General features: G+C 42.9%; 1 protein-coding gene and 1 long non-coding RNA gene across 2 annotated transcripts; one reads left to right on the forward strand and one right to left on the reverse strand.

Moving 5' to 3' along the window:
* Window positions 1–15,455: 15,455 nt before the first annotated feature.
* Window positions 15,456–40,793, reverse strand: LOC311104909 (DNA replication licensing factor mcm7-like). The gene is made up of 15 exons (XM_084146882.1): window positions 40,635–40,793; window positions 38,301–38,380; window positions 35,211–35,375; window positions 32,817–32,941; window positions 27,740–27,920; window positions 27,398–27,535; window positions 26,965–27,114; window positions 26,578–26,692; window positions 26,166–26,297; window positions 25,959–26,042; window positions 22,721–22,932; window positions 22,073–22,338; window positions 21,730–21,898; window positions 20,013–20,122; window positions 15,456–19,396 (listed from the first exon to the last, which is right to left on the reverse strand). The coding sequence occupies exons 1-15, from the start codon at window positions 40,663–40,665 to the stop codon at window positions 19,171–19,173; spliced, it is 2,184 nt and encodes a 727-aa protein (XP_084003008.1). The 5' UTR covers window positions 40,666–40,793; the 3' UTR covers window positions 15,456–19,170.
* LOC311104910 lies at window positions 22,862–43,039 on the forward strand. The gene is made up of 3 exons (XR_014610201.1): window positions 22,862–22,950; window positions 42,482–42,613; window positions 42,847–43,039. It is a non-coding gene; the product is annotated as an uncharacterized lncRNA (long non-coding RNA).
* The last annotated feature ends 29,050 nt before the right edge of the window (window positions 43,040–72,089 follow it).

The raw sequence follows: 72,089 nt of genomic DNA on the forward strand, positions 1-72,089 counted from the left end.
TAGGTCAAGCAAGTGCAGCCAGTCCGGATTAGCTACTTTTTTTGCCCGCAATATTTATTACGGCTTCTACTTTTAACATTTTGTGCTTTGGCACCCTCATTGCCCCAATATGTCTCTGTCAAAAAAGAGAAAAGTGGACGCAGAGTGTTCCAAGAAAAATGGTCATCCTCCTATTTATTCACGGAATTGAATGGGAAAGCTGTATGTTTGGTGTGTTCACAGCATGTTGCAGTGCTGAAAGAATATAACCTTCGTCGCCACTATGTGAGTCTTCATGCCGACAAATATGACAACTTTCAAGGACAGCGGAGAAGAGAAGGTGAATGAACTGTTGGCGGGTCTGAAGAAACAGCAGTCTGTTTACTCACAGCCGAGACATCAGTGACGCTGCAGTGAAAGCTAGCTACCTCATTGCTAATGAAATCACAGTGGCTTCAAAACCATTTAGTGAGGGTGAATTTGTAAAAACATGCATGATGAAGGCAGCAGAGATTGTGTGCCCTGAAAAGCCCAGGCTTTTGCAAATATCAGCCTGACAAGAAACACAGTTGCAGACAGGATTTCCGATCTTTCAGTGGATTTGGACAGCCAGTTGAAGCAAAAAGTAAAGTCATTTATTGCGTTTTCGGTTGCAATTGATGAAAGCACGGACATTACAGATGTTGCACAACTGGCCATTTTCATCCGCGGAGTTGATGACACATTGACCGTCACCGAGGAGTTCGTGGAGTTGGTGCCGATGACAGATACAACGACAGCAGCTGATATTTTCACCGCACTCGTCGGTGCGCTGGACAGGGTCGGAGTGGACTGGTCCCGCGCTGTCAGCCTGGCTACAGATGGTGCGCCCTCAATGATCGGGAAAAAAGCAGGCGTTGTGACAAAGTTTAGAGAGAAAGTGCAATCTGCAAATTGAGGATGTGATTTTTTGACTTTTCACTGTATTTTGCAGCAGGAGGCTTTGTGTTGCAAGTCATTAAAGATGGATAACGTCATGAAGGTGGTCATCCAAACTGTTAATTTCATCCGATCCAGAAGCCTGAATCACCGTCAGTTTGACAGCCTCCTCAGAGAGAAAGGCCACATCTATGGCCTGCCATACCACACTGAGGTAAAATGGTTAAGCCGAGGTGCTGTGCTGAGGCGTTTCTTTGATTTACGAGAAGAAATTGAACAGTTCATGGAAGAAAAGGGCAAACCAGTGTTAGAATTTCATTCCGCAGAATGGATGCAGGACCTTGCATTTATGGTGGATGTTACAGAGCACCTGAATAACTTGAACAAACAGCTGCAAGGGCGCAACAAAGTTGTCACACAGTATTATGACAGCATACGTTCTTTCAAGTTGAAGCTGTCATTGTGGGAGACGCAACTCGCCGGTGGTGATGCAGCTCACTTCCCCTGTCTGAAAAACGTGTGCGCGACCCAACATGTGGCAGACATGAAGCGGTTCAAAGATAAAATAATGGGACTGTTACGGGAGTTTGAGCAACGCTTTCAGATTTTTGGTTAACTGGAGAAAGACTTCAACGTTTTTTGCTCGCCATTCACTGTGAATCCCTCTGATCTGCCCGTCAGCATCCAACTTGAAATAATAGACTTGCAGTGTGACTCGGATTTGAAGGGCAAATTTGCCGCAGCTAGCTTGGACACATTTTATCAGAATCTCTTGCCAGGTTACCCCAACTTGACAGCCCTCGCTGCAAAACTGTTGTGCATGTTTGGAACCACATATCTTTGTGAGCAAGTTCTCTCTGTAATGAGCATGAATAAAACAAAGCTGCGCTCAAGGCTCACGCACAAGCACTTGAATCACATCCTGAAGTTGGCTGCCACTCAGGATGTGACGCCTGATATTGATGCGCTGGTGAAAGCTAAAAGAGGCCAGGTATCAGGAGTCAAACTATGCAACCCCACTTAAAGTGCTGCATGAGACACCCTGATATAGTTCTGTGATCTGTGATATACTTCTGTGAATCACTGAGGCATTGTGTGTTTGTGTGTTCTTTGTCCTCAGAATTTTCAAATAACTTGAGGTGTTTTATGATTAATAGTGATGTTGTGCTTTTGGACACACTGTCCTCAGGCTCCAGCTTTATGTTTTATGTTGATCGTACTAAAACAAAGAAAACAATCTGAAGTTGTTGTTTTTAAGTTATATATACCATGATTTTACCGGTCCGGCCCACTTGGGAATAGATTTTCCTCCATGTGGCCCCTGAGCTAAAATGAGTTTGACACCCCTGATCTAGGGTGAGAGCAGACCAAGGCGTGGAGAATGTGGACATTGCAAAATGCATGTTTCATGTCTGTGGTTGTGGCAGGGGAAGCTTTTTCTCTGGTAAAAGTGTTCACAATCAATAGTAATCTCCATGACCACATATTATTGAAATTTGACCGGTACTATACTTTCTAGAGTATAGTTAGGCAGGTGGCATACACCTAAATTATAATCCCTGCACTGAGTAGAGGAGACAAGCTGTGCTGTTTCATGCATAACTGGTATTTAAATGTTTTGCAAAGGAGGGCCTTATTCAAACAAGGAGTGCCTTATAGACCACGTTTCCATTCACAGTTTTTAGGCAAGTAAAGTCATACTGTATATAAAAAAAAAAAATTATGACAGCTGTGATGGAAACAGGAAGTTTCGGTACAATTTGATAAATGCCGACAGACAATTTGTTCGTTGGACATGGTGCGATCTTTTTGACAGAAAATAAACCTTCAAATAGAAACAATCGACACTGAATGTCATGTGATACAATATGTAACGTAGAAACAAAAGTGATGCAACTAAGCACGTGGAGTAATGAGTAGGATTCTGTGTTCACATGTGTCACGAGAATTTCTATCTCTAATTCAACCTAAGCTTGAATCATTACCAGAGGTTGTAAGGCTCTGGTTTTAATCATAAATGATTCAAGGTCCACAACCAGCAAGAATGATCTGTATTTTTATTCATGGAGAGCTCTGGCGCCAAAACCCATACACTCCTGTTTTATACCCCTTGACACACAAAGGCACTTTGCTCCGCCCACCTTTAGGAGGCTTTTTTTAACCCGTTTTCTCAGTCCCCTTCACCCTGGAATGTTTAGTCCTGCCCCCCTCTGTTAGTGGGTTGCCACTACATTATAACTCTAACACCGTTCACACATTTATTCTGTATTTGGGGTGAAATCCTTTAGTCATTATTCTTAAAATACAAATGAATCTAACAACATGTTAAAGTGATTACTTTTGATAACGCTTTATCTGCCTTCCCAATGAAAACTAGTTCAACAATTCTAACATTTTATAGAAAAGATATGTATGTTTCGGACGATGCACCATGCTGCCTTGTTGACAACATGACCGACACGTCATGGGCCATAGACCGGTGCCCTGCGGCTCAGCATAATCAACACCCCCCAATAAAGGCATTTTATACAGGAAGTGCACAACCCATTTTCCACGTTGTGTGACAGTCACTTAACACCAGAAACAGAAAACTGAGAAACCTGACTAGTCTCATCCAATGTGTAAAGCCATTGGGCATTCACACTGTGGAATGCTCCACCTGATGTGATGGTTTTAAAATCTTCATAAGAGGACAGGTGTGCTATGGGGAATGTGATCGTGTTTGAGCAAGCACTGACTGTGTGCGCTGGCATTCGGACTCAACACTCATGGTCCAATTTGAAAGGCCTGCTGTTCAGACCCATCAGCCATTGCATAACTTTAGGGACCGTGGAAACTGTTTGTCTGGATGGCTCCACTTCTTGTCCATCTTCTTCCTCTCCTACTTGTTCTCCGTGCACTGCTGCTTCCTTTTCCTCCACTCCTCCTGAAACACACAGTTACCGGTGTGTGTTTGTAATGGTGACAATGTCAATGTGAAAAACAATGCTGTGTTCATAGAATGTTCTATGGCTTTTGATGGAAAAGTAAGCCAAAATAACAAAGTATTTGGACTATGTTACTAGGTGAGTTAATCCCATAGATTTTACCATTATAAACTGGTAATCAGCAACAATCAGTTATCTTCCCAACAAAAAATACAAGGCTGAGGCTCACCTGCAGTTTCCACATCTTGAACAAAGTCCTGAAAGTAGTTTATTATCTGACTCTATGGCAGCCCTGGAGGTTCCTCTCCCGCTCATTTCAGGAGCAATGAGGCTGACTACATAGTCAGCATCCGGCTGAAAAAGGATAAATTAAATTTCAAAATAAATCTGACTGCCTCATACATAACTAAACTAATTTAGCAACAAATTCACTAACTGTGCAATATTCCCCAGGGACAAATAGACTCTTGCAGAGATTTGGCTGCTTCTGAAGGATGTTCCAGGAAGCCATACAACTTATTTAGGAGGTATACACTGAAAATAAAAGGTGTCCATGCCTTTGTAGTCTTGCCTGGTGTTCTGGAAGAAGGGTTTGTTATTTTTCCAGAGGCAGCCTGCATCCGGAAGAGGTTCAGAAAGAACCTGCAAGTAAAAGGGAGAACATTCACATTGATAAGTCTACATTTGAGTTTATTTTATCTCAAAATTGTAATGAGAAACAGTGTAGGTTAGAGGTATACGAGAGTTTTAAGTGTGCGTCATTATGTATCAGAGAGTCTATTCATCTTATTTTGTGTCTGCAAATTTGTAAAGTGCCAAACTAAGAACTACCAACTTTGGATGCATAAGTTTCAAAGTGTTTGTGAGTGAGTGAGAGGTGTAATAATGAGAAAAGTAATACATCATTTACAGATTAATCAGTCATCAAAATAGTGGGTAGACCCTATGATGGGTTGGGTATAGACACCAAAATGACACATTTCCTGTATTCTGGGACCATTGATATGCACCGGGCCATCTCCTGGTTACTGGAGGAATGCAGCGGTCACTGGGTCTGTCCCTGCACCTCTGTCTGCTGATGATGCCCGACCGTGCAATTGATGCACCTGAGCTTGCGGATGCAGTGACACTGGACTCTGTTAATAGTCTGGGTTAGCACAGAGATGAGGCTGTGTGAAGCCAAAACCACCTCTGAATACTCTCTGCTGAACACAAAGTGAACATTAGCTGGATATACAGTGCGGAAAGTATTCAGACCCCTTTTTCCACATTTTGGTACGTTGTTTTTTCATCAACCTACACACAATACCCCATAATGACAAAGCAAAAACTGGTTTTTTAGATTATTATTTAAAAAAAATAAAAAACGGAAATACCACATTTACATATGTATTCAAGCCCTTTACTCAGTACTTTCTTCAAGCACCTTTGGCAGCGATTATAGTCTCAAGTCTTTTTGGGTATGATGCTACAAGCTTGGCACACCTGTATTTGGGGAATTTCTCCCATTCTTCTCTGCGGATCCTCTCATACTGTTAGGTTGGATGGGGAGCGTCACTGCACAGCTATTTTCAGCTCTCTCCAGAGATTTTCGATCGGGTTCAAGTCCGGTCTCTGGCTGGGCCACTCAAGGACATTAAGAGACTTGTCCCGAAGCCACTCCTGAGTTGTCTTGACTGTGTGCTTAGGGTTGTTGTCCTGTTCGAAGGTGAACCTTCGGTTCCAAACTTCTTCCATTTAAGAATGATGGCGGCCACTGTGTTCTTGGGGACCTTCAATGCTGCAGACATTTTTTGGTACCCTCCCAGATCTGTGCCTCGACACAATTCTGTCTCTGAGCTCTACGGACAATTCCTTCGACCTCATGGCTTGGTTTTTGCTCTGACATGCACTGTCAACTGTGGGACCTTATATAGACAGGTGTGTGCCTTTCCAAATCATGTCCAATCAATTGAATTTACCACAGGTGGACTCCAATCAAGTTGTAGAAACATCAAGGATGATCAATGGAAACAGGATGCACCTGAGCTTAATTTCGAGTCTCATAGCAAAAAAAGTATTTAGTCAGCCACCAATTGTGCAAGTTCTCCCACTTAAAAAGATGAGAGAGGCCTGTAATTTTCATCATAGGTACACGTCAACTATGACAGACAAAATGAGAAAAGAATTTCCAGAAAATCACATTGTAGGATTTTTAATGAATTTATTTGCAAATTATGGTGGAAAATAAGTATTTGGTCAATAACAAAAGTTTCTCAATACTTTGTTATATACCCTTTGTTGGCAATGACACAGGTCAAACGTTTTCTGTAAGTCTTCACAAGGTTTTCACACACTGTTGCTGGTATTTTGGCCCATTCCTCCATGCAGATCTCCTCTAGAGCAGTGATGTTTTGGGGCTGTCGCTGGGCAACACAGACTTTCAACTCCCTCCAAAGATTTTCTATGGGGTTGAGATCTGGAGACTGGCTAGGCCACTCCAGGACCTTGAAATGCTTCTTACGAAGCCACTCCTTCGTTGCCCGGGCGGTGTGTTTGGGATTATTGTCATGCTGAAAGACCCAGCCACGTTTCATCTTCAATGCCCTTGCTGATGGAAGGAGGTTTTCACTCAAAATCTCACGATACATGGCCCCATTCATTCTTTCCTTTACACGGATCAGTCGTCCTGGTCCCTTTGCAGAAAAACAGCCCCAAAGCATGATGTTTCCACCCCCATGCTTCACAGTAGGTATGGTGTTCTTTGGATGCAACTCAGCATTCTTTGTCCTCCAAACACGACGAGTTGAGTTTTTACCAAAAAGTTCTATTTTGGTTTCATCTGACCATATGACATTCTCCCAATCCTCTTCTGGATCATCCAAATGCACTCTAGCAAACTTCAGACGGGCCTGGACATGTACTGGCTTAAGCAGGGGGACACGTCTGGCACTGCAGGATTTGAGTCCCTGGCGGCGTAGTGTGTTACTGATGGTAGGCTTTGTTACTTTGGTCCCAGCTCTCTGCAGGTCATTCACTAGGTCCCCCCGTGTGGTTCTGGGATTTTTGCTCACCGTTCTTGTGATCATTTTGACCCCACGGGGTGAGATCTTGCGTGGAGCCCCAGATCGAGGGAGATTATCAGTGGTCTTGTATGTCTTCCATTTCCTAATAATTGCTCCCACAGTTGATTTCTTCAAACCAAGCTGCTTACCTATTGCAGATTCAGTCTTCCCAGTCTGGTGCAGGTCTACAATTTTGTTTCTGGTGTCCTTTGACAGCTCTTTGGTCTTGGCCATAGTGGAGTTTGGAGTGTGACTGTTTGAGGTTGTGGACAGGTGTCTTTTATACTGATAACAAGTTCAAACAGGTGCCATTAATACAGGTAACGAGTGGAGGACAGAGGAGCCTCTTAAAGAAGAAGTTACAGGTCTGTGAGAGCCAGAAATCTTGCTTGTTTGTAGGTGACCAAATACTTATTTTCCACCATAATTTGCAAATAAATTCATTAAAAATCCTACAATGTGATTTTCTGGATTTTATTTTCTCAATTTGTCTGTCATAGTTGACGTGTACCTATGATGAAAATTACAGGCCTCTCGTCTTTTTAAGTGGGAGAACTTGCACAATTGGTGGCTGACTAAATACTTTTTTTCCCCCACTGTATCTGTTTTTTATTTTAATGAATGTGCAAAGATTTCTAAAAACCACTTTTTGCTTTGCCATCATGGGGTATTGTGTGTAGATTGATGAGGGAAAAAAAGTATTTAATCAATTTTAGAGTAAGGCTGTAACGTAATAAAATGTGGAAAAAGGGAAGGGGTCTGAATACTTTCCGAATGCACTGTAGGGACAAGGGAAAAGCATTAACTGACTTGACCAAATTTGAATGTCTCTAGCTGAAATTGCCACCTAGTGCAGAACATTTTGCTAAGGGTAATTCAGATACAATCAGATATGTATGACTAGTTTTAACGTATGCTTTCAATAAACCAAGTAGCTGTCCATAAAGGTGCAATATGATTTCAATCTCATGATCTAAGAGTGTTGTCGTGTCATGGTTGATACATGTAACGTTACCTAGCTAGCTAACTGGAGACATTCGTGATGGGACTAAAATCACAATGGCTTATTTCAACGTGACTTGGTTTAATAAAAACATACAGACAACCCTACGGCAGGCAGTGGCTAGCTACAGGCTGACAGCGATTAGTTACAAGCATATAGTGTCTTGCGATTCACTCCATTTGGCTAGCTAGTCAGACAACTTAATCCAGCCGACTAAACTATGTAGCTAAGTAACGTACTTCAAAATTGTCACAGGTCAATATACACTGAATAAAAACAGAAAGGCAACATGTACATTTTTGGTCACATGTTTCATGAGCTGAAATAAAAGATCCCAGAAATGTTCCATATGCACAAAAAGCGTATTTCTCTCAAATGTTGTGCACAAATTTGTTTACATCCCTGTTAGTGAGCATTTCTCCTTTGCCAAGATAATCCATCCACCTGACAGGTGTGGCATATCAAGAAGCTGATTAAACATCATGATCATTACACAGGTGCTCTTTGTGCTGGGGGAAAATAAAAGGCCACTCTAAAATGTGCAGTTTTGTCACACAACACAATGCCACAGATGTATCTTGTTTTGAGGTTGCGTGCAATTGGCATGCTGACTATAGGAAGGTCCAACAGAGCTGTTGCCAGAGAATTTAATGTTAATTTCTCTACCATAAGCTGCCTCCAACGTCGTTTTAGAGAATTTGGCAGTACGTCCAACCGGACTCACAACCGTAGACCACGTGTATAGCGTTGTGTTGGCGAGTGGTTACCTGATGTCAACGTTATGAACAGAGTGCCCCATGGTGGCGGTGGGGTTATTGCATGGGCAGGCATATCTTATGGACAACAAACATAATTGCATTTTATCGATGGCAATTTGAATGCACAAAAATACTGTGACAAGATATCTGTATTTCCAGTCATGTGAAATCCATAGATTAGGGCCTAATGAATTTATATCAATTGACTGATTTCCTCATATGAACTGTAACTCAGTAAAAATATATACAATTGTTACAAGTTGCATTTATCTTTTTGTTCAGTATATTAAGCGTATATTCATACAATACATTTCATGGTATCAAGCAAGATTGGGTCTAGGCTTCAGGTATTGTTATGGGAATAGCTATTTAGGGTTGTCACTTTTTTATCTCACTCTCACACGGGCAAACATACGGACCAACCTTTCACTACGGCTGGTAGTGGCTAGCTGTAACATTACAGGCATGCAGTCTTCAAATCGAATAAAATCTTATTTGTTACATGCGCCGAATACAACAGGTGTAGACCTTACAGTGAAATGCTTACTTACAAGCCCTTAACCAACAATGCAGTTTAAAGATAGAATACCAATATATATATATACAATATAAAATAATATGAAATAAAAGTAACAAATAATTAAAGAGCAGCAGTAAAAATAACAATAGCGAGGCTATATACAGTGGGTACCGGTACCGGTACCGAGTCAATGTGCGGGGGCACCGGTTAGTCGAGGTAATTGAGGTAATATGTACATGTAGGTAGAGTTATTAAAGTGACTATGCATAGATAATTAACAGAGAGTGGCAGCAGCATAAAAGTGTGTGTGTGTGTGTGTGTGTGTGTGTGTGTGGGGTGGGGGGGCAATACAAATAGTCAGGGTAGCCATTTGATTAGATGTTCAGGAGTCTTATGGCTTGGGGGTAGAAGCTGTTTAGAAGCCTCTTGGACCTAGACTTGGCGCTACGTTACCGCTTGCCGTGTGGTAGCAGAGAGAACAGTCTATGACTAGGGTGGCTGGAGTCTTTGACTATTTGTAGGGCCTTCCTCTGACACCGCCTGGTATAGAGATCCTGGATGGCAGGAAGCTTGGCCCCAGTGATGTACTGGGCTGTACGCACTACCCTCTGTAGTGCCTTGCAGTCGGAGGCCGAGCAGTTGCCATACCAGGCGGTGATGCAACCAGTCAGGATACTCTCGATGGTGCAGCTATAGAACCTTTTGAGGATCTGAGGACCCATGCCAAATCTTTTCAGTCTCCTTAGGGGGAATAGGTTTTGTCGTGCCCTCTTCACGACTGTCTTGGTGTGCTTGGACCATGTTAGTTTGTTGGTGATGTGGACACCAAGGAACTTGAAGCTCTCAACCTGTTCCACTACATCCCCAACGATGAGAATGGGGGGTGCTCAGTCCTCTTTTTTTCCCCTGCAGTCCACAATCATCTCCTTTGTCTTGATCACGTTGAGGGAGAGGTTGTTATCCTGGCACCACACGGACAGGTCTCTGACCTCCTCCCTATAGGCTGTCTCATCGTTGTCGGTGATCAGGCCTACCACTGTGGGGTCGTCGGCAAACTTAATGATGGTGTTGGAGTCGTGCCTGGCCATGCAGTCATGGGTGAACAGGGAGTACAGGAGGGGACTGAGCACGCATCCTTAAGGGGCACCCTTTTTGAGGATCAGCGTGGCAGATGTGTTGTTACCTACCCTTACCACCTGGGGGCGGCCCGGCAGGAAGTCCAGGATCCAGTTGCAGAGGGAGGTGGTTAGTCCCAGGGTCCTTAGCTTAGTGATGAGCTTTGAGGGTACTATGGTGTTGAACGCTGTGCTGTAGTCAATGAATAGCATTCTCACATAGGTGTTCCTTTTGTCCAGGTGTGAAAGGGCAGTGTGGAGCACAATAGAGATTGCATCATCTGTGGATCTGTTGGGGCGGTATGCAAACTGGAGTGGGTCTAGGGTTTCTGTGATAATGGTGTTGATGTGAGCCATGACCAGCCTTTCAAAGCACTTCATGGCTACAGACGTGAGTGCGACGGGTCGGTAGTCATTTAGGCAGGTTGCCTTAGTGTTCTTGGGCACAGGGACCATGGTGGTCTGCTTGAAACATGTTGGTATTACAGACAGAGGTTGAAAATGTCCGTTAAGACACTTGCCAATTGGTCAGCGCATGCTAGGAGTACACGTCCTGGTAATCTTTATGGCCCTGCGGCCTTGTGAATGTTGACCTGTTTAAAGGTCTTACTCACATCGGCTACGGAGAGCGTGATCACACAGTCGTCCGGAACAGCTGATGCTCTCATGCATGTTTCAGTGTTACTTGCCTCGAAGCGAGCATAGAAGTAATTTAGCTTGTCTGGTAGGCTCGTGTTACTGGGCAGCTCGCGGCTGTGCTTCCCTTTGTAGTCTGTAATAGTTTGCTAGCCCTGCCACATCCGACGAGCGTCGGAGCCGGTGTAGTACGATTCGATCTTAGTCCTGTATTGACATTTTGCCTGTTTGATGGTTCGTCAGAGGGCATAGCGGAATTTCTTATAAGCTTCCGGGTTAGAGTCCCGCTCCTTGAAAGCGGCAGCTCTACCCTTTAGCTCAGTGCGGATGTTGCCTGTAATCCATGGCTTCTGGTTGGGGTATGTACGAACAGTCATTGTGGGGACGATGTCATCGATGCACTTATTGATGAAGCCAGTGACTGATGTGGTGTACTCCTCAATGCCATCGGAAGAATCCCAGAACATATTCCAGTCTGTGCTAGCAAAACAGTCCTGTAGCTTAGCATCTGCTTCATCTGACCACTTTTGTATTGACCGGGTCACTGGTGCTTCCTGCTTTAGTTTTTGCTTGTAAGCAGGAATCAGGAGGATAGAATTATGGTCAGATTTGCCAAATGGAGGGCGAGGGAGAGCTTTGTATGCATCTCTGTGTGTGGCGTAAATGTGGCCTAGAGTTTTTTTCCCCTCTGGTTGCACATTTAACTTGCTGGTAGAAATTAGGTAAAAACTGATTTAAGTTTCCCTGCATTAAAGTCCCCGGCCACTAGGAGCGCCGCCTCTGGTTGAGCGTTTTCCTGTTTGCTTATGGCCGTATACAGTTCATTGAGTGCGGTCTTAGTGCCAGCATCGGTTTGTGGTGGTAAATAGACAGCTACGAAGAATATAGATGAAAACTATTGGTAGATAGTGTGGTCTACAGCTTATCATGAGATACTCTACCTCAGGCGAGCAAAACCTCGAGACTTCCTTAGATATCATACATTTGGCAGTCTTGCGATTCATTCCATTTCAATTTGGCTAGCTAGTCTGACACCAAAGCCAGCCAACTAAGCTAATGTACAGACCGTCTGGTTAAGTAGCCAATAGAAAAAAAGCCTGTATATCATGTTCATTGATTGGGTTAAGATGAACCGTCACTCCAAAACTAGTGGACCAATGGAGACGCATTGTCTACGCCTCCCTCTAAACCCCGCCCTTCACGAATAAAAAAAAAGCCAAAACTCACAATTGAAAATACAGGCAGTGAAAGCAAAGATATGAGTAGTGTAACCAAAATGTAGTACATAAAGGCAAGAGCGTAGGCAAAATGGATTCAATAGGATTGGTTTTTGGAAAAGTTGAACTTAAAATGGTTTTTGCATTCGTTTTCAAATATTTATTTTCAATCATTTGTCAGAGGTTTGCTCTCGCTTTAAAATTATTTGCTTACAAGTTTCAGGGTTTTGCTTTTGATATTTTTGTTTACAATTCTATACATTTTGCTTTCAACATCCATTATTTCACCCTTCATCGAAAATATGTTTACATTTAACTTTATTTTTCATGTTTACTATTTATTTTATTTTAAATTCAATACATATGGCGTGAAATTTGCCCCATACCTGGGTCGAGGTAGCCTTACTGCAGAAATGTGCTGAATTAATTGAGGAACATAACGCTAGGAATTTATGAACGGCCTGTTTCGCAATTCACAACACCAACCAGGTTTCCATCTAACCTTTTTATGCGAGTAAAGTACATGTCAGATAAATGTCATGACAGGCCTGATGGAAACAGATATGTTTTCAGTAAACTTTCCAAATGTGGACAAACCAAAATACGCTAAACAAGGTGGGATCTTTTTGTGTCGGTAAGATTAATTATGCGACAAATGTTGGTGTTAACACTTGTATGCGCAAAAATCTATATAATAACCATAATATCGAAGTATACTTGGAGTCACACGATGACGTGTGGTCCTCCCACCGACTAAGTCGGGAAAGTATTCAGTTTATTAGGCTACAAATTAAATAAATTATGAACTGCTTCACAGGGTGGTGAAAGTGCAAGGTGCTTGATGCTCCTTTACAATAAATATCGAGGGTCCTATTCTGGTGACATGATCTTCGATGATTGGCTGCCGTTTGACAAATAAAAATATTATTGCTATTTTGTCCATAAAAATGTCATCATGTAGGCTATACATGTGCTCAGATATGCACGTGCCAATAGCTATATAACTCAACCATCAGTAGAGTTTAAAATACAATGGAAACCCATTTAACTTGTATTTTTTAGTCGGTACATTGGAATTTAACCGCAAAACGTATCTTTTTGTGCACTACATTATCACGCACAGCCTTTTATCTGCAGCAAGTCAATTTGGTGGGAAAATGCACATTGTTTTTATGCAGATTTTAGAATATTTGCATGAAAATCTGTCTCCAATTGGATGGAAACCTAGCTACTAGCTATGTTTCCATTAACTTGTCCAGTGATTTATTTTGTGGACATTTAGAAAGTTTGCATAGAAAATAGATGCGACAATTGCCTGCTAGCGTTTCTGCTAAAACCTACAGTGTCAAATAAAAATGTAGTGGTTGAAGTGTTTCCATTCAGGCAAATTGCGCATTAATAAATTGGCGACAGCCTGTATGCCTCCCAGCTATCTGTTTCATGTAGCCTGTGAAATCCAGCATGGATAGAATGCAATAGTTGACTAATATTTGCCATAATCAAATAATTCTCATCGGCTGCCTAGGCTAGTCAATGCCATGGTGAAACTTGTAGATCTGAAATAATTGGATGGCGAAACTTGCCAGCCAAACCAGAAAAGGAAGGCGAAGCATTCTTAAATACCAGGATAATCCTTGTCCTGCAAAGAAACATTTTTATAGTTGAAAAAATATACTTTGCAAGCAGTAGGCATTTTAATTAAATGTGGAGTGGAGCTTATAGTCACGTGTGTTGGTGGACACATAATTAGGAGAGGGAGTACAAAACCAACGACGCTAGACAGAGAGGAATTTGCTTAAGCAAAAGGCAGTTTATTAAAACAGAGATAGCTGGTACTGCTCAAGCTACATGCATGGACCCAACCAATTGCCTCTTAAGGAGACAGTTGAGAAAGGATGATTAAAACAGAGTTTACAGCATTACTTTATACAATGTAACATAAAGGAAGGGGTCCTTCTTCTAGTCCCTTGATTGGTTCCCGAGGCGTAGGAGGCGGGTCTGCTCTGTCCAGAGCAGATGCCCCATTGGTGCACGGCAGAGTCCTCTGCCCTTGGCACCCGACCAGTAGAAGGGGGGGGGGGGGTTGAGAATGAGTGTGCGTCCACAGTGAGATGTCTGTGTGTGTCAAAGGAAACTCGTGAGAAGCAACTGGTGGGGGCCTTGGGCCTGAGGTGTGGGTGTTGTCCAGTTATCGTACTCCTGTAAGATTAGGCCATCTGGTGCTCTGTTCTTTGTTCGCTACTAAAATGTTATGCACAGACAACTAACACACTGTTAGTATCAGACACATGACACAGAACATTTATTGAAAACAAGCTCCTAACACAATTTGTCTTGCACAACCTCTTGCACAACATATTACTCAGATCAATCTATAACATTTTATATTTACTACGACAAATCCCCAAAATAGGACCTTTTAAATGTGGAAACTCACAACCTATCTAAAATAGGACTTTTTAACTGTGTTAACTTATACGTGTGAAATTTTACAGTATAAATCACAGTACCAGATATCTCACTTATGCCTTAATTCATTAGGATGGAAAATTGTTTAACAAGTATTCATACTCACACTCAGTACTACTGATCAAAATTTGGTATTGGTCTATAATACAATATGCAAGATTTTGTTTTAACAGGCTCTGCTTACCTTTTTAGATGAGCGCTCTGATCAGATTCCTGAGGCAAGACGAATAGTTGATGTCTCCTGGATTTCAGGTCACTCTTCCGTCTGTTTTTAGATCGATGATTTGCCTTTTCCTCTCGCACCAACTCTTTAGATCGAATTAAGAAACCATCCTCTGCTACCAATTTGTTGGTGGACACATAATTAGGAGAGGGAGTACAAAACCAACGACGCTAGACAGAGAGGAATTTGCTTAAGCAAAAGGCAGTTTATTAAAACAGAGATAGCTGGTACTGCTCAAGCTACATGCATGGACCCAACCAATTGCCTCTTAAGGAGACAGTTGAGAAAGGATGATTAAAACAGAGTTTACAGCATTACTTTATACAATGTAACATAAAGGAAGGGGTCCTTCTTCTAGTCCCTTGATTGGTTCCCGAGGCGTAGGAGGCGGGTCTGCTCTGTCCAGAGCAGATGCCCCATTGGTGCACGGCAGAGTCCTCTGCCCTTGGCACCCGACCAGTAGAAGGGGGGGGGGGGTTGAGAATGAGTGTGCGTCCACAGTGAGATGTCTGTGTGTGTCAAAGGAAACTCGTGAGAAGCAACTGGTGGGGGCCTTGGGCCTGAGGTGTGGGTGTTGTCCAGTTATCGTACTCCTGTAAGATTAGGCCATCTGGTGCTCTGTTCGCTACTAAAATGTTATGCACAGACAACTAACACACTGTTAGTATCAGACACATGACACAGAACATTTATTGAAAACAAGCTCCTAACACAATTTGTCTTGCACAACCTCTTGCACAACATATTACTCAGATCAATCTATAACATTTTATATTTACTACGACACGTGCCCCACGTACCTTTAAACATTTTCAATCATTATTTGAAAAAACTTCCCATCATCATTTGTCGCAATGTCTTTTTTTAAATCCACCCATCGAACGGATGAAAATGTTGATATTTAGAAAATTTCTCCAATATCTGCAGTTTCAATTACACGTCAAACAATTTTTTTTTTGTGCAACATTGTTTTTGTCGAATAAACCTGGATCAATGGAAACCTGCCTTTTGTCGATCAAAGATAGTTAGGATACTCTATCATTACTAAAGTTCACTTTGAATTACTCTGAAATGTTTAAATAGTGGCGCAACGCCACTTATTTGGGGAGAACCCCGACATTGACAATATCTTGGTTTTAAATGCTTTAAATGGGCACTTCCGAGTTTTGCTATATTTTCCGGAACTCTCGGGACAATATGAATTATTCCCGGTATTGAAATTTGGTAGATTTTCAGGAAAATATTCATCCCTAGTAAAAACCGCTTTAGGAGACCTTATTCGTTTTGTTCCACGATAATCTTCATTAGCTAACGTAATTTTAGTGCATTTTTAAGCATGTATGTAATAAATACAATTCTGAAAGGTCATGTTATGACAGATCTCATAGAAAAAACTTAAATCTCTTAAACCCGTGTTAACCTTATTTTTGGCATTAATCCCAAAACCCCAATAGGAATGGCTGAACGAACCAGAGATCACTCATTTCCGGTTTTTAGAACTACAAACTGGTGAGCTGTACAGCATGAACCCTACATTGTGTTGAAAATAACACTAATATAGAATAAAATGTGTGGTATGCAATTGGGCATTATATAGAAGTCTGTGTGCAGTGTGTTGAAATCTGAGGAACTGTCCTGATATGGTTTAACTCTGACAAAGCATCTAAAAAAAATGGCAAATGAAAGTTATTTTCATGGGACACCTGTTTTTCTGTTTCTACATGCCCACAATAAAACTGGAATGACTACCCCCCCCAAAAAATGGGGGAAATCGTTTCATATGCAGCCCAATGTTGTATTATCATTTCTGGTGGGAAATAACAGCCTTTGTGACAGGTGTACAATTTCGATGAGATGGATTAAAGAGAACCTGGGCTATCAATCAACTCAGGATTACGGAAGAATACTGTGTTACACATTTCCCTCCATAGCGGATATTAAAAGGCCTATAATAATGTGTTCATACTTCCACAGAAGTTTGACAAAAACATGCATTATCGTATTCATTGTAGTTACAAGCGAGACAACCGTGGACAGCTGCTTATGAAAGCAGCAAATTAGTCTAAACAGCCAGGCTGACCCTAAAACAAACCAGGTGTCTGGACTATTTACAGTTCTTCTTTCCACACGTACAGAAACAAAATGGTGACCTACATACAATAGCCTACACTATGGATAAGGCTGTATCAAATAACCCTGTGGCACAAGTCATGCCATTTTTGGAAGGGAAATGTGCTAATGAAAGATCTTAAACTATTCAAAAGTATAAATGTGGACTAAATATTGCCACAAGTTAAGCCATTCATTTATTAACACCAACATTCATAATGTAGAAGCATTCAAAGTATTGTCCATTAATGCCCTTATAGCTGGTCTTAAATTACTTTAACTTCTGTAACACAGAAGCTCAAAATGTCAGAGAAACTTCATATACAGTGGGGAAAAAAGTATTTAGTCAGCCACCAATTGTGCAAGTTCTCCCACTTAAAAAGATGAGAGAGGCCTGTAATTTTCATCATAGGTACACGTCAACTATGACAGACAAAATGAGGAAAAAAATTCCAGAAAATCACATTGTAGGATTTTTAATGAATTTATTTGCAAATTAAGGTGGAAAATAAGTATTTGGTCAATAACAAAAGTTTCTCAATACTTTGTTATATACCCTTTGTTGGCAATGACACAGGTCAAACGTTTTCTGTAAGTCTTCACAAGGTTTTCACACACTGTTGCTGGTATTTTGGCCCATTCCTCCATGCAGATCTCCTCTAGAGCAGTGATGTTTTGGGGCTGTCGCTGGGCAACACGGACTTTCAACTCCCTCCAAAGATTTTCTATGGGGTTGAGATCTGGAGACTGGCTAGGCCACTCCAGGACCTTGAAATGCTTCTTACGAAGCCACTCCTTCGTTGCCCGGGCGGTGTGTTTGGGATCATTGTCATGCTGAAAGACCCAGCCACGTTTCATCTTCAATGCCCTTGCTGATGGAAGGCGGTTTTCACTCAAAATCTCACGATACATGGCCCCATTCATTCTTTCCTTTACACGGATCAGTTGTCCTGGTCCCTTTGCAGAAAAACAGCCCCAAAGTATGATGTTTCCACCCCCATGCTTCACAGTAGGTATGGTGTTCTTTGGATGCAACTCAGCATTCTTTGTCCTCCAAACACGACGAGTTGAGTTTTTACCAAAAAGTTCTATTTTGGTTTCATCTGACCATATGACATTCTCCCAATCCTCTTCTGGATCATCCAAATGCACTCTAGCAAACTTCAGACGGGCCTGGACATGTACTGGCTTAAGCAGGGGGACACGTCTTGCACTGCAGGATTTGAGTCCCTGGCGGCGTAGTGTGTTACTGATGGTAGGCTTTGTTACTTTGGTCCCAGCTCTCTGCAGGTCATTCACTAGGTCCCCCTGTGTGGTTCTGGGATTTTTGCTCACCGTTCTTGTGATCATTTTGACCCCACGGGGTGAGATCTTGCGTGGAGCCCCAGATCGAGGGAGATTATCAGTGGTCTTGTATGTCTTCCATTTCCTAATAATTGCTCCTACAGTTGATTTCTTCAAACCAAGCTGCTTACCTATTGCAGATTCAGTCTTCCCAGCCTGGTGCAGGTCTACAATTTTGTTTCTGGTGTCCTTTGACAGCTCTTTGGTCTTGGCCATAGTGCAGTTTGGAGTGTGACTGTTTGAGGTTGTGGACAGGTGTCTTTTATACTGATAACAAGTTCAAACAGGTGCCATTAATACAGGTAACGAGTGGAGGACAGAGGAGCCTCTTAAAGAAGAAGTTACAGGTCTGTGAGAGCCAGAAATCTTGCTTGTTTGTAGGTGACCAAATACTTATTTTCCACCATAATTTGCAAATAAATTCATTAAAAATCCTACAATGTGATTTTCAGGATTATTTTTTCTCAATTTGTCTGTCATTGTTGACGTGTACCTATGATGAAACTTACAGGCCTCTCTCATCTTTTTAAGTGGGAGAACTTGCACAATTGGTGGCTGACTAAATACTTTTTTCCCCCACTGTATATAGTATACTTCATACAAAAGAGGTTGAAAGAGTCAAACAGATTGCTTATGAACATAATGTATTTACAAAGAGTTTTATTTGACAACAGCCATCTAATATTTTTTAAAAGCACTTGATAGCCAAGTAAGCAAAACCCCCACAGTTAGCAACGTTTCGCTGTTGCAAAACCACTATGCATGTTTGCATTTAATTCTGTCATGATGGTGTAGATGAGGACGCACTAAGGGGGTCCCATTGTAGTCAGTAGCCCATTAGCCATCTCTTCACAGGCCAAGCCATTCCCTGGTTTTGTGTAAGAGGCTTGTGGCTGTGAAAGAGCTCTTTAGACGAAGGTGATGCGGGTGCGGGCCTGGTTGACCTGCCACACATTGAGCTCTTCATACTCGTCCAGGGCCTCCTGGAACTGGGCAGGGGTGAAGCCACGGGAAACGCACCGCTGTTCGGCCTCCGCCATGCGCACCAGACCCCAAGACCCACCACGACCCTTCACACCCTCCGTGGCCAGCTCACGCAGCAGGGAGAAGATCACGTCCGCCGGCCGCTGGGCTCTGGAAAACAATGTGATGGAAAAGGTTAAGTGTCTGAAGTCGTGGAACTTTGAGATCAGGGTGGGGGTCAAACCCATGAATTAGGCCTACATTGATCTGTTCAGAAACTGAATGCCTATCCGACAGGATCAAATCCATGTCCAATTAAACTGACAGGAAATTGCATTGACCCAAACTCTGCTTAAAATGCACTTGGTCATACAGCCCTACCGCTTCCAAAACATACAGTGCTACATGCTTACATTTTCCAATCAACTCCTTTGAATCCCTCGAGGTAGACTGGCACAGTAGTATGTGAAAAAATCATTTGAAGTCAATAGGGCGTGTGGTGAAGCACTTAAAACCTGTAGACATGTCAGCCGTTAAGGTCTTCTCCAGTTAACACGCTGTGTAAACAGATAAGGCCGTAAAAAAAAAACGTCCCTCTGGCCATGGAGCCACTTTTAATATACAGTAGCTCCTGAATAGCTATTCCCAGAGTAGGTCATCCCCTTACTCTGTTATAACCCAAACCTCAACCATAGGCATTCAGTCAGAGATCTTATTAAAGCATAACAACGGTGTCATCGGGGACTGTCTTGTTGGCAGTTTCCCACAGCAGCGGAGAGTAGCTGACCTGGTGGTGCTGGACTTGTCAGCCTGCAGGGAGTCCTTGGACATTTCCATGAGCCTCATCGCCTCGTTCACGTCCTCTTTCTCCACAAAGTCCACCAGCCGCAGACGGGCCTGTGGGGGTGGGGGTGAGGGAGAGACCACAGGTCAGGCAGGTACATAGGCTAAAGCTCAGAGCACATACCAAAAATACATGCAATATTAAACTGTTAAGAGTCGATCAGACATCGTAGGTTGCGCTGTGCCGGCACTGTCAGACCGAGACAAGTGCAATGCCCTCTGGAATGGCCGACAATTGCCCAAGTCTCCGCCTCTCAACACCAGCTAGTCTCTCCCAATGGATGAGGCTTGACAATCAAAATTGACACAATAGGCAACGTTAATACAGTGATGGTTGTATTATAGGAAGCGTTCAGGTAGTGAGCGACGACTAGTTCCAGTCACAGTCAGTTTTGCATGGGTTTGCACAGCTGCTCCTACAAACACAGGCTGACTGCCTACCCTGCAAAGCTGACTGGGACTAGACACAAAAACGTACATATTAACACAGCTGGATTGGGATAAAGCCACAGTAAAACATACTGGAGTACAATTATGACAATATTAATAAAATCAACACAAACACTCCATAAAGGGCATGGAAGAAACCTTTGACAGCAGTTGGGTAGGTACTAGCCGTTGATCATTACACACAAGTCATTGGACAAAGTAGTCATCTGTACGGGGGAGTTTTGTTAAGGGCCCCGACACTCGGTCTGAACATCAACACCTGCCGCTTGCAGTACGGTTTTGGAAGCATAAAACATATTTATTTTTCATGTCAGCAATAAACCATTTTCAAAAAACAAAATGTTCAATTGATACACACCTTTATAGGGTTAGTGTTCTCACATGGTCATATCGCCATGTTACAGCGCTTGTTCACAGAAAACAGACGGAAGACAAGAGGCGACCACCTGTGCTAATTTGCTATAGAGCGGGCTGGAAATGTAGCGGAAGTGTAGTTGTCAGATGGAGGCACCCATAGCTGTATGGATTTGTGCAAAACAGTAAGTGTAGCTATCTTTTTTTTTATTTGAATGATTCTCGCAGATGAAAGAGAAGTGCCATATGTTTAGAAAGCCGTATCACAAGCGATGCTCAACGTTTCTAAACGTTAAAACAAAGCATCGGGATTGTAGTTTACACGAGCCAGTCGTGGGCAAAGCTGACAGCTGAAAACTGTAGGGAGAAGGCAGAATGCCGCCTAGAGTTTGAGAGCTAGGTAGGTACAGGGTCACCCAATGGCGTGGCAGAGGTTTGCCCTCTTGTCGCCATCCAGATGTAGCACAGTACAGCCGGTGTGTCGCGAAGTGCTGGTTTTGCAGTAGGGCGGTTGAGTCAGCTACCTGCACAAACAGCACTTTTGACACCCAGGCGCTACGAGACCACACAGTGAGAAGCATTACATTCCAGTCTTAATGGACATGAAGGAGTCAGATTCAATAGGCGAGTCAGTGCGGGCGAGAGTAGACACAGGGCCTAGTGCCCAGCGTGTAAAATAAGTGCTCACACTGCAGGTAGGCTGGGCATTGCCACTACCTGCACTGTAAGCACTTTAGCACACACTGGGCTGCAACCAACTGTCCCCCCAATCCATGCAGTCTTGCTCCACTCTTCATTCTAAGTATGCACCCAGTCAGGGTAGAAAGGGTGTGTAGTTAGGATGGGGTGAGTCTCACCAGGGCGGTGGATAGGCGGAGGATAGACAGGAGTGTACGGGCGGAGGTGAAGGTGCAGTCCTTGCTGACACGCGCCTCCTTCCTCATCTCCACGTAGGCCGCCGTGATGTAATCAGCCAGTGCCTCTGGGATGACGGGCTGTCGCCTCGTACACAGGGAGATGTAACGCCTGGAGAGCGATGATACAGTTAGTCACATAAAATAAAAATGCATGTGGGAGAAATGTCTAATCACTGATGACTAAATAGTAATTCTTTATTTTATTTCCAGCACCACAAAGTTTGCAATAAGTTGCCGTGGGGTGTGCATGTTACACCTGGCTCTGGGTTACCAGTGAACTGACCTCATGAGCTTCATATCGATGGGGGTAAAGTGAGTGGGTGGCTGGTGGCAGTGCTGGTGAACATAGGTGATGTGCTGGGCCAGTCGGAGATCGGCCTCCGTGTCAGGCTTGTCCTGGATGAGCCAAAGCAGGTCAAAACGGGAGAGCAGGGCGGCCGGCAGCTGGATGTTCTGCTCAATGGTCTTGCGCGGGTTGTAGCGGCCGTAAGCAGGGTTAGCGGCCGCCAGGATGGAGCAGCGGGCGTTGAGGGAGGTCATGATTCCCGCCTGGGAAGGGAATGAGTTAGTCACACACATTATCGTTGAACAGGGGAAAGCTCTGTTTTGACTGTCATTTTCCACCTTGTCATAGGGATACAGGTAGAAAATCTTGTCAGTTCTGCTTGGTCTGCTGTAGCTCAATTGGTAGAGCATGGCGCTTGTAACGCCAGGGTAGTGGGTTCGATCCCCGGGACCACCATACGTAAACATTTATGCGCACATGACTAAGTCGCTTTGGATAAAAGCGTCTGCTAAATTGCATATTATTATTTATTTATAAAACCAGTTGAAATTCATGAATAGCCTTACATAAAAAAACAAAAAAGTGTTCGTTTTTGTTTCCAGAGCTACTGCCAGACATGTGGCTGTGAATGAGGAGAAAGCACACCTTGGCGATGGAGATGGTCTGCTGCTCCATCACCTCGTGGATGGCTGTGCGGTCGGCGTCGGCCATCTTGTCAAACTCGTCAATACAGCAGACACCCTGGTCGGCCAGAACCAGGGCTCCGCCCTCCAGGGTCATCTCCCCGGTGAGGGGGTCACGCATCACAGCTGCCGTCAGTCCCACGCCAGAGGATCCTCTGCCCGTTGTATACTGGCCTGGAGGGGGTCAGGGAGGTATGGTCATGGCTGATAATAGTGGCAGGAGCCAAAATAGAATCATCTTCATTCCTTTATTTACTTGAACACGAGTGAGGACCTCTAGGGATCAATATTGTCAAAAGAAATCTACCAAGTTTCAATTTCGTATTTATCCAGACAGTCCTTGGAAATACCGCAAAAATCAGAAGTGCCCATTTAAAGCGTTTAAATTCAAGATATGGCTAGGGGCGCCACGCCACCTTGTCGACGCCACTACGTAAAGATTTCAGAGCAAATGAAAGTGATATTTAGTAATGATAGAGTAACTACCCTTTGATCGCCAAAGACGTTGTGAGCTGCGAAACAGCCCGTTCATAAATTCAGAGCGTTCTCATGTTCCTCAATTAATTCAGCAGTAAGGCCATCTCGACACAGAATGCGCTCAGGACGCACAGAGCATAGCATTAGTGGCAGTCAAACAAAAATTAAATGACCTGTTCGGCCTGTTCACCCTGCTATCATCCAGAAGGCGAGGTATGTACAGGTGCATCAAAGCTGGGACCGAGACTGAAAAACAGCTTCTATCTCAAAGCCAGACTGTTAAATAACCATCATTAGCCGGCCCCCCCGCCCTGAACTTAGTCACTGTCACTAGCTGGCTACCACCCGGTTACACAATCCTGTACCTTAGAGGCTGCTGCCCTATGTACATAGAATCACTGGTCACTTGAATAATGTTTACATACGGTTTTACTCATTTCATATGTATATACTGTATTCTAATCAATGCCATCCAATTAAACTATTGCTGTATATACTCTATCCTACAGATATACTAAACATACTGTCCATAATGTCTATACATCACACACACACACAGAGTATTTGGAGAGTATTCAGACCCCTTGACTTGTTCCACATTTTGTTACGTTACAGCGTTATTCTAAAACGGATGAAAAATTTAAATCCTCAATCTACACACAATACCCCATAAAGACAAAGCAAAAACTGAAATATCACATTTACATAAGTATTCAGACCCTTTACTCAGTACTTTGTTGATGCACCTTTGGCAGTGATTACAGCATCGCGTCTTCTTGGGTATGACGCTACAAGTTTCTCCCATTCTTCTCTGCAAATCTTCTCAAACTCTGTCTGGTTGGATGGGGAGCGTCACTGCACAGCTATTTTCAGGTCTCTCCAGAGATGTTTGATCGGGTTCAAGTCCGGGCTCTGGCTGGGCCACTCAAGGACATTCAGAGTCTGTCCCGAAGCCACACCTGTGTTGTCTTGCCTGTGTGCTTAGGGTTGTTGTCCTGTTGGAAGGTGAACCTTCGCCTGGAGCAGGTTTTCATCAAGGATCTCTCTGTACTTTGCTCCATTCATTTTTCCCTCGATCCTGACTAGTCTTCCAGTCCATGCCGCTGAAAAACATCCCCACCGCATGATGCTGCCGCCACCACGCTTCGCCGTAGGGATGGTGCCAGGTTTCCTCCAGACGTGACGCTTGGCATTCAGGTGCCTTTTGGCATACTCCAAGCGGGCTGTCATGTGCCTTTACTGAAAAGTGGCTTCCGTCTGGCCACTATCATAAAGGCCTGATTGGTGGAGTGCTGCAGAGATGGTTGCCCTTCTGGAAGGTTCTCCCATCTCCACAGAGGAACTCTGGAGCTGTCAGAGTGAACATCAGGTTCTTGCTCACGATTGTGCAGTTTGGCCGGGTGGCCAACTCTAGGAAGAGTCTTGGTGGTTCCAAACTTCTTCCATTTAAGAATGATGGAGGCCACTGTTCTTGATGACCTTCAATGCTGGTTGAGAGAATGCCAAGAGTGGGCAAAGCAGTTATCAAGGCAAAGGGCGGCTTTTTGAAAAATCTCAAATATACTACATGATTCCATATGTGTTATTTCATAGTTTGTCTTCACTATTATTCTACAATGTAGAAAATAGTAAAAATATAGAAAAATCCTGGAATTAGTAAGTGTGTCCAAACTTTTGACTGGTACTGTATGCATATAAACACACACACACACACACACACACACACACACACACACACACACACACACACACACACACACACACACACACACACACACACACACACACACACACACACGTATACAGAGATACACACACTGATTCCAGACTCCAACATTGCTCGTCCTAACATTTATTTAAAAAAATTATTCCATTATTTTACTTTTAGATGTGTGTATTGTTAGAAATTACTGCACTGGCGGACCTAAGAACACAAGCATTTCGCTACACCCACAATAACATCTGCTAAATATGTGTATGCGACCAAACACATTTCATTTGGCCAGCAAGTAAAAGACAGTGCATAAATGTTATAGCGGTATTTTGACATGCATAGGCAGAGACGTGCGTTGATAATGCAACCTATGGATTACAGAATAAAGTTATGAATTTTCATGCGAGACAGGAGTCAGGATTTTGGGTTTCAGTGGGATTGGGATAGGACAATCTCCTACGCTGTAGGACAGGAGATGATAGAATGTTCCCTTCATGCCTCTGAATTGTTTATAGGTTATAGTGTAGCGGTTTCCTGTAATGTTTATTAACTGCATTCGGGTCGCGTGTGCAGTCCGGCAGTGTGAAGTAAATACACTAGGCTAAAGGCTTCCATGCAACAACCTGTTTGGATGAGGTGCAATTAATTTTTTTGCTAATCAGCTGCTGCGCATGTTGTGTATTTTGTGGAATTGCATTAGTGCTGACATTGGATAAATGTTTTGTAATTTCACAACAACCACCCCAAAAATATATATATAGGGAAGAGTTCCGGGACAGTCCCGGGATCCCGGCTACCCATGTTACTCCTTAAACCTTTTCATTGACTATATTTGGTTCATGTCCCTATTAATTCAACAACTGTGCGGAATGGTGCAAGGCTTTTAGTCAATTTCCAGTAGGCCATTTAGCCTGTTGCTAATACCAGTCTTGCGACATGGGATCAGTGCAAATGAAGGAGGATACATGGAGAATAAATATTTTAGACAGTTCCAGGAGATTGTACTTACTGCGAGCAGCCAGGCGGTCGATGTAAGACAGCAGCTGGGACTTGGCTACTCCTGGGTCTCCCATCAGACAGATGTTTATGTTGCCTGGAAGGAGCCAAACCGGGTCATAAGTTAAACATCCCGAAACTCCAGTTAATTCAAATGAAAGCCAAAGCAGCTATTCTAATGGACAATGTTGCAGGGCAGTGGAAGTTTTATTGCGCTCACCTCTGATCTTCATGCCTTTGGGGGCCTGCTGCACTCCTCCAACCAACAGCAGCAGGAGAGCCTTCTTTACATCTTCATGGCCAAAAATCTCAGGGGCGATAGAGCCCGCAAGCTTCTCGTAGAAATCTTCCTCTGCAAGTAAGAGAGATAAGCGCATTAACCAAACTATTCAGTTACACAGTCCATTCGCGTCGACACATCCTCTTGGATAAACAATACGAGAATGGTTAAAAAAAACGCACTCCCTTAACATTCTGTTCACAGATCCAAAAGGACAGGATACATGTAAGCACCATGCAGTGAAGCTTCCATAATACTGCCAACATCAATCTGGTTCCTTCAGACCTGTGATCACTGAAAGGTTTGAGAACCTAGGGGTGATTTCAAAACAGTCAGGCATGCACGCACATACCTGTGATCTGGCGCAGCTCTTCCTCGCTCAGCTCTGCTGTGCCCAGCTCGTCATCCTCGGTCTTGTTCATCAGTGTGATGCTGTGGGACTCCAGGTACGTTTCTGAAAGCAGACCCTGAGAGGGAGTGACAGTCACATTACAACAGCAGCATCTCTCAGCCAGCCAACTAGCCTCCTGGTTCAGGGGATGTACTTGTACATCAAGTTGTCTCAGGCCGAATGGGCCGTTCTAGCCTGAACAAGTCTTCCTTTACATCTCAGCCAAGTCATGGGTATGGAGTAAGGCAGATTGTACCATTTTTCGCCAACTTATTTTATGTTGCTCAACTTTAGGATAATTCTCAATAAGGTTTAAGGCAACTTTGTAATGTGTTTGAGTGCACTCACCTGGACAGCCTGTCTGAAGCCAGTGCGCAGCAAAGGGAGGAAGACACCAGCAATAGCCACATGGTCTCCGGGTTGGGCCACGCGCGTATTCTCCCCGCGGGCGTAGATGGTCATGCTCCTGGGGATGTTCCCCACAGGAACCTGGTCACTCTGGAAATAGATGAGGCACAGGCAAGGGTTACAGCTTTCAAACCAGTGCAAATGCATTAGTCTGACTTGTGCTTGTTTATTTGCCTTCAACTTCTGCCAGAGAGCTATGTGAATTGAATGTGTTGCTGTGTTTCAGATTCTTTATATAATTATAATTAGTCATTTAGCAGACGCTCTTATCCAGGGCTCGGGGATTAGAACCAGCGACCTTTCGGTTTCTGGCACAACACTCTTAACCACTAAGCTACCTGCCACCCCCAAGGGTTAGACAAAAGGTCCTTACGTGTTCCTGTATGCGCAGCTCCTGGAACTTGACAAACTTTGAGCCTCGGCTCTGCAGGTAGAGCCGGCCGCCGGACTTGTTGGTGACACACTCTTGACTGGGACACATGATGAGGGGCATGAAGGTGGGGGATTGGATCTGATAAGACAGGGAGAGGTGTCTGGGTTAGCACAAGGAACCGAGAGATCTTAAATGTTTCTGTACCGGACCGAATGTTGAATTTATTTACCCAGCCCTCCTGTGAGATCTAGTAAATTCTTTCCATTTATTTTCTTATATAGTTTATCAAGTTTTCTTGACTGGTTCATGCAATAAAACAACAACAGAATGCCAATCGCTTACCGGCTGGTATGTCTCTGCGCCACACTGGTCACAGGTGTAAGTGGCGACTGCCATCATGGGTTTGACCTCAGTGGCACGGGTGACAATGCCCCTAACTGTCACCAACTGACCAATGCTGTCTGCTCGGACATCACGGACCACTTTGGGTTTGGCAGTGCTGGGCGGTTTGAAGTACAGCTCGCTGTGAGAGAAAGGATCTGTCTCAGAGGGAATGCCATAATTGTTATTCCTTGCCTCCTAAATACGTAAAATCAGCAGTCATGAGCTGGCTATGGCTTGTAACTCATATTTAGTAGAACATGCATCCAGTCCAAATAAGAATATATACACACACTCGTTTATTCGCCACGTGTACAGGACAGAACAGGTATAAAACAGTACAGTGAAATTATCTTGATAGCTCTTTCCCAACAATGCAGTGCTAATTTATAATTTAAGATAATAGAAAACAAAATTAAAACCACAAGAACTACAATGAGACTGAAAAACAAGAAGGCAAGTATATACAGGTCAGTTCAATGTGCAGGGGTACTGGAGCGGTTGAGGTGGGTTTATACAGTACCAGCAAAATTTGGGACACACCTACTCATTCAAGGGTTTTTCTTTATATTTACTATTTTCTACATTGTAGAATTATAGTGAATACCTCAAAACTATAAAATAACACATATGGAATCATGTAGTAACCAAAAAAGTGTTAAACAAATCAAAATATATTTTACATTTGAGATTCTTCAAAGTAGCCACCCTTTGCCTCGATGACAGCTTTGCACTCTTGGCATTCTCTCAACCAGCTTAATGAGGAAGTCACCTGAAATGCTTGAAGGAGTTCCCACATATGCTGAGCACTTGTTGGCTGCTTTTCCTTCACTCTGCGGTCCAACTTGAGGTCGGGTGATTGTGGAGGCCAGGTCATCATTTTACATTTTAGTCATTTAGCAGACGCTCTTATCCAGAGCAACTTACAGTTAGTGAGTGCATACATTTTTCATTCTGGCCCCCCGTGGGAATCGAACCCACAACCCTGGCGTTGCAAGTGCCATGCGCTACCAACTGAGCTACAAGAGGCTACAGGTCATCTGATGCAGCACTCCATCACTCTCCTTCTTGGTCAAATAGCCCTTACACAGCCTGGAGGTATTATTTGGGTCATTGTCCTGTTGAAAAACAAATGAGTGGGACTAAGCGCAAACCAGATGGGATGGCGTATCGCTGCAGAATGCTGTGGTAGCAAATGCTGGTTAAGCGTGCCTCAAATTCTAAATAAATCACAGACAATGTCACCAGCAAAGCACCGCCACACCACCTCCTCCATGCTTCACAGTGGGAACCACACATGGAGAGATAATCCATTCACCTACTCTGCGTCTCACAAAGACACAGCGGTTGGAACCAAAAATCTCAAATTTGGACTCATCAGACCAAAGGACAGATCTCCACCGGTCTAATGTCCATTGCTCGTGTTTCTTGGCCCAAGCAAGTTCTTATTATTGGTGTCCTTTAGTAGTGGTTTCTTTGCAGCATTTCGACCATGATGGCCTGATTCACAGTCACCTCGAAACAGTGATGTTGAGATGTGTCTTACTTGAACTCTTTGAAGCATTTATTTGGGCTGCAATCTGAGGTGCAGTTAACTCTAATGAACTTATCCTCTGCAGCAGAGGTAACTCTGGGTCTTCCTTTCCTATGGCGGTCCTCATGAGAGCCAGTTTCATCATAACGCTTGATGGTTTTTGCGACTGCACTTGAAGAAACATTCCGTATTGACTGACCTTCATGTCTTAAAGTAATGATGGACTGTCATTTCTCTTTGCTTATTTGAGCTGTTCTTGCAACAATATGGACTTGGCCTTTAACCAAATAGGGCTATCTTCTGTATACAACCTCTACCTTGTCACAACACAACTGATTGGCTCAAACGCACTAAGGAAAAAAAGAAATTCCACAAATTAACTTTAGGCACACCTGTTAATTGAAATGCATTCCAGGTGACTACTTCATGAAGCTGGTTGAGAGAATGCCAGGAGTGTGCAAAGCTGTCATCAAGGCAAAGGGTGGCTACTTTGAAGAATCGAAAATATTTCTTTGATTTGTTTAACTCTTTTTTGGTTACTACATGATTCCATGTGTGTTATTTCATAGTTTTGATGTCTTCACTATTATTCTACAATGTAGAAAATAGTAAAATAAAGAAAAACCCTGGAATGAATAGGTGTATCCAAACTTTTGACTGGTACTGTACACTGTACATGTAAACAGGGCTGAAAAGAGACTGGTAGCAGGAATATATAAATACTCATGGTAATATACACATGTGGTCCTCTGTAGCTCAGCTGGTAGAGCACGGCGCTTGTAACGCCAAGGTAGTGGGGTCGAACCCCGGGACCACCCATATACAAAAAAAAAAAATGTATGCACGCATGACTGTAAGTCGCTTTGGATAAAAGCGTCTGCTAAATGGCATATTATTTATTATTATTATGTAAACAGGAGTAAGTGACCAGTAGCTGGATAAATACACTGCTCAAAAAAATTAAGGGAACACTAAAATAACACATCCTAGATCTGAATGAATGAAATAATCTTATTAAAATACTTTTTTCTTGACATAGTTGAATGTGCTGACAACAAAATCACACAAAAATTATCAATGGAAATCAAATTTATCAACCCATGGAGGTCTGGATTTGGAGTCACCCTCAAAATTAAAGTGGAAAACCACACTACAGGCTGATCCAACTTTGATGTAATGTCCTTAAAACAAGTCAAAATGAGGCTCAGTAGTGTGTGTGGCCTCCACGTGCCTGTATGACCTCCCTACAATGCCTGGGCATGCTCCTAATGAGGTGGTGGATGGTCTCCTGAGGGATCTCCTCCCAGACCTGGACTAAAGCATCCGCCAACTCCTGGACAGTCTGTGGTGCAACGTGGCGTTGGTGGATGGAGCGAGACGATGTCCCAGATGTGCTCAATTGGATCAGGTCTGGGGAACGGGCGGGCCAGTCCATAGCATCAATGCCTTCCTCTTGCAGGAACTGCTGACACACTCCAGCCACATGAGGTCTAGCATTGTCTTGCATTAGGAGGAACCCAGGGCCAACCGCACCAGCATATGGTCTCACAAGGGGTCTGAGGATCTCATCTCGGTACCTAATGGCAGTCAGGCTACCTCTGGCGAGCACATGGAGGGCTGTGCGGCCCCCCAAAGAAATGTCACCCCACACCATGACTGACCCACCGCCAAACCGGTCATGCTGGAGGATGTTGCAGGCAGCAGAACGTTCTCCACGGCGTCTCCAGACTCTGTCACGTCTGTCACGTGCTCAGTGTGAACCTGCTTTCATCTGTGAAGAGCACAGAGCGCCAGTGGCGAATTTGCCAATCTTGGTGTTCTCTGGCAAATGCCAAACGTCCTGCACGGAGTTGGGCTGTAAGCTCAACACCCACCTGTGGACGTCGGGCCCTCATACCACCCTCATGGAGTCTGTTTCTGACCGTTTGAGCAGACACATGCACATTTGTGGCCTGCTGGAGGTCATTTTGCAGTGCTCCTCCTGCTCCTCCTTGCACAAAGGCGGAGGTAGCAGTCCTGCTGCTGGGTTGTTGCCCTCCTACGGCCTCCTCCACGTCTCCTGATGTACTGGCCTGTCTCTTGGTAGCGCCTCCATGCTCTGGACACTACGCTGACAGACACAGCAAACCTTCTTGCCACAGCTCGCATTGATGTGCCATCCTGGATGAGCTGCACTACCTGAGCCACTTGTGTGGGTTGTAGACTCAATCTCATGCTACCACTAGAGTGAAAGCACCGCCAGCATTCAAAAGTGACCAAAACAGCCAGGAAGCATAGGAACTGAGAAGTGGTCTGTGGTCACCACCTGCAAAACCAGTCCTTTATTGGGGGGTGTCTTGCTAATTGCCTATAATTTCCACCTGTTGTCTATTCCATTTGCACAACAGCATGTGAAATGTATTGTCAATCAGTGTTGCTTCCTAAGTGGACAGTTTGATTTCACAGAAGTGTGATTGACTTACATTGTGTGTTCCCTTTATTTTTTTGAGCAGTGTATATAAATACTAATGGTAATCAAATGGACAGTAGCGTAATGGAGTAATAAATCTTATAAATAGTAATTTTAGCAGCAGCGTAGGTTGTGTCTGAGTGGGTAGACCTGCGGATGGGCATAGAGTCAGTGTGGATAGTCCGCCACATGCATAAGTGTCCCAAAGCGGAGGGAGGTAAAATTATGGAGGGTGTAGGGGCTAATTAAACCCTCCGATAGCCACTTCTACCGAGCCAGCAACACTGCCGTGTTCAGAGCGAAGTGGAATCCCATAAAATAGTTATTTGAGTTTGTGCAATTTCACACAAAATAATGGAGAAGACTGCCTAATATGCCACAAGCATTTGTTTGTCTGATTTCTAAACTTGAACACAAGTAAAAGATGAAATACCTCCAAAATTAAAAGGTTTAACTGTTACAGAGATTTATCTTGTAAAACAGAATTTCATGCTTGTTTTATTATTTAAAAAGTGGAACTTGCATTGCATCATTGTGTCCCGAAGTTATTGTGTTTATTGATAACCTCGCCACTCTCGAAGTCACCCTTGGAGTTTCGTCAGCAACGCGTTATAACGGAAGGCCCTCCAAGCGAGTTGGTAAGGGCGTGTGGGTGGTTTGGGCAATTTATTGGGCCCTTCTCAGACACCGCCTGGCATGGCTGGGAGCTTGCGCTGGGCCGCCCGCACCACCCTCTGTAGGGCCTTCCGGTCGCGGGCGGTGCAGTTGCCATACCAGACAGTATCACAACCAGTCAGGGTGCTCGCAAGGGTGCAGCTGTAGAACTTCATGAGGATTTGAGGGGTCATGCCAGGGAGAAGAGTTAAGTCCTAAGTGGTGTGGACACCGAGGAACTTGAAGCTCTTGACCTCTCCACTGCGGCCCTGTCGATGTTCACCCCCCCCCATTTCCAGTAGTCCACGATCAGCTCCTTGGTCTTAGTAAGCAATTCATCCAGGTTCATGCCCAGTTCTAACTCAGAGACAATGACAAACATGCTAGCTAAGTGAACTTACAATCTCCTCATGAGCTCTGCTGGGTACTGGTTGCGAGGGTCCCTCGTGTCTGCGGTGTCGTGACCTCTCTGCTCCATCATCAGCCTATGCTCAATGTACACATCCAGGGAATCCTTGGCCACCACCTGCGTGAAAGATGAGACAGGTATTGACAGGTCCCGGGGCAGTTAGTCTCAGACTCAATGTTTTACCGATAACTTCATCCCAGGGATGCAAACTGGCGAGGGGCCCAAAAAGTATACTTTTTTAATGCACGGAAACACACCAAAATTCTGTAAAGTGCAAGAAAAATGTGCCTATTTTCAGAGTGGGGTTGTCACAATACCAACATTCTACTAACGATGTGATAACAGGCCAAGTATCACAGTATTATCACAGGGTTTGCTCTGCTCTGCTCTTCCCAGTCACTACAAAGATACAGGCGTCCTTCCTAACTCATTTGCTGGAGAGGAAGGAAGGCCAAGGGTGACTTTAACAGCTACAGAGTTTAATGGCTGTGATAGGAGAACTTAGCCAGCAGCATACCACTTGTATCCCACTGCTGGCTTGCCTCTGAAGCTAAGCAGGGTTGGTCCTGGTTGGGAGACCAGATGCTGCTGGAAGTGGTGTTGGAGGGCCAATAGGAGGCAATCTTTCCTCTGGTCTAAAAAGTATAATATCCCAATGCCCCAGGGCAGTGATTGGGGACATTGCCCTGTGTAGGGTGCTGTCTTTCGAATGAGACGTTAAAACGGGTGTCCTGACTCTCTGTTGTCACTAAAGAGCCCATGGCACATATCGTAAGAGAAGGGGTGTTAACACAAGCCCTGGCTAAATTCCCAATCTGGCCCTCATACCATCATGGCCACCTAATCATCCCCAGCATCCAATTGGCTCATTCATCCCCCTTCCTCTCCCCTTTAACTATTCCCCAGGTCATTGCTGTAAATGAGAATGTGTTCTCAGTCAACTTACCAGGTAAAATATAAATTATAATGAAGATGGGTCAACATTGTAGTTACTCCACAATAAATGAGTGAAAAGGAAGCCTGTACAGAAAAAACATATCCAGTTTGCAATAAGGCACTAAAGTAAAACGGAAAAAGTGTGGCAAAAAAAAGGACTTTATGTCCTGAATACAAAGCATCACTGAGTACCACTCTTCATATTTTCAAGCTTGGTGGTGGCTGCATCATGTTATGGGTATACTTTTAATTAAGCTTAGAATTACATTGATTAGGCATATGCATCACACCTTTGAAGCATCTCTATGAGTAGGCTATCCATCCCTTTTTTAAGTTTGTTCTGTGCCATTCAAATTTGTGCATAGCCAAGATACCATGTTGTTAGCTAGCTAGCCAGGTAACATGACTAAACGAGGATGTTCGTTATCAAACCAAAAACCTGCGGCCTGCGAGTAGTTTAAAAACGCCCCACGACATGGTTTATAAAATTATATTACATGTGCGCCAATTAGTGGTAGAAAGGCGCCGGTAATATGGGGCATAACTTTTAAGAAAAACTTTTGGACTAGAAACTCAGTTCAGTCATGTGAAGGTGCAAGCAGGACTCGTTAGTATCTTGGCAAGGAAACAAAACACAAAGTGGATTTAACTTTATCATTATGTTGTCATCCAGTCACATTCATTTATTTTCCAAGCTACAGCACAATATTTTACAGTCGGTTTTTTTAAAGGACCAAAGAATTTAGTCTGCTTCCCGTTTTCATTTTTGCCACGGAAAAAATATTGCGATACTGGTATCGTCACAGCCCTACTGTCACTGTGATCCGTTTCTCCTCTATGGCAGTGGCCCTCAAGAGGCTGCGTGACAACAAATCCTCATCAGACTGGCCTGCTTGTTCTTACAGGCAGAATGAAAACATACATATCCACTTCCCTCACGCTGCGTGCCGCACCAATAATTAAACAAATGTAACAGAAACCCCATCACTGTCTGCACACCTCAGCTCACCATCACGGCTAAATAACATTTTAAAACTGACGGAGATGCGCAGAAAGAACAGACAGAGAAGCTGCTGAGTAGGCTAATGGCTGGTTAGGGGATGTGGCTGGCTCTTCACAGCTGTCACACTTGATATCACTCATTCCGATATGACATCACACTCTGAACTCATTTTGATATTCTATTTCTAGGATGTGTAGGGATGCATTCTGTGCTCAGTCATTAATTTCAATATGAGAAACATACACCATTATTTAGTGATCACACAGGGAGAATATATGTTCGCGCCTCTCTTTTATAGCTCAATGGGTGGTACACTATGCACACTGTCAGACCCCCTCCCCCTCCTCTAATTAACATGATTAGCAACTGCCATATCCAAATCAATATCCAGTCAAGCATGCCAGATTAGGTCTTAAATGTGTGTTCGTATTAACATAGCTAAAATACCTCTCTCTCGCGGTACTCTGGCAGAAGCTCGTGGACCGCATTGGCGAACAGGCCCATGTAGCGCTTGGCATTCTCACAGATGCTCTCCACCAACTCGGGGTCCTCCTCGGCCACATCATCCAGGTCCACCTGCAAAGCCACCTGCTCCCTGTGGGACAGGGCAACCTACAGACACAACAGGGCTTCCATCAGGGACACAGAATATTTACATTTGTTGCTTAGCATTGATGCTGCATGGCCCTTTCCTGCAAACAACGACAAAAGTTCCTGCTCATGTCAAAATACTGCAATGTACAGTTAACTGCCAAAATAAAGAACACACTTGAGTAAATGAGGGATACAAAGTATATTGAAAGCAGGTGCATTCACACAGGCGTGGCTCCTGAGTTATTTAAGCAATTAACCCCCATCCACAGGGCACTGAATGGTTTAATGAGGATGAAAACGATGTAAACCATATGCCATGGCCGTCTCAGTCACCAGATCTCAACCCAATTGAACACTTATGGGAGAGATTCTGGATCGGCGCCCGAGACAGCGTTTTCCACCACCAAAACACCAACTGATGGGATTTATTGTGGAAGAATGGTGTCACATCCCTCCGATAGAGCTCTGGACACTTATAGAATCTTTGCCAAGGTGCATTCAAGCTGTTGTGGCTTGTGGTGGCCCAATGCCCTAGTAAAAGGGGGAGGTTCACCCAAAAACACTTCTGGGCCCTTTATAACCCTTGCCTGGACATTTGTCAGTACCCCAAACAGTTTAGATTTCTGTATTTTTATATCAAAATGCCACATTTACGAAATTACCTAAAATGCATTAAAAACGGTATTTAGTTACATTAACAACAATTGGTGTCTCGGCATTGAATTGCCAAATAAATGTGGTATTTAATGTAAAAAAGTATAAAAAACAAAGACCTCCTTCGTGCAAGCGCAAAGGTCTTCCATGTAGTCTGTAATCCGTTGATACTCTTTCGTGGTTCTAAGATTGATAATTACAGGAGGTGGGATGAAGGAGCATCTTACTATTGGTCTTCAGGAAATGAAGTCAGGAAGTAAACAAAGAGATGGTAGCTATTAGCTAGGCTAGCGGTAAGTAGTGGTTTCCAATCTCTGAAGTAAAGCAGTAGACAAATAGTACTTGAGTAGCTGAGTAACTTAAGGGAAGTAGGCAGAATATCTGGCTAAAATCAGGTGCATTGTACCCAGGTGCAATAATGTCCCTGTCAGACACAAATACAGTGCGCATTTTCACTCTTTTCCTGTCCGCGATAGAGCTGTGTGTCTGATCCTGATTATGTTCTCAATACAAAGCATGAAGTGATTCACTAGCTGCAGTAGTCCGTGTGCAGTGATCACTTTAGGACCGCTTGACAACCATTCGAAGAAAGGTAAGATGGAACCGACAGACATGGCAGCTCTGCTTCTAGCTCCTAAGCAACTGATACCCAATATATTTTGTATATCAGAGCGGCGGTAACTCACCAGCATTCTGACCAGAAATTCAACTTTCCCGAATTGGATGCTTTGTTTGTACCCACAGTAGTAGGCCTGATTACCAACAATGATGAGACAGCCTACAGGGAGTGAGGGCCCTGGCGGAGTGGTGCCAGGAAAATAACCTCTCCCTCAATGTCAACAAAATGAAGGAGCTGATCGTGGACTACAGGAGACAGCAGAGGGAGCATGCCCCCATCCATTGGACCTCAGTGGAGAAGGTGAAAAGCTTCAAGTTCCTCTGCGTTCACATCACCGACAATCTGAAATGCTCCACCCACACAGTGCCTCGTCAACCTCAGGAGACTGAAGAATTTCAGCTTGCCCCTTAAGAACTTCACAAACATTTACAAATGCACCATTGAGAGCATCCTGTCGGGCTGTATCACCACCTGGTACAACAACTGCAAAGCCCGCAATCGCAGGGCTCTCCAGAGGGTGGTGAGGTCTGGCCAACGCATCACTGGGGGCACACTACCTGCCCTCCAGGACACCTACAGCACCCAATGTCACACGACGGCCAAAAAGATCAAAGACTTCAACCACCCGAGCCACAGCCTGTTCACCCCACTGTCATCCAGAAGGCGAAGTCAGTACAGGTGCATCAAAGCTGGGACCGAGAGACTGAAAAACAGCTTATATCTCAAAGCCATCAGACTGTTAAATAGCCATCACTAACCGGCCTCCACCCAGTACCCTCCCCTGAAACTAACCACTGTCACTAGCCTGTTACTCAATCCTGCACCTTAGAGGCTGCTGCCCTATGTACATAGACATGGAATCACTGGTCACTTTAATAATGGAGCAATTGACACTTTAATAACATTTACATACGGTTTTACTCATGTCATATGTGTATACTGTATTCTAGTCAATGCCATTCCGACATTGCTCGTGCTAATATTTTTATATTTCTTAATTTAATTCCTTTACTTTGAGATGTGTGTATGGTTGTGAATTGTTAGATACTACTGCACCGTTGGAGCTAGGAACACAAGCATTTCGCTACACCCGCAATAACATCTGCTAAATATGTGTATTTGACCAATAAAATGTGAAGTTGCTAACACCTGTAGCAATTTGTAACGTTATTTGTTTGCCATTCGCCGAACTAGCTCCTGATGCTTTTGGCTTGCTACTTTCACAGTAAAGTTGTCCTGTCCTGCTGTTTTGTTTTTAAATTTTGCTTCATGATGCAATTCCTTTTTCCATTACCCATAAAGTCGTCAGACCCAGATCCCGACTCATGGTGCACATTAATCTACTTCCTGGATTTCAATACGAAAATAAAATACAAAAATACATTGGTAAATATTAACCTACTGAAATAAGTCACTACTTTGTTCACTCAACCATTCAGTGTGTTGGGGCAGGGGAGGAAGATGGCGGCCTCCAGGCTCGCCCCGACACTTACATTGACGATTTGTTTTTAACTTTGAATACTTAATCCATTATACTTTACCAATCAACAGCATCATGGTTTAGAACCATTTCTCATATTAGATCATTGATTTTCAATTGCAAATGACTTGAAGACTGGCGTGACATATTACAGACAGAACAGGGTCATGAAAGTCAGTTCCATACTCACAAGCTGAGCTCCATATTTGAACACCTTCTTTCCATTGTCATCCTCACTGTAAAACTCTTGAAGGAACTTCTTGCATTTCTCTGAGGGAAAGAACAGAATATTCAACGGTGCACATTGAATGTTATTAATCTTATAGGCAGAGCAAAGCCTCAGTCTGAATTAGGGCCTCGTCTTTTTTTGCCAAGCTGAGTGAAAAATCTAATTTAGCTCGCCCTTTACCAATTTTTTCCCTTCCAGTTTCAATACAAGGCTCAGTTAATGAGCTGTATTTTTTTGTGAAAGTTTTCCAATTGCCATCAACAGCATGGTAGTCAAGGGCCTACATACTGCGACCTAATTTGTGGTCCTTCGACAACCCCCTTTGTTGGGTAACATCGCATCCCACAGATAACGATTTCTTACATTAAAGTACTGTCCCTACTGGAAGAGGCAGGAAGAGGATGTGGACAGCAGAGGAGAGAGTGGGTGAAGGAGGGAGTGAGGCGCCATGGAGAGAGTCAATGGGCCAGAGTAAAGTCCTCTTTCCCCTTTGTTGGCCGAACATCCATCAACATCAAGGATAGGTGGAGAACCACGAAGAAACTAAAGATGGTCTGAGGGCACCAACTGAAGAACACTGGCTAAAACAGGGAGGGACTAACTTGTGCAATAAGAAAATGCTCCTTTTCGCTTTCAGTCGCAAAATGTTTTTCTATGGGGTGCAGGTGGCTAAAGATGGTCCGAGGGGCAGAGGGCATTTGGACTAAGCAATAGATAATAGGGATATTATCCAGTTAAGCTAATTTTATATGTTCAAAGTAGGGCTGGCAAAAGATTAAAATAAATCATTTTTTATTTTGGTGCTAAAGATTGGTCCATAAAATATAAATGCGCCCAAACCTTTACAACAATGATGTAATGTTACAGGTTTTGTTTGCTGCTCACGCCAACAACCAAATCGCTGTCAATGTTGGTGAAAATAACCCCCATTTCTCCAAAAATTTGAACTATACTAGGAGACGCGTCTGGATTTTAGACACCTCAAAACAAACATTTACATTTAAGTCATTTAGCAGACGCTCTTATCCAGAGCGACTTACAGTTAGTGAGTGCATTCATTTTTAAATTGTTTTTTCATACTGGCCCCCCGTGGGAAACGAACCCACAACCCTGGCGTTGCAAGCGCCATGCTCTACCAACTGAGTTACACAAACCCTGTCTGTACCTACACAATATGCGTAGTTATTTCACTTACTTTTCATTCGAGCCCAAAATCACAACCTCTTCAACATTCTGTATTCGCAATAATTTTGTAAACAGAACAGCACATGGCTTTTAGCCTGGTCACTACGAGCAATCCGCCGCTTTCCCTCGGTCGTAAAATAGTCCCAACTAAACTGGGGGATTGCGTTAGCTATGGCTTCAAAACATGACTCGGTTTCAGGACCAGTTTGTTGATTTGCCGAATTCACTGTAACGTTACACTGGACTTTAGACCAACAATAGATACACTATTTAGCAGCAAACTAAATATATTACCTAGATAGCTAGGACCGGATAAACATCACGCCCATACTGCAGCTGCATGCAACAAAGAATAGCCATCTCCCGCGGATGAGAAGCATATGGCGAAAATGCGTGTGGATTGCTAACTAGCCACTGGCAAGCAATTTATTCCATTGCACTTTTTCAATTGAAATGTTATGTACAAAATTGAGTTAACATTTATCTTTAACTAATTCAATCACTTTTGTAGTATTGGTCAGTTCTATCGTTCATTATCAGAGTAAATCCTGCATTCTCTTTCTCTGCCCCTGAACCATGTGCTCCTCGCGCGTAATTCTTTGTCCTCATGAGTTCCATCCGGGTTACTTAAAACTGAAGCGAACATGCACGCCATAAACAACAAGTCTATTTGCCCTACTTTTTAAACTGCTGAAACAACTTCACAAGTAGCCAGATAATGTTGTGCACGGGACGACCAAGTTTAGATGTTTAGTACAACTAGTTAGCTATATTATAAACTAATATTCAGTTGGCTTCTTGGCTGAGTAGTCAGAAATACTTTGATTAGCTAGCTAGCTACTCAACCCCAACGTACCCTAAAAACGTATGCTATACTGTCGCTAATACAATCAAATGTTAGTTGGTTAGCAAGCTATTTAGTGATTCCAAAGTCCAATAGCATGGCTTACGTCACTTGTTGCTCAGACGTAGTTATGCGAGTGAGCACGCTAATAGCAAATATGTTTTGTGTTACAGTACTAGCCTCCATATACTCGAGAAAAAAAGTGCCTAGCGTCTCAAGCGACCTACTGTTAGTAGATAGCTAAGTTAGCAAAAGTAAATAAATACCTTTCTCAGCCAAATAATCCTTAGGAGCCATGCTTTCAGATGAAATATGTCGAATAGTTGGGTAATGTGGCTTGATTTCGACCCCAATTTACTAAGTATTATTTTTTTTTTAATAAAAAAGGATTCAGCACCAACAATTCATTCACTAAGTCGGAGGTCCCACTGCAAAAAAACTGGCGCGAGTCTGTCGTCTGCACGCACCAATCAAAATGCGTATTTCTGTTACCAAAGGTGTGGCTTCGCTGTGGCGCGAAAAATGCAGCGATGGTTGGTTACATGTACAGCATAATTCAACAAACTTGTACACTCTACGTCATCCGTGGCGCGAAATGTTTGAGGTTGCATATCATGTTTTTTTATGGGATCATTTAGCTGCCGAAACTCAATTGGTAATGCAAATAGACAAACGATTAATCAAATCAATATGTTTGCAATTCCAATTGAGTTTCCGCAACTAAATGATTCCATAAAATAACATGATATGCAAGCTTAGATGTTTAGAAAATAAATAGCAAAATGTGTTTAATATTTCATTTCCCTGGTACTATCCAGTACAACACACAAATTATTTCTCATGTTTGCCATTTAATATTGTTGTGACAGCATGAGTTGTGGGTCCATGTAGGCTTTGTTTGTTACTTTAATTTCCGAGTCAAAACTGAGAATGGAAAAACGGATAGATAACGGCTTGTTTTTGGTTTCTGAATTTGAAAAACAGAAATTGAGTTCATTTATAGTGTAAAATTTGGACATGGAATAACGGAAAACAAATAAACTATTACATTTTTGTCTTGTTCTACCCAGAAGTACACCCCCCCTCATAATATTAACATGGTTTAGGGGTTGTGTTTATAACCTAGGTTGGCATTACAAAGAAAGGATTAAACTGAGTGTGACAGGAAGATAAAAATACTAATGTTAGCTAAGAAGCAGAATTTATTAAGTTAGCATGCCAATAGAACAAATTCAACAGAACAAAGTTGGTTAGCACTAGTTGGCTACTGGCTAGCTAGCCCTACCTGGTTACTGGCTATAGTCATGCTAGCTAGTGGAAGTAAGTTAGTCCCTCAACCTTATACAAGATGAAGCTGCCCAGCCAGAGCTACCAAATACAGAAAGGTCTGATTTCTCCATTAATTTCTGTAGCTAAGTTAGCTAGCTCTTTTGTCAGCTGATGGTATTTGTCAGTAATAATGAACAACAGTTACTGTAAATGGTTAACTATCTGGCACTTTGCATTGCTAACTTAGATATTTATTACACATACAACAATGTCCAATTAAGCTAAAGTCAGTGTTGATGTGTGTGGGAGTTCGGGATGTTCCCGTAGGAGAAAAGCACACTGGCATCTGAGCAGATAATCATGAACTTCATGTAGTTACATCAGCCAATTAAAATAAGCCTTTTTATTGGTATGGGTATACGTCATCAACATCCTTTACTGCTCACTGAAAGGCAGGTGTAGGCTATACTCTTCAGTTGTGAACGCGACTATTGCGGCGACAATTGGCCCACTTCTCAATGTATACAGCAGGAAATGCAAACTTGTAGTGTATTTGATGTTTAAAATAGAAATTAAACTTTAGAAGCCTTTTTAAAGTGTCAGACTTGATTTTCCCTAACTATTTTTTTATCAACCCTTACAAAAATGTATTATAATATAATATGCCATTTAGCAGACGCTTTTATCCTAAGCGACTTACAGTCATGTGTGCATATACATTTTTACATATGGGTGGTTCCCGGGGATCGAACCCACTACCTTGGCGTTACAAGCGCCATGCTCTACCAATGGAGCTACAGAGGACCACTGTATTAATTGTAATCTACATTTCCTGTTGCTGCAGGATTCTTTTCGACGACACCATTCACACAGTTCAGTCACTCAGCCCTATCCAGTGGACATGATGCTCTCAAGGTCCTGCACTACCGCCTCCTACAATACCCTGATGAGAAGCAATAATCCTGGCCCCATGACTGTAAGTGCATATCTCTCTAACCCTGCTGTACCCTACTGTGCTGAGACAATATGACTCTAGAACAGTTTTGTTACTATTTTAAATGGAATGCTCAACAGTGATTATCTCACCCACTCTCAATTCAATTCAAAGGGGCTTTATTGGCATGGGAAACATATGATAACATTGCCAAAGCAAGTATAATAAACAATCAAAAATGTACAGTTAACTCTCTGTCTTGACAATCCTCACAGTTCCCTCACAGATGTTCTGTAGACTGGTAGATGGCACCTGCAGACCTGTTTGAGGGACAACTGGACAGAACATATCAGAATTCTTGGATTTCAGCTGAGATCCTCCTCTCCTTTCCCCGTCCTTCAAGGAAAGCCCATTCTCTACACTTCCTGTTAGGCATGATGCTCAAAGTGTCTCTCCATTTCTCCCATGTCATGTTGCCCGGCCAGAGCTACCAAATACAGAAAGGTATTGACCCCTAGACACTTTCAAATTGTTTGCCTGTGAATGGTTGCCAACCTCATCAAGCTATTTGCTTGTTACCTGTGTGTTTAAAATAATGCGTCCCTCTCACAGAACCTTAATTACATCTATTCACTACTGGCCAAATGCAGTCACCATCCACTTCAGCTAGCATTTCCTGTTTTCATGCCTGTTTTACAATTTCTTTGGATGAAGTGTCAAAAATGTGACAGGCATTATTATATTATTATTATTATGCTTATGTATGTGTTGGTACTGTATGTACAAAAAGGTATCCAATATCCTTAAAATCTGACATGGGTAGAAGTTACTAACATTAATCCTGCATTAAATCTCATATGGATGAATTGTAGTGTATAGAATAACCAGTGTTGTACAATTTGTAATCCACTAGATGGCAGTAATGTCCCACCACCTTCAAATAAGTCTGTTTTTCTGTTCACCCTTCAAGTACTGAGCAAATGTCAAAATTAATGAAATTCCCTGAATTTGCATTGCGAATGTTGCTTTGATGGTTACTAGATATGACACATGCAAAGTTCAAGTGTCATACAAAGTGGGTAATGCTGAGCCCCCAACTCCTGTCTGTCACTTAATCCATTAAATATCTTAAACATATAGAGTTTAAGGTGTGGTATATACACTATCAGTCAAAAGTTTTAGAACACCTACTCATTCAAGGGTTTTTCTTTATTTTTACTATTTTCTACATTTGAGATTAATAGTAGAAGACATCAAAACTATGAAATAACATATGGAATCATGTAGTAACCAAAAGTGTTCAATTAAAATATATGTATATGAGATTCTTGAAATAGCCACCCTTTGCCTTGATGACAGCTTTGCACACTCTTGGCATTCTCTTAACCAGCTTCATGAGGTAGTCACCTGGAATGCATTTCAATATACAGGTGTGCCTTCTTAAATGTTAATTTGTGGAATTTATTTCCTTCTTAATGAGTTTGAGCCAATCAGTTGTGTTGTGACAAGGTAGGGGGGTATACAGAAGATAGCCTTATTTGGAAAAAGACCACGTCCATATTATGGCAAGAACAGCTCAAATAAGCAAAGAGAAACGACAGTCCATCATTACTTTAAGACATGAAGGTCAGTCAATACGAAACATTTCAAGACCTTTGAAAGTTTCTTCAAGTGCAGCTGCAAAAACCATCAAGCGCTATGATGAAACTGGCTCTCATGAGGACTGCCACAGGAATGGAAGACCCAGAGTTACCTCTGCTGCAGAGGATAAGTTCATTAGAGTCACCAGCCTCAGAAATTGCAGCCCAAATAAATGCTTCACAGAGTTCAAGTAACAGACATCAACATCAACTGTTCAGAGGGGACTGTGTGAATCAGGTCTTCATGGTCGAATTGCTGCAAAGAAACCATTACTAAAGGACACCAATAAGAAGAAGACTTGCTTGGGCCAAGAAACACGAACAATGGACATTAGACCGGTGGAAATGTGTCCTTTGGTCTGGTTCCAACCGCTGTGTCTTTGTGAGACGTGGTGTGGGTGAACGGATGATCTCTACATGTGTATTTCCCACTGTAAAGCATGGAGGAGTTGGTGTGATGGTGTGGGGGTGCTTTGCTGGTGACACTGTCTGTGATTTATTTAGAATTCAAGGCACACTTAACCAGCATGGCTACCACAGCATTCTGCAGCGATACGCCATCCCATCTGGTTCGGGCTTAGTGGGACTATCATTTGTTTTTCAACAGGACAATGACCCAACACACCTCCAGGCTGTGTAAGGGCTATTTGACCAAGAAGGAGAGTGATGGAGTGCTGCATCAGATTATTGGCCTCCACAATCCCCCAACCTCAACCAAATTGGGATGGTTTGGGATGAGTCGGACCGCAGAGTGAAGGAAAAGCAGCCAACAAGTGCTCAGCATATGTGGGAATTCCTTCAAGACTGTTGGAAAAGTATTCCAGGTGAAGCTGGTTTGGAGAATGCCAAGAGTTTGCAAAGCTGTTATCAAGGCAAAGGGAGGCTATTTGAAGAATCTCAAATATAAAGTGGGGAGAACAAGTATTTGATACACTGCCGATTTTGCAGGTTTTCCTACTTACAAAGCATGTAGAGGTCTGTAATTTTTTTATCATAGGTACACTTCAACTGTGAGAGACAGAATCTAAAACAAAAATCCAGAAGATCACATATTATGATTTTTAAGTAATTCATTTGCATTTTATTGCATGACATAAGTATTTGATCACCTACCAACCAGTAAGAATTCCGGCTCTCACAGACCTGTTAGTTTTTCTTTAAGAAGCCCTCCTGTTCTCCACTCATTACCTGTATTAACTGCACCTGTTTGAACTCGTTACCTGTATAAAAGACACCTGTCCACACACTCAATCAAACAGACTCCAACCTCTCCACAATGGCCAAGACCAGAGAGCTGTGTAAGGACATCAGGGATAAAATTGTAGACCTGCACAAGGCTGGGATGGGCTACAGGACAATAGGCAAGCAGCTTGGTGAGAAGGCAACAACTGTTGGCGCAATTATTAGAAAATGGAAGAAGTTCAGGACGGCGGTCAATGACCCTCCATGCATGGCTCTATGCAAGATCTCACCTCGTGGGGCATCAATGATCATGAGGAAGTTGAGGGATCAACCCAGAACTACACGGCAGGACTTGGTCAATGACCTGAAGAGAGCTGGGACCACAGTCTCAAAGAAAACCATTAGTAACACACTATGCCGTCATGGATTAAAATCCTGCAGCGCACGCAAGGTCCCCCTGCTCAAGCCAGCGCATGTCCAGGCCCGTCTGAAGTTTGCCAATGACCATCTGGATAACCCAGAGGAGGAATGGGAGAAGGTCATGTGGTCTGATGAGAAAAAAATATAGCTTTTTGGTCTAAACTCCACTCGCCGTGTTTGGAGGAAGAAGAAGGATGATTACAACCCCAAGAACACCATCCCAACCGTGAAGCATGGAGGTGGAAACATCATTCCTTGGGGATGCTTTTCTGCAAAGGGGACAGGATGACTGCACCGTATTGAGGGGAGGATGGATGGGGCCATGTATCGCGAGATCTTGGCCAACAACCTCCTTCCCTCAGTAAGAGCATTGAAGATGGGTCGTGGCTGGGTCTTCCAGCATGACAACGACTCGAAACACACAGCCAGGGCAACCAAGGAGTAAGAAGCATCTCAAGGTCCTGGAGTGGCCTAGCCAGTCTCCAGACCTGAACCCAATAGAAAATATTTGGAGGGAGCTGAAAGTCCGTATTGCCCAGCGACAGCCCCGAAACCTGAAGGATCTGGAGAAGGTCAAAATCCCTGCTGCAGTGTGTGCAAACCTGGTCAAGACCTACAGGAAACGTATGATCTCTGTAATTGCAAACAAAGGTTTCTGTACTAAATATTAAGTTCTGCTTTTCTGATGTATCAAATACTTATGTCATGCAATAAAATGCAAATGAATTACTTAAAAATCATACAATGTGATTTTCTGGAAAAAAATATTATTCCATCTCTCACTGTTGAAGTGTACCTATGATAAAAATTACAGACCTCTACATGCTTTGTAAGTAGGAAAACCTGAAAAATCGGCAGTGTATCAAATACTTGTTCTCCCCACTGTATATATATAAATATATATTTTTGGTTACTACATGATTCCATGTGTTATTTCATAGTTTTGATGTCTTCACTATTATTCTACAATGTAGAAAATAGTAAATATAAAGAAAAACCCTTGAATGAGTAGGTGTTATAAAATATTCCCTTTTGATTGAACAAATATTCCTACTTCTCTTTGCTATAATTTTATTTATTACTGCCACAGACATATGTTAAATAGTCAGGCACTGGCTCATTGGAAGAGAGGGGAAGGGTCAGAGAATTAAGAGGCAAAGGCCTGAGCCTACTAAGCCCACTAACAAATTACCAGCCAGGCCTCCACACACACCTGCAGTGTAACAATCAGCTTGGATCTAAAACCATGTGTGATCACGCTCTCCGTAGCCGATGTGAGTAAGACTTTTAAGCAGGTCAACATTCACAAGGCCGCAGGGCCAGACGGATTACCAGGACGTGTACTCCAAGCATGTGCTGACCAACTGGCAAGTGTCTTCACCGACATTTTCAACATGTCCCTGTCTGAGTCTGTAATACCAACATGTTTCAAGCAGACCACCATAGTCCCCGTGCCCAAGGACACTAAGATAAACTGCCTAAATGACTACAGACCCGTAGCACTGACATCAGTAGCCATGAAATGCTTTGAAAGGCTGGTTATGGCTCACATCAACACCATTATCCCAGAAACCCTAGACCCACTCCAATTTGCATACCGCCCCAACAGATCCACAGATGATGCAATCTCTATTGCACTCCACACTGCCCTTTCCCACCTGGACAAGAGGAACACCTACGTGAGAATGCTATTCATTGACTACAGCTCAGCGTTCAACACCATAGTGCCCTCAAAGCTCATCACTAAGCTAAGGATCCTGGGACTAAACACCTCCCTCCTGGACTTCCTGATCGGCCGCCCCCAGGTGGTAAGGGTAGGTAACAACACATCTGCCACACTGATCCTCAACACGGGGGCCCCTCAGGTTTGCGTGCTCAGTCCACTCCTGTACTCCCTGTTCAGCCATGACTGCATGGCCAGGCACGACTCCAACACCATCATTACGTTTTCCGACGACACAACAGTGGTGGGCCTGATCACCGACAACGATGAGACAGCCTATAGGGAGGAGGTCAGAGACCTGGCCGTGTGGTGCCAGGATAACAACCTCTCCCTCAACGTGACTAAGACAAAGGAGATGATTGTGGACTACAGGAAAAAAAAGATGACTGAGCATGCCCCCATTCTCATCGACAGGGCTGTAGTGGAACAGGTTGAGAGCTTCAAGTTCCTTGGTGTCCACATCACCAACGAACTATCATGGTCCAAACACACCAAGACAGTCGTGAAGAGGGCACGACAAAACCTACTCCCCCTCAGGAGACTGAAAAGATTTGGCATGGGTCCTCAGATTCTCAAAAAGTTCTACAGCTGCACCATCGAGAGCATCCTGATTGGTTGCATCACTGCCTGGTATGGCAACTGCTCGGCCTCCGACCGCAAGGCACTACAGAGGGTAGTGCGTACGGCCCAGTACATCACTGGGGCCAAGCTTCCTGCCATCCAGGACCTCTATACCAGGCGGTGTCAGAGGAAGGCCCTCAAAATTGTAAAAGACTCCAGCCACCCTAGTCATAGACTGTTATCTCTGCTACCGCACGGCAAGCGGTACCAGAGCGCCAAGTCTAGGTCCAAACTGCTTCTCAACAGCTTCTACCCCAAGCCATAAGACTCCTGAACAGCTAATCATGACTACCCGGACTATTTGCACCCCCACCCCATATTTTTACGCTGCTGCTACTCTGTTAATTATTTATGCATAGTCACTTTAACTCTACCCACATGTACATATTACCTCAACTACCTCAACTAGCCGGTGCCCCCGCACATTGACTCTGCACCGGTACCCCCCTGTATATAGTCTCCCTACTGTTATTTTATTTTACTGCTGCTCTTTAGTTATTTGCTTTTATTTTTTTACTTAACACTTTTTCTATTTTTTTAATTTTTTAATTTTTTAAATACATTGTTGGTTAAGGGCTTGTAAGTAAGCATTTCACTAATGTTTACACCTGTTGTATTCGGCGCATGTGGCAAATAACATTTGATTTGATTAGATTTTTCATATGAGTGTGACCAAGACAAAATGAATTAAGTGAGCAAAAGAGGCATATATTGTAATAGAAAGTATCAATTCACAAAACCAATTAGACCCCAAATAAAGTTCAGAAAATCCAAGTCCCAAGCCCAACCAAAAAAGTCTCAAAGTCAATCAAAAAGCAAACATTTGCAATCCCCCTTCAAAATGCAAAAATATAAGTAATCCCATAAAGTAAATCACACAAAAAAATACAGTGAACATGATCAATCTCACCGGATGGTTGAGGAAGAGGGAAATACGGCGTGATGGAGGTTTCCTTACATCTCAATGTTCATGGCATCCTCCAAAACAAACACATGAATCCTTTGTCGTTGGGGTAAAAATCCACAATAATGAGCAAAAGGTATTCCCTCTCAATGGTTAATCTAGGCTGCTTAAAAGGTTGTCCACAGAAAAAGAACCTCAGCCAGGTATACACCAAACATTTCCCAAAACTATTCTTCTTCTTCTTCTGTTGGTTTTATGGCGGACTACAATCCAAAAAGGTGTATTGCCGCCACCTACTGGATGGGTTGAAACCAAAAAAGGTAAAAATAAAATCCATACGTGATAGGGAAACTAATTTAAAATCCTCTTAAGGATCGTACACTTTTTTTTCCATTTTCGCCTAAAATTACATACCCATAGCTCAGGACCTGAAGCAAGGATATGCATATTCTTGATATAATTTGAAAGGGAACACTTTGAAGTTTGTGGAAATGTGAAATTAATGTAGGAGAATATAACACATTAGATCTGGTACAAGATCATACAAACAAAAAAACATAAGTTTTCTATTTTTTGTTGTTGTTGAATCATCTTTGAAATGCAAGAAAAAGGCCAGACAGTGATGTAGGAATAATTTGGATTTTGTTCACAAGATGGCAGCATTCTGTGTGCAAAGTTTCAGACTGAGCCAGTGAAGGATTACATTTACATTTAAGTCATTTAGCAGACTCTCTTATCCAGAGCGACTTACAGTTAGTGAGTGCATACATTTTTCATACTGGCCCCCCGTGGGAATCGAACCCACAACCCTGGCATTGCAAGCGTCATGCTCTACCAACTGAGCTACAGGAGTCCTTACATCACTACACAATATTTTTTATCAAGTCTGCCAGGAGTTTTCCCAAATGTTCAGAAATGGTCAATTTATACATTTTCAAGTACATAACTATAGAGAACATACAAAAATGCTATGGGTTTGAATCATTCAGATGTTCATTGGCAAACTTCAGACGGGCCTGTATATGTGCTTTCTTGAGCAGGGGGACCTTGCGGGTGCTGCAGGATTTCAGTTCTTCACGGCGTAGTGTGTTACCAATTGTTTTCTTGGTGACTATGGTCCCAGCTGCCTTGAGATCATTGACAAGATCCTCCCGTGTAGTTCTGGGCTGATTCCTCACCGTTCTCATGATCATTGCAACTCCACGAGGTGAGATGTTGCATGGAGCCCCAGGCCGAGGGAGATTGACAGTTATTTTATGTTTCTTCCATTTGCGAATAATCGCACCAACTGTTGTCACCTTCTCACCAAGCTGCTTGGCGATGGTCTTGTAGCTCATTCCAGCCTTGTGTATGTCTACAATCTTGTCCCTGACATCCTTGGAGAACTCTTTGGTCTTGGCCATGGTGGAGAGTTTGGAATCTGATTGATTGCTTCTGTGGACAGGTGTCTTTTATACAGGTAACAAGCTGAGATTAGGAGCACTCCCTTTAAGAGTGTGCTCCTAATCTCAGCTCATTACCTGTATAAAAGACACCTGGGAGCCAGAAATCTTTCTGATTGAGAGGGGGTCAAATACTTATTTCCCTCATTAAAATGCAAATCAATTTATAAAATTTTTGACATGGGTTTTTCTGGATTTTGTTGTTGTTACTCTGTCTCTCACTGTTCAAATAAACCATTAAAATTATAGACTGATCATTTCTTTGTCAGTGGGCTAACGTACAAAATCAGCAGGGGATCAAATACTTTTTTCCCTCACTGTACATGATGGATCATTAGCTTCACTACAGAAAATATACTAACCTTCAAACATCTATATTTGAATATTAAATTGATTTTATCAAACAAAACTATGCTACTCTGGGATCCTCAGGATGACAAATCAGAGCAAGATTACTGAATGTAAGTACATTTTTTACCTTCAGAGGTGAATGTATCAAACCAGTTGCCGTGACAAAAGTGTTTTGTTGTTGTGCACGATCCTCAAACAATAGCATGGTATTTGTTAGCTGTAATAGCTACTGTAAATTGGTCACTGCAGTTAGACATGTCTATGTCCCGGAAAGTTGGCTGTTGTTTACAACGCCATTCTAGTCACATATCGCATATTGAGCAGCAACCATTCCGGTATAGGCACGCCAATCCTGTAGAGGTTAATCCACCCAAATAAAAATAGTACATTGACAAAGCAAAACAAAACTCCCACTTCTTCCTTCTTTCAATTCTCCATATCTCCCTTCTCAGGCTCTAGGGCCTGAGAGGGTGGTACGGCTTGTGACAATATTCCATGTAACTCCTTCGCCGAGAAATCTTTCAGCCCCAGGAACTGCTCCGCCGCTTCCACAATGATTTATATCTTCCTGGACCTTCTCTCCACCTTGGCAGTGCCATTTATCACCATAGCTATAAAGTCCACCTTCTTAACCTTTAAAATGTCAGGATTCTTCTGGTGAAAGGCAACCCCTGCAGCCTGCAGTGAAGGCCTATCCACCACCATGGACTCTCCAAGTGCACCATTCAAACCCTCAACCCTTTTAACAGCTGCTGCATATGATATGCTCTGGATAGCCCACAAGTTGGACATCTCGGCTTCTCCCTTCTGCAAACACTTGAAACATGACCAAAAGCTTTACAACGATCACACTGCATTGGTCTTGGGATAAATTATCTAACTATGTAGTTAATATACCCTAACTGCACTTGAGTAGGGAGAGACTCCATTTCAAAAAACAAAAGAACCTATAGACTCTTCACTTTTTCTTCATTCACCACACGATTCATCCGACGTGCATCAATCACTCCAGGAATACTTTTCATCTCTTCAACATCTACTTCCCACGAGACTCCAGATATAACCCCCTTGAGGGGTGCCCTGTTCCTAAGAGACACCCACGACACTTCAAACGTATCAAATCGGGTGAGACGCAACACACGTTTCTTCTGATCCCCAGAAGCACAAAAAATCAAAACCAGCCCGCCTCTCGTGATCCCCACAGCTTTCAATCTACCCAGCACTCTCTCCACCATTTTGGATATCTCAAATGGATTCCTCAAGATTGGTAATTCAATCAGCTGCTCCTCATTTACAAACCGTACTCCTACAAGATACAAAGTGACATTCTCATCACTCTACTCTACATTCCAATTCTCCTTGATTCTACCGCCATTAGATTCAGAATCCACTTCCTCATCCGCTTCCGCCATCTTTTTTCCCTCTGTCTCCCGAGCATCGAATCACCTTCCGTATACCCCCAAACTATCCTTCCTCCTTACAGGGACATACCCTCTTAAAGGGACAGTCTACCAAAATGACAATGGCAGCCATCTTAGCTTTGCCAGTGCAAATAACGCAGTCAGAACTGGCAGATACATAATATAACAGTATGAAAATACACAAAGGTTGAACCTTGCAAAGTTTTTAAAACTTTAAACTAGATGTGCCTATCACCTTACACTTGTGGCAGTGTCACAGCAGTACACTTCTCTCCCCGCCCCCACCTACTTACACACATACAATTCAAGGAAGATCTAAGTCTGTATTCAGAAAGTGTCTCTGGGTAGCATTGCTGATTGAGGATCACTGATCAGGTCCCTCTATGTAGTCAGCAGATGCAGCTGCTGTTTCAGCACTGAGGACCGGACACCATTATAGGAAAAGTCACATGTAATAAGTTATTGTGGAAATGACACAATTGTCTTAATACTGAATTGTGTCTATTGATGACATTTTATTATAGGGAATATCATTCTGATTGACTCCTCACACCTGTTTCTTGGGCCACAGTGCACAAAATTATTCCAAAAATGTATTTTTCATGCCCTCGCTTATGTAGACATAAAACTCATCAGTATTGACAATCAAAGAAATGTATGCTTTCATGGATATAAACAAAGAGTTTTTGCATTGTTATCATCATTTCAGAAAAAGGCATATTTAATTATGGATATATCTTACTGTACCCTTGGTGACCTGTGATAGACACATTGTCCTACAGGTAACAGTTATTCTTGTTCTTGTTCTTAGAATCACTGGTGTTCAACAAATAGGTTCAACTACTGTAGGTTTTCTTGATAATGGTTTCCAACATATGATTGGCAAAACCTCAGAGCAAGAACATTTCTGTATTGTTATTCTTTTTGCAGAACATCTTATTGAACATGTGAGTAGTGGTAACAAAGTGGCACTGTAATTTTGACTGAACGCTTCAAGCAGTTCAGCGACAATGGATAAGTCTGCCCTCCTCTTCCTCATCAGTACAGTTAGAAATATTAGTACTATCATTTGGGATGATATTCCTTCTCGGTTTCTATCAGCTATTGAGAGACGTCATTAGCCTGAACCGCCTGTGAATAAGGAGCACAAATTATGCAAAAAGGTTAGCATGGATGGAAATCTAAAACGCAGATTATGTACAACTCATAATAAGTGCAGTAGTCACAATTCCCGCACCCAGGAGATGAAGGTAGGAAACACAAGGGTGCGTGCTCAGCCCACTCAATCATCAAGTTTGCAGATGACACAACAGTAGTAAGCTTGATTACCAACAATGACGAGACAGCCTACAGGGAGGAGGTGAGGGCTCTGGGAGTGTAGTGCCAGGAAAATAATCTCTCACTCAACGTCAACAAAGGGGGGTGCACCCCCCTATCCACATTGACGGCACCGCAGTGGAGAAGGTAGAAAGCTTTAAGTTCCTTGGCGTACACATCACTGACGAACTGAAATGGACCACCCACACAGACAGTGTGTTGAAGAAGGTGCAACAGAGCCTGAAGAAATTTGGCTTGGCACCTTAAACCCTCACAAACTTTTACAGAACATCCTGTCGGGCTGTATCACCGCCTGGTATGGCAACTGCACCGCCCGCAACCGCAAGGCTCTCCAGAGGGTGGTGCGATCTGCCCAACGCATTACCGGGGGCAAACTACCCGCCCTCCAGGACACCTACAGCACCCGATGTCACAGGAAGGCCAAAAAGATCATCAAGGACATCAACCACCCGAGCCACTGCCTGTTCACCCCGCTATCATCCAGAAGGTGAGGTCAGTACAGGTGCATCAAAGCTGGGACCGAGAGACTGAAAAACAGCTTCTATCTCAAGGCCATCACTAGCACACTAGAGGCTGCTGCCTATAGACATAGACTAGAAATTACTGGCCACTTTAAGAAATGGAACACTAGCCACTTTAATAATGTTTACATATCTTGAATTACTCATCTCATATGTATACAGTGGGGGAAAAAAGTATTTAGTCAGCCACCAATTGTGCAAGTTCTCCCACTTAAAAAGATGAGAGACGCCGGTAATTTTCATCATAGGTACACGTCAACTATGACAGACAAAATGAGATTTTTTTTCTCCAGAAAATCACATTGTAGGATTTTTTATGAATTTATTTGCAAATTATGGTGGAAAATAAGTATTTGGTCAATAACAAAAGTTTCTCAATACTTTGTTATATACCCTTTGTTGGCAATGACACAGGTCAAACGTTTTCTGTAAGTCTTCACAAGGTTTTCACACACTGTTGCTGGTATTTTGGCCCATTCCTCCATGCAAATCTCCTCTAGAGCAGTGATGTTTTGGGGCTGTCGCTGGGCAACACGGACTTTCAACTCCCTCCAAAGATTTTCTATGGGGTTGAGATCTGGAGACTGGCTAGGCCACTCCAGGACCTTGAAATGCTTCTTACGAAGCCACTCCTTCGTTGCCCGGGCGGTGTGTTTGGGATCATTGTCATGCTGAAAGACCCAGCCACGTTTCATCTTCAATGCCCTTGCTGATGGAAGGAGGTTTTCACTCAAAATCTCATGATACATGGCCCCATTCATTCTTTCCTTTACACGGATCAGTCGTCCTGGTCCCTTTGCAGAAAAACAGCCCCAAAGCATGATGTTTCCACCCCCATGCTTCACAGTAGGTATGGTGTTCTTTGGATGCAACTCAGCATTCTTTGTCCTCCAAACACGACGAGTTGAGTTTTTACCAAAAAGTTCTATTTTGGTTTCATCTGACCATATGACATTCTCCCAATCCTCTTCTGGATCATCCAAATGCACTCTAGCAAACTTAAGACGGGCCTGGACATGTACTGGCTTAAGCAGGGGGACACGTCTGGCACTGCAGGATTTGAGTATCTGGCGGCGTAGTGTGTTACTGAAGGTAGGCTTTGTTACTTTGGTCCCAGCTCTCTGCAGGTCATTCACTAGGTCCCCCCATGTGGTTCTGGGATTTTTGCTCACTGTTCTTGTGATCATTTTGACCCCACGGGGTGAGATCTTGCGTGGAGCCCCAAATCGAGGGAGATTATCAGTGGTCTTGTATGTCTTCTATTTCCTAATAATTGATCCCACAGTTGATTTCTTCAAACCAAGCCGCTTACCTATTGCAGATTCAGTCTTCCCAGCCTGGTGCAGGTCTACAATTTTGTTTCTGGTGTCCTTTGACAGCTCTTTGGTCTTGGCCATAGTGGAGTTTGGAGTGTGACTGTTTGAGGTTGTGGACAGGTGTCTTTTATACTGATAACAAGTTCAAACAGGTGCCATTAATACAGGTAACGAGTGGAGGACAGAGGAGCCTCTTAAAGAAGAAGTTACAGGTCTGTGAGAGCCAGAAATCTTGCTTGTTTGTAGGTGACCAAATACTTATTTTCCACCATAATTTGCAAATAAATTCATAAAAAATCCTACAATGTGATTTTCTGGATTTTTTTTTCTCAATTTGTCTGTCATAGTTGACGTGTACCTATGATGAAAATTACAGGCCTCTCTGATCTTTTTAAGTGGGAGAACTTGCACAATTGGTGGCTGACTAAATACTTTTCCCCCCCACTTTATACTGTATTCTATACTAATCTACGGTATCTTAGTCACTTTAATAATGTTTACATGTCTTGCATTACTCATTTCGTATATATATACTGTATTCTAGACTATTCTACTGTATCTTTGTCCATGCCGCTCTGACATCGCCCATCCATACAGTGAGGGAAAAAAGTATTTGATCCCCTGCTGATTTTGTACGTTTGCCCACTGACAAAGAAATGATCAGTCTATAATTTTAATGATAGGTTTATTTGAACAGTGAGAGACAGAATAACAACAAGAAATCCAGAAAAACACATGTCAAAAATGCTATAAATTGATTTGCATTTTAATGAGGGAAATAAGTATTTGACCCCCTCTCAATCAGACAGATTTCTGTCTCCCAGGTGTCTTTTATACAGGTAACGAGCTGAGATTAGGAGCACACTCTTAAAGGGAGTGCTCCTAATCTCAGTTTGTTACCTGTATAAAAGACACCTGTCCACAGAAGCAATCAATCAATCAGATTCCAAACTCTCCACCATGGCCAAGACCAAAGAGCTCTCCAAGGATGTCAGGGACAAGATTGTAGACCTACACAAGGCTGGAATGGGCTACAAGACCATCGGCAAGCAGCTTGGTGAGAAGGTGACAACAGTTGGTGCGATTATTCGCAAATGGAAGAAACACAAAAGAACTGTCAATCTCCCTCGGCCTGGGGCTCCATGCAAGATCTCACATCGTGGAGCTGCAATGATCATGAGAACAGTGAGGAATCAGCCCAGAACTACACGGGATGATCTTGTCAATGATCTCAAGGCAGCTGGGACCATAGTCACCAAGAAAACAATTGGTAACACACTACGCCGTGAAGGACTGAAATCCTGCAGCGCCCGCAAGGTCCCCCTGCTCAAGAAAGCACATATACATGCCCGTCTGAAGTTTGCCAATGAACATCTGAATGATTCAGAGGAGAACTGGGTGAAAGTGTTGTGGTCAGATGAGACCAAAATGGAGCTCTTTGGCATCAACTCAACTCGCTGTGTTGGGAGGAGGAGGTATGCTGCCTATGACCCCAAGAACATCATCCCCACCATCAAACATGGAGGTGGAAACATTATCCTTTGGGGGTGTTTTTCTGCTAAGGGGACAGGACAACTTCACCGCATCAAAGGGACGATGGACGGGGCCATGTACCGTCAAATCTTGGGTGAGAACCTCCTTCCCTCAGCCAGGGCATTGAAAATGGGTCGTAGATGGGTATTCCAGCATGACAATTACCCAAAACACACGGCCAAGGCAACAAAGGAGTGGCTCAAGAAGAAGCACATTAAGGTTCTGGAGTGGCCTAGCCAGTCTCCAGACCTTAATCCCATATAAAATCTGTGGAGGGAGCTGAAGGTTCGAGTTGCCAAACGTCAGCCTCGAAACCTTAATGACTTGGAGAAGATCTGCAAAGAGGAGTGGGACAAAATCCCTCCTGAGATGTGTGCAACCCTGGTGGCCAACTACAAGAAAGGTCTGACCTCTGTGATTGCCAACAAGGGTTTTGCCACCAAGTCCTAAGTCATGTTTTGCAGAGGGGTCAAATAATTATTTCCCTCATTAAAATGCAAATCAATTTATAACATTTTTGACATGCGTTTTTCTGGATTTTTTTGTTGTTATTCTGTCTCTCGCTGTTCAAATAAACCTACCATTAAAATTATAGTCTGATCATTTCTTTGTCAGTGGGCAAACGTACAAAATCAGCAGGGGATCAAATACTTTTTTCCCTCACTGTATATATATTCTTAATTAATTCCTTACTTAGATTTGTGTGTATTGGGTATATGTTGTGTAATTGTTAGATATTACTTGTTAGATATTACTGCACTTTCGGAGCTAGAAGCACAAGCATTTCACTACACCCGCAATAACATCTGCTAAACATGTGTATGTGACCAATAAAATGTTATTTGAATTCAATTCACATATCCTACAGTTTTTTATTGTTCACAATAACTGCACTGTAAACCCTTATGCTTTACTAGCACAAATATATTGAGTAGACTGAACTTAAATATTTCCAAATGTTTCACACAGTCAAACACTTTAAGTGGTACTGACACAAAACTTAATGAGAAGTCATGTGAACTTTACAGTTTTAAGTTGACCTAAACAATTACACACTTTTAAGTACTTGTAACATATTATTTTTAAGTGACAGTAGCTTAGTTGTGTAAGTGCATATAACAAAAGACAGCTTGTACATTGAACATTCATCTGCTTGTAGATGCTACTTAAAAGCAATTGTAACATAACAAAACCTGATTTTTATAAGTAAGCATAACATTTGTTTTGCTTTAAGTACCTTGAACTCAAGGTATTGAGTTATTGTCATTCAGTAAGAGCCTGGTAATGTATAATCGCATTAAGTACAGAAAACTTCTGTATCTTTAAAAAAAATAAAAAAAATCTATAGATATGTGCTGAGTTTTATCGCATAACTAATCAGAACCTGCTGCGATCATTCTTTGCTGCACTACACTGAACGTTTGCTGGCTTTATCCCGGGAGGTGCATGGACAGATGGGGAGCTTTGGACTTCGGCTTTCTGGCATTCTGAAGACGTAGGATGACATTTGTTTGTTACATTCTAATTTACGTATTTGGTCAGTTTCCTTGGTCTGTGCGGGCACTCCCCCTATTTATCATTTTGTTTAATTTTTTACCATTTTCCAAACCCCACCTGCAGTGTACATAAAATTGGTTTGGGGTGAAATGGTAGTAAAAGGGGTGTTGTGTCTCGATTAGGGATTGAGCCTATGGATAGCCATATTGGTTTAAAATCACAGTGCCTATATACTTTTCCCATTTGTCCTCTGCAAGTTGATTGATTAATGTTCTGTCTGTGTCCTTTTAGCAATCAAGGGATGTGAATGTCAATCGAACGGCTGCCCTTCATTGTCTCCCAGCACTACTTTGTGAAAATGACTCAGAGGTGTTCAAAACCTGCAAGGTTGGTTAATATACTTACAGGGTTATTACAGAGTTTAAGACTGCTCCTTTTAATATGGACTTGCCTTGCCTAGAAATCCCAACACATCTTCCACATTGGTTGATCTGTACACTCTTCCGGTTGTCATACTGTAGGAACGTGAGTCAAGAAATCCTGGTGTCCTCATTGGTCCAGTCTGCAAACTTGCTATCATCTCCGATGAAGATGCAGTCTCCCTTCAGCCACACTGGACCATCATCCTCGAAGATAGAGTGGTGATGCACAGCTTCCAATCCTGGCCAGATGCTTTTCCCGCTCTTTTTGGCCTGGTTTATGCTCTACATCTGGATTACTCAAATGTGCCTGTGGTAAAACAACAACAGATTGAACAAAAACAAATAAAAAACAACCTTAGAAAAGAGAACTTGGTGTTGGAACAAAAATATTTTTTGTTGTTGTTTCCTCTCATATGTGTTCTCTTGAAATGTAACCAGAGGAACAAAAATTGACTGACAACTGTGAATCTCATGTGTTTGAAATGTTTTTGTGGTATTCTCCAATAATACATAATAGTAATTTGTACAGTCCAACATGAAATTTACACCTGAACCTAAATTATCTACATGGAAGCACGCTGGGAGGGATTGGCTTGTGTGTTGTCTTAGCAAGGAGGTAGGCCTAATAAACTATGACTGTGCTTTAGGAGACTGTAATAAATACATTGAATGTGTACTTTGAAGGGGTTGAATTTGTTTTACACAATAATACTCACTTCAGCTATTATGTTTGTTCTAGGTTATATTGCCTAACCAACAAATAATCACAATCATTATTTTAATTATCAGACGTCAATATTCTTATTAATTAACTTGAAGTCATTCGACGTTTACAAAGCAACGCATGATGAACTGCTAAATGGGTTTGAACTTTCCTCCCTGGTTTGCTTTGAGAGAACATGCAATCATGATAACCTCTACTTACAGTACTAATACTGAGCTCATTCATATAGCAGTCTATACAGTAATATACTCAGTCATTTGTCTGTGTTATAATATTGTGGTGTTAAGGGAGCTCATGGTCTCCAGGTACGCCTTCAGGCAGTGTTAACAGCAGTGCTCCAACGAAAATTGATTTTGGCATGTTGGGTGGCATCTGCCTGTTCGTTGCACAGCAACAAAAAAAATTCCACAGCAGGGTTAACTGGTGCATCTGAACATCACTGTTAGTAGGCCCAACTTCTATGACACACCATACACATCATTTTGAAACTAGAGAAATGGAACGGTTAGGAAAGGGGTGGCTAGTGAGGTCTAAGTCAGTCTCTCTTCCTGCCTATCGTTCGTTCTCCTCTTATGCCTTGTCATCTTACTTGTCTCCCTCCTCCCACAACACACACCAGCCACATCATGTGGATAAGAAATGAAAGGGTGTGGAAAATGGTTTATGCCTTACACAATTTGTCCTCCCTATAGTCTCTCATCAGACAGAGTAAATTGTGCTGATGTACTGTCCTCTGCAATGACTTGTGTGCTGACCCTAATCTGGCCCTCTATAACATTGTACTCTGTCAGTGCGTGTGGTGTATAGGTGGTAGACATGCTTACTCTCTGGCATTATGTAGGCAGAATTATGTAGGCAGCTCAAAGCCTAACAGTGAAAATAATACAGATTGCTAAGTGTAGTAATGCCCCAATTGGTTAGGGCCAAAGCTATTTGAACGGTGACAGGGTGAGGATGGAGGTCAACTCAAAATGTTGGCAGGAGGGCTATATTCCCAAAATTATGGTGCAATTACAAATACACGTTCAATGTGTCCAGGACATGGTCCTTAAGCTCCTGGTGTCCAATTCCTGGGGCTCCTGGTGTCCAATTCAATTTAGGTTTAGGTTTTAAAACTGCTTTGCATCTGATCCAGGAAGTGGTCTAGTGTTGATTAAATGTAGCTTGCACCTGGGCCTAAAAGTGATAAAACATGGTGTTAATTGGTCATTGGTAATTATTAGATTAGTTGTGTGTAAAGTGTCACTGTGGATGTCTGTCTGTCTCAAAGAGAATGCGGCGTATGAAGCCCTGAATTAAGAGTCATGTTTATGTTCAAGTGATATAATAATAAATAATATGCCATTTAGCAGACACTTTTATCCAAAGCGACTAACAGTCATGTGCGCATACATTTGTACGTATGGGTGGTCCCGGGGATTGAACCCACTACCCTGGCGTTACAAGCGCCATGCTCTACCAATTGAGCTATAACCTCTAAAGAGTTAACTGCATGTCATAAAAAAGCTGGTTAACTTGACATTTTGGGCGGGCAACTTGAAGGATGTATTATTTTAAACTGAAGCCCGCTCATCCGCCAAAGGCAACGTCTTCTCTGTGATCACACTTTCTCCAAGTACATGTGCAGTAGTCTACCTCACACACAGGCGGCTGACTTCCCACCAAAGTTTGTACGATTAAGTATACATTGCATTAGGGAGCCAATTGTGAGCACAGAAATCTAATGTAGTCTCATTATTTAACTTAGGGACGAAATTTCCGGAGCCTGACGACGTAGATAACGTTAACATTAGATGAAGTGGATTAACTTTTCAGCAGTTCATGTTAGCCAATTAATTTAAAGAGAAGTTCTGCTGGCTTTCATGACCCTAGCCTAGCTAAATACAGAATTACCCAAATGTTAAATATTTTTTCTTAAAAGAAAGCTATGCTAAGCATAATATATTACATGATTGTTATAATGTTAGTTGCGGAACATTGTGAAAACTCTGTGGCTAGCTTTAGCAAGCATGACTAATGGGTAGCTAGCTAGCCAACTCTGACGGATCAATGCATGTGTAATGTTAACATCGACAATTTGATGTTAAAATCCATCTGCCGTGACATATGCGTATTTATTTGATGTGTTAACTGGTTGGCACTCCGCCTCAACAATTAGCTAGCCTAGCTAACCTTAGTTTGCAGAGCAGAGACGCCTCTGGAGGAGTATTTATGTCAAATGCATTCCTTGTCCACAGAGCTATATGGGGACAATGTAAATGGTTGTTGGGCTAATGTGTCAAATGCATTGCCTTTGAGAGTTAACGTTAAGCCTGCTTGCTTGCTAATGTTGCCCTTGCCTGTTCTTGCAGACCTTGGGACAACTGTGCAGCATTTCATCTTTGCCATAGACCTTGTAGAGAAAGGTAAGTTGTCAAGATAATTTTGGCTCAATAACAAAAGGCTAACAGTTAGTTAACAAAAAATCCAATAGGCATAATACAGTATACATCCCTATTCTTTAAGCTCTACAATAAATCAAGTCAAAACATGGTAACCTCATAGTTAACCCTCCCGTTGTCCTAGGGTCAAAATGACCCGCCACTGTGTTGAACCAACTTTTTTTAATTTTTATATTTTTTGGATCATTTGTGAGAAGGAGGCAGTGATACTTTCTTTAAAGTCTCACTGCCTCTTTCTCACAAATGATCCCCAAAATATAAAAATTAAATAAAGTTGGTTCAACACAGTGGCGGGTCATTTTGACCCTAGGACAACGGGAGGGTTAAAGGCGTACTAGAGTACTTTCAATTTTTAGCTGCTTTTCAGTCACCCCTGCTGATTAATTCAAACTATTTTAAAATCCATCAATCTTAGGTTCGTGAAATGTCTGAATTACACTGTGAAAGTGGATGGTTTCGATGAATCGGGAAAAACACTCCAGAAAAGAATGTTACAATTTGTTGGTAGGCCCTGAGTGCAATAATATATCCTAACAGGCGTCTGAGTTATGTGCATATAACTTAAATTGTAAATAGCTTTTTTCCATTTCTATAATAAAGTGCATGACTTGTTTCCACTTCCATTTTTGCAGACATCCATCAACCAAACATGCTGTGAAATTGTAAACTCTGCCGTTTTTCCTACCATTCCCAAGGCAATCTTCTCAAACACTACCGGTTAACACATAGTCAACACTCCAGAATTAGTCCTTTGCCATGTTTGTATGAAACCTGCATCTGCACCTTTGGCTCTTTGAATTCGCTAAAAATGCATTTGTCAAGACTCCATGCACCGATACATGCATGTTCAGCTGTCGAGACACATTTGGCGTTCCACTGCCCAATTTGTGCTTTTACACAACCATTTGATGAGAGAGAGCTTTTTTCACATTTAAGAGCACAGCCTCCTTGCTGTTAAAATTACAATCACTTCTTCATGTGTCACAAAGTGCAACTCAAGATATGCTAGTGAAATTGGATGGTTGTGTAAAAGCACAAATTGGGCAGTGGAATGCCAAATGTGTCTCGACAGCTGAACATGCATGTATCGGTGCATGGAGTCTTGACAAATGCATTTTTAGCGAATTCAAAGAGCCAAAGGTGCAGATGCAGGTTTCATACAAACATGGCAAAGGACTAATTCTGGAGTGTTGACTATGTGTTAACCGGTAGTGTTTGAGAAGATTTGCATCACATCATGATGGATCATTTTGTAAAGACAATGAAATGCTTTCTAGTGAGGAGTTTAAGGTTGCTGTTCAACTCTGTCTTGATGATTTTGAAGTAGCCAACCCACTTGGTACATCAAGAAAAAAAGCACAAAATAGGCTGTGTTTACTGGACTTTAGCCAATATTCCAAGCAAGTATCGCTCAACGTTGCATACAATACAGCTAGCATTGCTATAAAATTCCAGTGTCTTGAAGACTTGTGGATATGCAAAGGTTTTTGAGCCACTGTTGAATTACTTAAAAATTCTGGAAACAAAAAGGTGTCTATGTTCACACTTTTGGAGAATGTGTTCAAGGTACTGTATTGTGTGTAGTGGCTGATAATTTAGCTGCACATGGACTTGCAGGGTTCAAAGAGAGCTTTAGTGGAAATACATTTGCAGATTTTGTCGGGCAATGAAGGAGGACATTCAGACATACGAGGCAAGGACTTTCGAGATAAGAACAAACGAAAGCCTTGATAATTTATGTAACGACATTGCATCTGGTATAAGCGCAGAGGACTATGGTGTGAAGAGTGCTTGTGTTTTTTTCACAGCAACTACAGTACTTTCTTACAACAAGTGGATTTCCTCCGCTATCCTTCATGATATCCTAGAAGGTGTTGTACCGGAGTCTCTGTGTTTACAATAATTTATTAGAAGAAGTGTTTCTCGTTGGAACAATTGAACATTGCTATTGTCAAGTTTCCTTATGAGAACAGTGATAAAGTTGATAGACCTCAACCTATACATTTGAAGTCTGAAGTTTACATACACTTAGGTTGGAGTCATTAAAACTAGTTTTTCAACCACTCCACAAATGTCTTGTTAACAAACTATAGTTTTGGCAAGTCGGTTAGGACATCTACTTTGTGCATGACACAAGTAATCTTTCCAACAATTGTTTACAGACAGATTATTTTACTTATAATTCACTGTATCACAATTCCAGTGGGTCAGAAGTTTACAAACACTAAGTTGACTGTGCCTTTAAACAGCTTGGAAAATTCCAGAAAATGATGTCATGGCTTTAGAAGCTTCTGATAGGCTAATTGACATCATTTGAGTCAATTGGAGGTGTACCTGTGGATGTATTTCAAGGCCTACCTTCAAACTCAGTGCCTCTTTGCTTGACATCATGGGAAAATCAAAAGAAATCAGCCAAGACCTCAGATTATATTTTTTTGACGTCCACATGTCTGGTTCATCCTTGGGAGTAATTTCTAAATGCCTGAAGGTACCACATTAATCTGTATAAACAATAGTACGCAAGTATAAACACCATGGGACTACGCAGCCGTCATACTGCTCAGGAAGGAGATGCGTTCTGTCTCCTAGAGATGAACGTACTTTGGTGCGAAAAGTGCAAATCAGTCCCAGAACAACAGCAAAGGACCTTGTGAAGATGCTAGAGGAAACAGGTACAAAAGTATCTATATCCACAGTAAAACGAGTCCTATATCGACATAACCTGAAAGGCCACTCAGCAAGGAAGAAGCCACTGCTCCAAAACCGCCATAAAAAAGCCAGACTACGGTTTACAACTGCACATGGCGACAAAAATCCTACTTTTTGGAGAAATGTCCTCTGGTCGGATGAAACAGAAATAGAACTGTTTGGCCATAATGACTATCGTTGTTTGGAGGAAAAAGGGGAAGGCTTGCAAGCCGAAGAACACCATCCCAACCGTGAAGCACGGGGGTGGCAGCACCATGTCGTGGGGGTGCTTAGCTGCAGGAGGGACTGGTGCACTTCACAAAATAGATGGCATCAAGAGGAAGGAAAACTATGTGGATATATTGAAGCAACATCTCAAGATATCAGTCAGGAAGTTAAAGCTTGGTCGCAAATGGGTCTTCCAAATAGACAATGACCTCAAGCATACTTCCAAAGTTGTGGCAAAATGGCTTAAGGACAACAAAGTCAAGGTATTGGAGTGGCCATCACAAAGCCCTGACCTCAAACCTATAGAAAATTTGTGGGCAGAACTGAAAAACGTGTGCGAGCAAGGAGGCCTACAAACCTGACTCAGTTACACCAGTCTGTCAGGAGGAAGGGCGGCAGGTAGCTTAGTGGTTAAGAGCGTTGTGCCAGTAACCAAAATGTCCCTGGTTCTAATCCCCAAGCTGACTAGGTGAAATATCTGTCGATGTGTCCTTGAGCAAGGCACTTAACCCTAATTGCTCCTGTAAGTCGCTCTGGATAAGAGCGTCTGCTAAATGACTAAAAAATAATAATAATAAGGAATGGGCCAAAATTCACCCAACTTATTGTGGGAAGCTTGTGGAAGGCTACCTGAAACGTTTGACCAAAGTTAAACCATTTAAAGGCAATGCTACCAAATACTAATTGAGTGTATGTAAACTTCTGACCCACTGGGAATGTGATGAAATAAATCACTCTACTATTATTCTGACATTTCACATGATTAAAATAAAGTGGTGATCCTAACTGACCTAAAACAGGGATTTTCTACTAAGATTAAATGTCAGGAATTGTGAAAAACGGAGTTTAAATGTATTTGGCTAAGGTGTATGTAAACTTCCAACTTCAACTGTAGCTACTGGGTGTGCAGGTTTATGTTCCAGCCCTAACACCTGACATTCTGCTAATTATTTGTATTAGAAACTATTCATTTAACTATTCAATTATCTATTGTTTTGGAGTGGATGGATGCCTAAACCCACTAACCATTTACAAAGGCGTTCTTTGTCATATCATACAAAGTGTTGATTCTTTGAAATAAGTATAGTGTATTTTTTGGTAATTTAACATTCCTTGTTTGTCGGTTTCATTTGGTTGTCACTCACTTTCATTTTGTCTTATGATATTGCACAGATTTGCAGCTGCAGCTGATGTCCTTGATAATTGGTGTTGGTGTAACAATCCCTGTATGGCTGACCTGGGATGCAACCCCTGTCCACAACAACCCTTCATACCCACAAAGCAGCGTCCATTATCCTACAAAAAACATGATCTTGGTTGGGCAAGACAGTGTTTCCCAATTCTGGTCCTTGAGTACCCCCAACAGTACACATTTTTATTGTGGCCCCCGGACAAGCACACCTGATTCTACTTGTCAATTAATCATCAAGCCCAGGTATTTTCTTTCCAGGGCTACAACAAAAATGTGTGCTGTTGGGGGTACTCGAGGACCGGAGTTGGGAAACACTGCGCTAGGATAACAGTACTTTAGGTCTCAGGGCGGGTGACATCACCACACGATGACTACAAAGGCTTTGTCTCACTTTGTCTTTCCTTGATTCCTCACATCTCATCTCCTCACATATAATGTATTGGAACTGTATTGGAGGAGAAGGAACAAGGTCCCGCCAACAGAGCAGACTGTGTGATCTGAGTCAATCTAGCGTCCACAGAATTATTTTTGTGGGTATTTAATTCTGCTACGTTAATTCGGCCCTGACCCTGAGCACGTGTTCTTGGGCGGAGCGGGAGAAGACGAGGATGTCGTCGAGGAAGACGAAGACGAAGACGAACCGGTTCAACATGTCGCGGAGAACATCATTAACCAGGGCCTGGAACACAGCGGGAGCATTGGTAAGGCCAAATGGCATGACCAGATACTCGTAGTGACCGTTGGCTGTGTTGAAGGCAGTCTTCCACTCGTCCCCCTCCCGTATCCGCACCAGGTGGTAGGCGTTCCGTAGGTCCAGCTTGGAGAACACGTTAGCCCCCTGGAGCGGCTCGAAGGCCGAGGAGATGGGTGGTAGCAGTTAGTGGTTCTTCACCGTGATGTCGTTGAGGCCCCGGTAGTCGTGCACGGGCACAGGGTTTTGTCCTTCTTCTCCACAAAGAAGAACCCTGCGCCGGCTGGGTAGGCAGTAGGATGGATGAACCCGGCAGCTAGGGAGTCCTCAATGTACACTACCATTCAAAAGTTTGGGGTCACTTAGAAATGTCCTTGTTTTCAAAAGAAAAGCAATTTTTTTGTCCATTAAAATAATAACAAATTGATCAGAAATACAGTGTAGACATTGTTAATGTTGTAAATGGCTATTGTAGCTGGAAATGGCTGATTTTTAATGGAATATCTACATAGGCATACAGAGGCCCATTATCAGCAACCATCAGTCCTGTGTTCCAATGGCACATTGTGTTTGCTCATCCAAGGTTATCATTTTAAAAGGCTAATTGATCATTAGAAAACCCTTTTGCAATTATGTTAGCACAGCTGAAAACTGTTGTGCTGATTAAAAAATCAATAAAACAGGCCTTCTTGAGACTAGTTGAGTATCTGGAGCATCAGCAATTGTGGGTTCGATTACAGGCTCAAAATGGCCAGAAACAAATAACTTTCTTCTGAAACTCGTCAGTCTATTCTTCTTCTGAGAAATTAAGACTATTCCATGTGAGAAATTGCCAAGAAACTGAAGATCTCGTACAACGCTGTGTACTACTCCCTTCACAGAACGGCACAAACTGGCTCTAACCAGAATAGAAAGAGGAGTGGGAGGCCCCGGTGCACAACTGAGCAAGAGGACAAATACATTAGAGTGTCTAGTTTGAGAAACAGACGCCTCACAGGTCCTCAACTGGCAGCTTCATTAAATAGTACCCGCAAAACACCAGTCTCAACGTCAACAGTGAAGAGGTGTCTCCGGGATGCTGACATTCTAGGCAGAGTTGCAAAGAAAAAGCCATATCTCAGACTGGCCAATAAAAAGAAAAGATTAAGATGGGCAGTCTGAGATATGGCTTTTTCTTTGCAACTCTGCCTAGAAGATCAGCATCCCGGAGTGTGAATAACTATGTAAATGAGATATTTCTGTTTTACATTGTCAAGAAATTAGCTAAATGTTCTAAAAACCTGTTTTCACTTTGTCATTATGGGGTATTGTGTGTGGGGGTATTGTGTATCAAGGGGTATGAATACTCCCTGAAGGCACTGTAACTAGGAATAAAGTGACTAAGCAAGAGGATAGATAATAAACAGTCGCAGCAGCTTATGTGATTAGTCAAAAGAGTTAGTGCAAAAAGGGTTGATGCAGATAGTTAAATAGTTAACCAAATAGCTACACGGACTAACTATTTAGCAGTCTTATGGCTTGGGGGTAGAAGCTGTTCAGGGTCCTGCTGGTTCTAGACTTTGTGCATCTGTACCCTTTGCTGTGCGGTAGCAGAGAGAAAAGTCTGTGACTTGGATGGCTGGAATCTGACATTTTTTAGGGCCTTCCTCTGACACTGCCTGGTATAGAGGTCCTTGGTGTGTGTGGAACATGATAGATCCTTAGTGATGCGGACTCCGAGGAACTTGAAGCTCTCGACCCGCTCCAATACAGCCCCGTCGATGTTAATGGGGGCGTCCTCTGACCTCCATCTCCTGTAGTACACGATCATCTCCTTTGTCTTGCTGACATTGAGGAAGAGGTTGTTGTCCTGTCACCACACTTCCAGATCTCTGACCTCCTCCCTATAGGCTGTCTCATTGTCGTCAGTGATCAGGCCTACCACCATCATGTATTCAGCAAACTTAATGATGGTGTTGGAGTCTTGCACAGCCACGCAGTCATGGGTTAACAGGGAGTACAGGAGGGGACTAAACATGCACCCCTGAGGGCCCACGTGTTGAGGGTCAGCATGGCAGATGTGTTGTTGCCTACCCTCACCACCTGGGGGCGGCCCGTCAGGAAGTACAGGATCCAGTTGCAGAGGGAGGTGTTCAATCCCAGGGTCTTGAGCTTGGAAGGCAGTAAGGTGTTGAACGCTGAGCTGTAGTCAATGAACAGCATTCTCACATAGGTGTGCCTCTTGTCCAGGTGGGAGGGGACAGTGTGGAGTGCAGTAGAGATCGCGTCATCTGTGGATCTGTTGGTGCAGTATGTGCATTGGATTGGGCCCAGGGTGTCTGGGATGATGGTGTTGATGTCAGCCATTCAAACATTTCATGGTTACAGATGTGAGTGCTACGGGGCGATAGTCATTTAGGCAGGTTACCTTGGCGGTCTTGGGCACAGGTACTATGTTGGTCTGCTTGAAACATGTAGGTATTACAGACTGGGTCAGGGAGAGGTTGAAAATGTCAGTGAAGACACTTTCCAGCTGGTCAGCTCATGCTCTGAGTACGCTTCCTGGTAATCCATCTGGCTGTGCGGACTTGTGAATGTTAACCTGTTTAAAGGTCTTACTCACATCGGCTATGGAGAAGGTGATCACACAGTTGTCCGGAACAGCTGATGCGCTCATGCAGGGTTTAGTATTGCTTGCATTGAAGCGAGCATAGAAGGCATTTAGCTCATCTGGTACAGATGTCGGATCTTAATATGAACCATTTTGTCGTAGGAGGAAAATAATCCTGCAGCAGGAGGATTTGAATGGATATTGAATATTTAGAATTGCCGCCAAGGGGCAGCGGTGTTTGTAGGCTATACAAGAACTTAGACTGCAGGTCCATTAGGTGTCAGTTCAAGTAGACTATGTAGGCTACGTGCAGGCTAGAGCACATCTCATGTGAATATTACATTTACATTTTAGTCATTTAGCAGATACTCTTATCCAGAGCGACTTACAGTTAGTGAGTGCATACATTTTTAATACTGGAATCGAACCCACAACCCTGGCGTTGCAAATGCCATGCTCTACCAACTGAGCTACATCCCTGCCAGCCATTCCCTCCCCTACACTGGACGACGCTGGGCCAATTGTGCACAGCCCCATGGTTCTCCCGGTCGTGGCCGGCTACGACAGAGCCTGGATTCGAACCAGGATCTCTAGTGGCACAGCTAGCACTGCGATGCAGTGCCTTAGACCACTGCGCCATTGCTGGATTATAATAAATGGACAATATGTGTAGGGGTTAGATGTATTTTTTGTTAGGTAAAATACGTTTTTTTGGTTTTATTATATGTTTAGGACAAGCAATATGCAGAATAAATTCAAGGTTTTGTCAGTGCCTATGTGGTCCAATGAGGTGGCGCACAATTGGCCCAACATCGTCCGGGTTAAGAGAGGGTTTGGCCAGCCGGGATTTTCTTGTCCCATTGCGCTCTAGCGACTCCTTGTGGCAGGCCAGGTACCTGCAAGATGACTTCGGTCGCCAGCTGGACGTATTTCCTCTGAAACATTGATGCGGCTGGCTTCCGGGTTAAGCGAGCAGTGTGTCAAGAAGCAGTGCGGCTTGGCAGAGTTGTGTTTCGGAGGACGCATGGCACTTGACCTTCGCCTCTTCCGAGTCCGTAGGGGAGTTGCAGCGATGGGACAAGACTGTAACTAACATTGGATATCACGAAAAAGGGGTCAAATTTTTATTTATTTATATATAGTAGGTGTGTCCAAACTTTTGACTGGTACTGTATATACAGTTGAAGTCGGAAGTTTACATACACCTTAGCCAAATACATTTAAACTCAATTTTTCACAATTCCTGACATTTAATCCTAGTAAGAATTCACTGACTTAGGTCAGTTAGGATCAACACTTTATTTTAAGAATGTGAAATGTCAGAATAATAGTAGAGAGAATTATTTATTTCAGTTTTTATTTATTTCATCACATTCCCAGTGGGTCAGAAGTTTACATACACTAAATTAGTATTTGGTAGCATTGCCTTTAAATTGTTTAACTTGGGTCAAACGTTTTGGGTAGCCTTCCACAAGCTTCCCACAATAAGTTGGGAGAATTTTGGCCCATTCCTCCTGACAGAGCTGATGTAACTGAGTCAGGTTTGTAGGCCTCCTTGCTCACGCACGCTTTTTCAGTTCTGCCCACAAAATGTTCTATAGGATTGAGGTCAGGGCTTTGTGATGGCCACTCCTATACCTTGACTTTGTTGTCCTTAAGCCATTTTGCCACAACTTTGGAAGTATGCTTGGGGTCATTGTCCACTTGGAAGACCCATTTGCGACCAAGCTTTAACTTCCCGACTGATGTCTTGAGATGTTGCTTCAATATATCCACATAATTTTCCTTCCTCATGATGCCATCTATTTTGTGAAGTGCACCAGCCACTCTTGCAGCAAAGCACCCCCACAGCATGATGCTGCCACCCCCGTGCTTCACGGTTGGGATGATGCTCTTCGGCTTGCAAGCATCCCCCTTTTTCCTCCAAACATAATGATGGTCATTATGGCCAAACAGTTTTTCTTTCATCAGACCAGAGAACATTTCTCCAAAAAGTACGATATTTGTCCCCATGTGCATTTGCAAACTGTAGTCTGGCTTTTTTTAATGGCGGTTTTGGAGCAGTGGCTTCTTCCTTGCTGAGTGGCCTTTCAGGTTATGTTTCCTCCAGCATCTTCACAAGGTCCTTTGCTGTGGTTCTGGGATTGATTTGCACCAAAGTATGTTTATCTCTAGGAGACAGAACACGTCTCCTTCCTGAGCGGTATGATGGCTGCGTGGTCCCATGGTGTTTATACTTGTGTACTATTGTTTGTACAGATGAATGTGGTCCTTCATGCGTTTGGAAATTGTTCCCAAGGATGAACCAGACTTGTGGAGGTCTACACATTTTTTTCTGAGGTCTTGGCTGATTTCTTTTGATTTTCCCATGATGTCGAGCAAAGAGGCACTGAGCTTGAAGGTAGGCCTTGAAATTCATCCACAGGTACACCTCCAATTGACTCAAATGATGTCAATTCGCCTATCAGAAGCTTCTAATGCCATGACATCATTTTCTGGAAATTTCCAAGCTGTTTAAAGGCACAGTCAACTTAGTGTATATAAACTTCTGACCCACTAGAATTGTGATATAATCTGTCTGTAAACAATTGTTGGAAAAATTACTTTTGTCATGCACAAAGTAGATGTCCTAA

This window comes from Coregonus lavaretus (assembly GCF_964263955.1).
Source record: "Coregonus lavaretus genome assembly, chromosome: 29".
In the NCBI taxonomy this organism is placed as follows: domain Eukaryota; kingdom Metazoa; phylum Chordata; class Actinopteri; order Salmoniformes; family Salmonidae; genus Coregonus; species Coregonus lavaretus.

What these genes read in the sequence shown, in the direction of transcription:
- LOC311104909 (XM_084146882.1), bottom strand. Translation starts at nt 40,665, where the DNA reads ATGGCTCCTAAGGATTATTTGGCTGAGAAAG. An exon ending in GCTTCAGACAGGCTGTCCAG is followed by an intron (nt 26,693 to 26,964) that starts GTGAGTGCACTC and finishes ACTCCCTCTCAG; the next exon opens with GGTCTGCTTTCAGAAACGTA. An exon ending in AGACCATCTCCATCGCCAAG is followed by an intron (nt 22,339 to 22,720) that starts GTGTGCTTTCTC and finishes TTCCCTTCCCAG; the next exon opens with GCGGGAATCATGACCTCCCT.